Consider the following 72089-nt stretch of genomic DNA (forward strand, 5'->3'; position numbering starts at 1 on the left):
CGGGTAAGCACAGACAAAATGTGTATAAATGCAGTCAAAGCAGAAATATTCTAGAACATGAATAGAAAGAAGTCAGTCAGCCTGGTGAAATTCATCTCAAAATTGTATTTAATAATAAGACGTTTTTAATGAAAGCACAAGAGTAAAAAATGAAATTCAATATGGAGATAATTTGTTTGATTTGCCTTAAAAATCTATGGCCACCAAATATTTATTGTAAAGCCTCTGAACATAGTGTTACTGCTAAAAGAGCTCCAAGACATTTGTGTGAACATGTACAGAGTAAAACAAATGAAAATAAAAACTGTTTTCTATAAATCAAAAAAGCTTCACTGGGAAATCACTTCTTTTAAGTGTTTTTGTTAGGTTTTTCATAAGAAACAAAATGTAAAACAAATCATAACAGAATAGGAAAAGGAAAAGAGAACAGACTTGACAGTAAAAACAAGCTAATTAGGATAAAACATTGTACAAAGATAACAACTAAAACATGAACCTTGGAGACATTACCATAACATCACGTATAAGGCTATGTACACACGTTAGATGTTTCTTGTCAGATATAAGCTCTCGGGCCCATGACAGGCTAGAGTTTGACATGTGTACAGAGGTTGTTCAACCACCTGATTGATCCATGAAGGGCAGAGGATGAAAGACCACAATAGGGGGGAAAGGAGGAGAGCGCAGCGGGTTGCGGATCTCTCATTCTCCCCCTCCCCTCTCTATGGAACAGTGCTGTATGTATAGTGCTCATTTGCCCATCTTTCAGTCTCCAATGACACTAATTGTGCGTGTGGACGCAACCTAATTCCTGCACTCATTTGAAAAACATAAAAAAAAAAATCACAAAACACTGGTGTTGATTCATGAGTCTGCAAGAAAAAGACAAACGTTGAGTGGAAAGGCATTAGCAGCTTGCAGAGGTAAGGCACTTTGGGGTTACAATAAGGTGGAGTATATGAATTTATCCAAAATCTTTGTCTAATACTTATCACTAAACATTCAATAAATATATTTAAACCCCACACCTGCGACCCCCACAACATCTTTCTCTGCCCAAGACATTGCCATCTACTTTACAGATAAAATAGACAAAATCAGACATGATGTATCTGCTCACCGAGCCACTCCAACTATACCCACCCATTCCACCTGTAAATCATCACTGGCCTCCCTCAGCCCTGTTACTGTGGACAAAGTCTTAACTCTTCTCTCATCATCTCCGTCTACTACATGTCCACTTGACCCAATTCCCTCTGATCTACTCCGTGCCCATTCCTCCACCCTGGCCCCTGCCCTAACCGAACTATTCAACCTCTCCCTTTCTACTGGTAAATACCCCTCAGCTTTTAAAAATGCCTTAATTCTCCCTAAAGAAACCCTAACTGGACCCCTCCTTACCCTCTAACTACCATCCTATCTCCCTTCTCCAAAATGTCCTCAAACTTCTTGAACGCCTTGTCTACAAAAGACTCACCGATTACCTGAGCACCAACTCTCTCCTTGACCCCCTCCGGTCTGGTTTTAGAGCTGCCCATTCCACTGAAACAGCCCTTACTAAAGTGGCCAATGACCTCATCAGAGCTATGTCTCCAAGCAACTCTTCCCAGCTCCTTCTCCTTGATCTTTTGCTTTTGACACTGTTGATCACCCCCTTCTAATACAAATCATGCGCTCCATTGTTATCAGTGACTCTGCTCTCTCTTGGTTTGCTTCCTATCTGTCTGACCGCTCCTTTTAAGTTTCTTTCAATGGTAACTCCTCCTCACCCACTCTCCTCCCTGTTGGTGTTCCCCAAGGGTCAGTCCTTGGACTGGTCCTCTTGTCTCTGTACACCTCTTTTCTCGGTAGTCTCATCCTCCTTTGGCTTACAGTACCATCTACCATCTGTATACTGATGACACTCAAATCTATCTGTCCACCCCTGACCTGTCTCCCTCAGTCCTGGATAAGGTCTCATGCTGCCTGTCAGCTATCCCATCATGGATGTCTGACCAAAACTCAACCTGGATAAAACAGAACACATCATCATCCCCCCCTCAAATTCCAAATCTCCCCCTGACATATATCTAACTGTTAACAACACTGTTATTCGGCCCTCCCCTCAGGCACGTTGTCTTGGTGTCACCTTTGACTCGGCCCTCTCATTTACCCACCATATTCAGAACATTTCCAGGCCCTGTCACTTTCACCTACGCAACATCTCCAAAATCCCTACACAGTTATTGTCCCACTTGTCCCACTGTCCCACATTTGTGACTTGGTAAAAAAATACTCCCCCTGCCGCTCTCTCTGCTGCGCCAATGACTTCCTCACTCATAACCTCATCACACGCACAGATACAAGATTTCTCTAGAGCTGCCCCAACTCTCTGGAATGGTCTTCCTCGTCCTATTCAGCTTGCTCCTACTTTCTTCTCATTTAAAAGAGCGCTCATAACCCATTTTTTCAAACTTGCCTACCCATCTTTTTCTGTCTTTTGAAACCATCTCTACTTCCTACCACTACATATGTCCCCTCCTATTGTGTGTGAAATTCCCCCACCTACTAGATTGTGAGCTCTTCAGGGCAAGGTCCTCTCCTATACCACTGTCTGTATTAGTCTGTCATTTGCAATCCCTATTTAATGTACAGCGCTGCGTAATATGTTGGCGCCTTTATAAATCCTGTTTAATAATAATAATAATAATAATGTGTATGTATATATTGGTTTGTATATATTGTATATCTTTTTCTTTGGTGTCAGTGCTATTTTTTTGTTTCACAATAACACCCCTTCCTTTCTCAAAAAAACCATTGCATCCTTTTTGGGGGAACAGATATGAGAAAGAGGTCCTGTTTCCTAACATGGAACCCCATAAAGGTTGAGAAAAGGAATGGGGTTTGGTATGACACAGGAAAGGCAGGTGCAAATTAACAGTGGACATGCTTGGATTACGGTCTGGTTTCAATTTTGGTACTGTATTCTGTTTTTTTTTCCTTTGTTAGGAATAATAAATAATAAAATATACATCTTTAAGGAAATTCCCAAGTTTGTTATGACGAATTTGTGCATATAATTGTTCACCATAATTTGAGTTCCTGGAAATTCCACAAAATTATTTCAACCATTTTTGATTTTTGGACCAATCAGAAACCCCATTTACCCTAGCAACAACACAAATAGCATCAAAGACTTTTTATTTTTTAAGTTTTCTTATTTATGTAATATTAAATTATCATATTGTTTTAATTGTTCTATTGAGTTGTTGAATAGTATATGCCTTTAAAGTCCCAAGGTTATTGACCAAGGTAAAATAAAAAGTCTTTGATATTATTCAAAATGGGATGTGGCATATTCAAAATCATCTTAAAACCTTGAGGAGTAGTCTTGTTTGAGAACAACACAAATAGAGCAAGATTTTTGAGCTGCAGGAACTTTATTTCTTTAACTTAATTAATGTTCCCCTGCCCCTCTTTCACTGGTTTATTGGTTGATAAGGGAAACTGTTACTATATATAAAAGCAAAAAGAAAATACAAAAAAAGGAAGATAAGGTAGATAAGTCTCAGGGTTGCATATATTGCACCAAGAAACTGTCTTATACCATTGCTATGTAATGTTGTGTCAAATTTATGCTTCTGTTGTGTATTATTTATATATTTTTCTTTTATATTGTATGTTTTTTACCTTGGCAATAAAAATATAAAAAAAAAATAGTGCAAGATTTATTTTTACAAAAAAAAAAAAATACAGAAATTCTACTGTTTTGTGTTTCCAGATGAAACCTAATATTCAACCCCAGCAGATAACATATGCTCAACACTGATTTATTTCATATTTCTGTATTTATTTGGCAGTTCATTGGTATCAGATGTGGTAAACATAATCCTTTACCTAAACCAACTGTTCACTGAATTGGGATGGTTCTTTTAAGATATATATGGACATACTGCATTTTTTACCTTGGGTCTTTTCTTACCTTGGGTCATACTGCATTTTTTACCTTGGGGCTGCATACACAGTTGCAAGTATTGCATTGCTGCTCAACTTCAGATATGATAAAACTATTGAATCTGATTTATTGAGATGATAACTGATTTTCTGCTCTTCAGTCAATGATGAAGTAAACCTTGATCGTAAGTACATATGTTTCATCTTGCATATCCAACCAATCATTTTCTGACTTTCTTTCTGCAGGTGGTTAGATTTGAAGCGCAAAATGTTGAAATGTTTTGTGGCCTCTGACCTATCCATTTCTAAAAATCGTTGTGAATGGTTGGTCATGTGAAAAGTTGTGAGCAGATCTGCCTGTGTGACCTACATGATCACAGACTTCTTGTTTTGTGAGTACTAACCCATGTGCTACATGAAGGTAAGCATTGTATCTGTATTTATTAAAAATAACACAGTTAGACACAGGTAGAGAACACTAGAAAAATACGTTGTGGGTCAACAGATATTTAAGAGTTTATTAAGCTCACATTTGAAATCTGGCTGTAAATCAATACATAAAAATAATATGATAAATGACATTTTCCTACAGGAGAGCATAAACCAACCATTTGATGAAAAGACAGATATAGATAAAGCTGTTTTTTAAACAGAAGCTATTAAAGGATAAATTGCAGTCTCAAAAGTTTCCACAAAATTCAAAGTTTTGATTAATGGATCCAGCAAAAAGTGACCACAATCATTATTCAGGTATCATGAAATGCTGACAAAATATAATGCTCTGTGTTTATTAATTCCCATAGCTGGACAATTCTTTTATGTGATAAATGCAGTTCCTTTGGTTGTTAGAATAAACATGTTTTTTTTCTCTGAAGTTTCGGCAGTTTCCCTTAATAATAACATCCTCGCTTTAACCCAGTAATGAACAGATTAGGGATAAATAGCACATTTTCGCTATTTCAGTTCCACAGCAAAAAGCATGTTTACTAATGCAGAAATACCATGGAAATGCTTTTTAAATCTGCCAGATTTTTTACTACATAAATGCATGCAGCAAACATCTACTTTTTATATTTTTTATTACTACTCTTATATGGTGATCGGTGCCCAATGGCTAAACATCAGCAGCTGTTGGGTTGTCCTGATTGAAGACAGATTCATCACACATTGACACTGGATCTATTTCTAGAGACATAAAAACATAAAGTATATGTTTTTTTTATTAAAATAACTTTTTCATGTGTTCTGTTTTATTAGAATATTCCCAATGTTAAAATAGGCATTGGACATGCATCAAGGTACAAATTGAAACAAACTGAAAATCAAAAATAAAATTTATATCCAATTCTTTTTTGAACAAGTTTTCACTAAGTTTGACTTGAACTATAGGTAGGAATGCCGTCTTTCAAGATATAACAATGGGTATTCGAGCTGCAGGTAGTAAATACTGGATTAGGTGACATGAGTATTGAAGTAATATTGCATACTGAATGAGGATACTGTCCAGGGATTTAGATATGCGGATTTGGGTAACTGAGTAAATCAGACTGTAGATTCTTGTCCAAAACCTTTTTACACATGGACAAGTCCACCAAGTGTAAGTGCAAAAGCTCTTTAAAAGAATCCCACTTTACCCCAACATATTCAAGAAGTTATTAATCATAAATATCCACTACATTAAACATTATACATTACATTAAGACATCTGTGAGGCCCTGCAAATTTTGAAGCAGAAAATGTATAGTATCTCCAATCATCTTGTTTCTAAATTGACCACTTCGTAATGCTACAGAAAAATAAGTAAATAAATGCTGCTATTATTATAGATTACTAATAGCATCCAACGTAACCCAGGTTCAGGCACATTTGTAACAAGTAAATCAATCTCATTAATTGTTCTGTTTGTAAAACCGTTTAACAAAAACATTTTATTTTCCTTCCCTTGATTTTACACAATATAGTTGAATGTTGTGGCTATATTGATGACTATGTGTAGGTATCAGCGAGGACAGGAGCAGGACGGGCAGTGCTGCCTTAATCTTCTCCCCCTGCGCAAGTGTGGCGAGGGGAGGAGAGATCAGGCAATCCCGGCTTCATCTTTTCCTCCTGCGCATGTACCGGAACTCAAGTTTACTGCACATGCACTCTCATACGTCAGGGATGCCATCTCCTCGCTCATTTAAGGTGGGAGATCTGACCATAGCGCCCCTTAGCCATTTATGGTTATTCTGCTGTCCTGCACACTTTGCACAAGCTTGATTTCCCTGCCACTCTGCTATCTGATACCTGGTAAGTCCACTTCTCAATTTTATCCACTTTTCCATAACTCCTTCAGAAATCTTGAACCCATTGTTAACCCTTGAATTACTAAAAAAAATGTGTTTCTATCATACAACGGGGTATTAGTCTTTATCTGACCTTAATAAACTAAAAAAAGCAACATTGAAATATACTAGTTATCCAATTCTTCTCATTATTATTATTTATATTTTCTCATTACCACAATTATATAATTTTTAGAAGTAAGGCTATTATTACAATTCCCCCAATTCCTTTTACTTCCCCATAAACATGATATTATACATAAGATTTTTAAATAATACACATTTCTTATAGGTTTGGTTTGATTTTTATCCAACCAACAAGAAATACCCAACCTTCAATGAGCATTACCTTCCATAGAGGAAAATCTTACAGCTATCCAATAAGTTTTTTGAGCTCCCAATTATACTTTTTTCTTAATGTAATTATATTTCTATATGAATATTATACTAGTAATATATACCACTCCATACACTGTTATGTGGTAAGGGCCCTGATTATCTGCCAAACCCTCCCTTTACATCCTCTCACAATTAAAACCATCTTTTCAATATAGTAATTTGGTATTTTGACCTATAAGACATGATTTTTAAATAATTATACCACAACTTTCACACTACGACCTATAACAACTTTATGCCACATAACTGTTTATTAATTAAATTAATTTAATTTCATTGTATTTATATTTTCAAAAACACCAATCTGACAAAACTTACCACAACAATCATTTCAATAAAACACTGATACAACAAAACAATCATGGGACGTTCTCACACATGAATTAAAATGCTTTATTACTTCCTAAAAGTTTGATATAAGGAATCATGTCAGCAAATATTTGGTGATTATATGTTCTAAATCATGTAAAGATTTCTGAAATTTGCTTTTATATTGTATTTCATTATACAATTGTATGAACAGTCTTGTTACATATCCCCTAAAGAGGCCCACCGGCGAAACGCGTCAGGTAAGAGATGTTTCATTTTTTATCTGTCTAGGGATTTTCAATGTCTAGACATCTGGTCTTGTATCCCATTAAACTAATGGAAGAGACCGAAACTCATTTGATTGTATAACACATTAGTATATGAAAGTTAGGCTTTCATCTTATTTGCTTTTTGCTATTGCACAAAACAATTTTGATTTGCCGCACAAAAAAACTCCTCTCCAGTGTTGGAGAACTTTAATAAATCAGGGTTCTAATCCTGCACCTGCAACAGCTATGAAGAGAAATAAGCTGAACTGAGTATATCCTCCCTTGAGAAGAGACACAGGCCCCCTAAGGAAGTAGTTTTAGCACACTTTATAGATTGCTTCAGGAAAAGGCTGGATGCCTATCTAGAAGCACAGAATATAACTTGGTATTAAAATTTTAGAGTAAAAGTAACAGAAACTGCTGGTCCAGTAAACTTTCGATTGCCTTAAAGGATCAGGAAAGATTTTTTTATTCAGTTTGAAGCAAATTGAACCAGGCATTATAAAGGTTTTTTTGCCTTCATCTGGATCAACTATGTATACAATGTTTTATCTGGGACATGCTAGTTTGTAGTATGTTTATTTCCTTAATGAACTTAATGAACTTAATGAACTTATGTCTCATATCAACCTGACTAAGTAATTATGTAATTTACAAAGTAATAATATTGAAAACAAGCAAAAAGGAGTTCCTCTTTCTATCTTTAAAACTAGGCTATCTTTTATAGGCTTGAGACCTTTGTGGTTAGGTAATGGGGATCAACAAGTATGTAAGCCTGCTCATAACTATAAAAGGTCCTCTGAAACATAACTTGCTAATGAAAGAAGGAGGCAAAACCAGACCCTTGTCTGACCCCAATGGTGGCAAGGACTATTGTTGGGGAAGAGGACCACATCCTCACAATACGACCCCAATGTTGGGGGGGTATGTGGGTGGGGAGTTTATTGACATTTAGAAGTCACCTTTAATAAGGAGGCCTGCAGATTTCTGCTACCTCACTCTGTGGAATGGGTACATGGGATATCTGGCGCGCGCAGAAGGGTATCTTCTTCACCGCTCATGCATAACATCAGCTCTTTTTTTTCCCCTCTACAGCCGACTACATCATCTGATCTTGCACCTGCGCAGTGTGAGATCAGGTGACGTAGCAAGAAGACCGACAAAGAAGACAAAAAATGTCATGGCCCGGCAAGACGAAGAATTCCAGGATGGTGCGGGACCAGATCGAGGAAAAGTCCAGCGCCATGGGGGGATCTGCGGGATTAAAGGCAAATGGGATTTTTTTTTACGCTTTAGTTCGCTTTAACATATTAGTCAAAACAATTCAATCAATAAACGGCCAAAAATGGCCATTTTCACCATACCTGGAATTTGTCTTTATTGTAGAAGGTATGGGTTTCGGGTGGTAGTGGGAAGCGGTTATGTGAGAAAAGGCTCTTGCATGGCACAGTCAAAAGAAGCAAAATTAGATTCTCTGTATATCATCACCTCCCGCTTCAATAATTTCAAAGCATTTAGGTATAAGGTATGTTCTTAATGCATAGGTACTTTGTAAAAGAAATGACAACTCAACAGATTTTTCTTAGTGACTGAGAAAAAAAATTATGTTTATCATAATCTTAAAAGTTATGTTGTCAAATACAGATTATTTAGATGTATTTGATAATGTTACCTTTGACAATCATTTTGTAGGAAGGATGAAACTTAGTAATAGAATGGACACAGTCAATATTATAAGGTCTCATAGATTCTGCTTAAAACACAATCTGAATGATCGATGTATTTTAGCATGTGCATTTATTCAGGATTTGCTATATATTTAGCTCCTGTTAGAGCTGCAGATAACCCAGCAGAGCTTATACAGAGATACATACTGTGCTCACCAAAAGGCCCTAATTCATCAAGCAGAATCGGACACTCGCGCATTCGTATTCGTGATCCGCAATCGTACGCCGTTGCGCAATTCAGCAACTGAATGAGCTCATGGCCGGAGCCGCACATCTCCGGCAGCTTTACACTGGCGAGCTTGCATTAAAAGTCATTGTTCCCCTAAAAAATCATTCTTTCTAATGGCACACATATTACCCTTAGCCCTAAAAAAAAATGTTTGCGCTGTTTAAATGTTTTAAACGCTAATTAATTGCTATGATCTCACCAGTGAGTTTAACAGATCCTCCTTAATCGCGCAGCTGAAATCTAATCGCCTTAATTGGCAGATTCGCGACCCCTATTGCTCATTATTATCAAGGCAGGAATCCGGCTGGCAGTGAGGCGGCGAGTGTACGAGCTCACTCGACTCCGGACTGCCGAAAACCGGCTCGCTGGAAGCGCAAAAATACGCGCGACCAGCGAGCGCGGATTTCATTGATAAATTAGGGCCAAAGACTCAAAAGACATGACTTGAATAGTTTATAGTTCACAAAGCAAACTGTTAACAAATATTCCCCACACCTTTTATTTACTGACCAGCCTAGAGGTAAGTGAAGGGCAGTTAGTTACGTATTGACTTTGAATTATTTTCAGAACTCTCCATTACTGCTAGCAATACCAAAGTGAAAATATAGATTTGTTGCATTTATTTAATTACATCATTTCAATATGATCATTCTTTTACAAGGTGAAAATTCTTAACAGCACTTCAACAGATGAATACTTTAAGATAAGATAAGATAAACATATGTTTCTGTTTTTTCTTCTGAAATATACAAGTAGGAACAAAGATATAAACAGTAATCATAACACATTATACATATTGCCTTTGTCAGAAAAGCTATTTTAGGAATAAGAAATAGTTATTTAGGACACTTGCTTGTAAACCATTGATTTAAAATTTTTTAGAACATTGATTTAGCATTTGAAAAAAAAGTTATAAATCTGAACATAAGGCACAAACTACAACAACATATGGCATTTCTATTACTATTGTTTATTGTATTTTCACTGTTTGCAGGTTTCACTCTCACATGTTATTGATGCTAAAATTCTGACCCTGGTATCCAAATACAACAGCAGAAGTTGAGACTTGAGGTTTCGTGCTGCTGTGGCCTATCTGCTTCAAGGGTTGACATGTTGTGAGTTCAGATATGCTATTCTACATACCTCAGTTGTAGCAAGTAGTGATTTTAGTTACTGTTGTCTTTCGAAACAGTCTGGCCATTTTCCTATGACCTCCAGCATCAACAAGAGATTTTTGGCCCAGAGAACTGCCACTCATTAGATATTTTCCCCTTTTCAGGCCATTCTTTGTAAACATAAGAGACAGCTGTACATGAAAATCCTAATGGGCTTTCTAAAAAAAATTCAAAGCAACCTGTATGGCACCAACAACTATGCCACGTTAGAAGTCACCTAAATCCGCAGTTGTCAATCAAAAGTTTTGGTGGTCGCAGCTCTGGCCGGTGCAACCCCCAGCGGGGTTAGGAGAAGGACCCCACTGGGAGGACGCACCGGCCAGAGCCGCGGACCGTGTCCTTCGTATGCATCGCAGGCTCAGGGAAGTGGGAGGGTTGCTTCTCTGGACACAACCCACCCACTCTCCCATTGCAGGCTCAGACCTGTGATGGGAGAGTAGGCGGGATTTGGCATCATGACATCACTATGGGTGAAGTTTCTTCCCCTTTGAGTGACACCCGGCTTCCCCATGCATGTGTGGTCCGGAGCCAGTAAATTTAGTGGTCTAAAAAGGTTTGCGACCAATGACCTAAATCACATTTCCATGCTTAGTTTAAACTTCAGTAGGTTGTTTTAACAATGAGTACATGTTTAACTATATTGGGCCCAGATTTATTAAAGCTCTCCAAGGCTGGAGAGGATACACTTTTATCAGCAAAACTGGATGATCCAGCAAACCTGGAATGGATCTGGTCCAATGTTGAAAACAATGTTTTTCATAGGCACCATTACTAAAATTTCCCAAAAAGGATAAAAGAAATTCAACTGTGATATTGTACTAGATGAAGCTGGTGCATGCTGTAATTTGTCTCCCTGCCGACCCATGCATTCATAAATGTACCAGACATGTATTTGAAAACTAAAACTACTGGATGAAGTCTGATATTGTTGTATCATGGTTTCCAAAGCATACAAGTCTAAATTCCAACAGAATCCTACTTTACAAAATAGAAAATCTTCTGCATTATTGTACTGAATACTGGAAATTTATTCTAAATTATGGGCCCTACAATTGAATGTTTGCATTTTACCACTTTTTAATTCCCTAACTACAAGCTAAATTTAGAGTAAGGGAAGTGTAACCACTGAGCTGTAAAAGTTGTATCTAGTGGCTGGAAAAGAGTTCTCATTAAGCCTAAATAGAGACACTGCCAGAGACCTAATTATCACTAAAACTAGCATTGTATTCTTATTTTATGGGTTTGTCAGGTTAAAAATATTTTTTAATTCTTGTTTAATAAAAGCTGTGATTGAATGTCTTTTATTAATATTGGAATTAAGATTAATGTAACTCCTGCATACACTTCACCCGTCTTGGTCAAGGATTTCATGAGTTAAAACCGTCATCTCTGTTCCTGTAGGTGTATGAATCAAACCTAGTGCAATACAATTTGCAGTCATCTCTTCATCTAATACTTTCACTTGTCATTTTGTCTGAATAAAGGCACACTCAGTGACATGACAGATAGCCCATCATCTCAGTCTGTCGCATAATCTATACAGAAGGTTTCATCGTTATAGACAGCAGTAATTTGTACTCTGTTGTAATAAAGCAGTCTCTTGTCCATCAAGATCATTGTGGCTGGCACAAATACGACTTAGGGCGCCTATCCCAGCGATGCTCTCATTTATTTATTGTCTACTTTTATTTATCACATTTTCAGTGATATGATACACATTATATATTTTGCTTTAGGTCTGTATCAATATGCTTGCTCCTTAAAGTGTGAATTACATTTACATACGTTGATATTTGTATGTATTGTTATATCTCCATAAAACTATGCAGTGGGTTAAGGAAGACATTCTTTATTATGTGATCAATAGATGTAGCAGAATGTGTTGGTAGTGTCATAAATGAAAGCGTGTACTTAACCTGTAATAGATTGCCTTTTCTCAAAGCCTTTTCAATACCTTGACCATTTCCATTTAATATTGTGTCATTCTGAGCTTTTTTTCAGAACTCTAGGATGAGCTGATATTATTATACAGATATTATCTGTATTTTGTGAGTAGTAAAATGTAACAAATTTAGGCAAATATTCAACATGCACCAAATTCATTATTCTGTGAGTTTATTGCAAAACCCTGAAGTGAAGCTTGTTTTAAATAAATCAAGGTAAAATATTGTTCAGACCAAGTAGTACTATTGTCCCCATGGGGCAGAAAAAACGATTTTACCAACAATAAGCCTTTGAACAACTTTTCAAAATGGAGTGGAAACAGGCCTCACTCCATCGGGAAAACTTTTCTTGAAAAAGCTTTATTACCACACACAAACAGTCTCATCTGGAACGTGTTTGTATAACTGCTTATGTCACACTTCTTGGTACCTATACAGAACGATGGAGGGGACCCTCCTATGCTTCTAACCTAATCTTTTTCAACACTGTAAAAATTAAAAGGAGACTATAACGGACTTTACTGGAAACTCACCCAATAAAGGAGCACTTGTCATATATCTTATATATCCTGTGTTTTAGCTGTCCAGCATAACCTTAGATTGTGAAAGGGATCAGGGATCAGGTGACTTTAGTATTGACTCATTTTATAAATAGTTATAATTTTTTGTACACCCTGTGCAACACCAACTTTTTACCTTTATGTTCACTGTTTTGACATAATAGGCCTGATTTTCATATTAAAGCTCTCCAAGGTTGGTGAAGATACCCCTTCATCAGTGATACAGCAAACCGGTAGTGGATTTCTTAAAAGTAGTTTCCTATTTGTTAGCAAATGTTTTCAATCCTGGACCAGATCCATTCCAGGTTTACTGGATCACCCAGGTTCACTGATGAAAGTGTATCTTCTCAAGTCTCAGAGAGCTTTAATAAATCAACTCTAATATATAACTGCATTGCATCACCAATGGTTAACCACAATAAAATATATTTAAATATATATATAGTTCAGAAAGCACAATTTTGAAACCCTCACTAACATTTTTGAGTTCATTGCAAAGCTCCTGAACTCATTCAATTGTATTTATTGTTGAACAGTTGTCAAAAAAAGAAGAAAAAGCTGAATTACATGTTGGCTTTAAAAATGTATTTTCTAATCTATAATACAACTTACATACTAATAAAATATTGAAAAATTAAAATACTATGTTCAGCTTTGCAACTAATTTGAACATTTTATGTATTTTGTAAAGTATTCATTAAAACAAATATTTTTGCAAAAATGTTATGGGAAAAAATTTCTATGTTTCAGCAAGTACTACATATTGCTAGAAGCACAGAATATAACTGTGTATTAAAGCTTTTAAGGAATCCTTACAGAGTGTTGATCAAGGGAATATCTGATTGCCTCATGGAATCAGAAAGGAATTTGTTTTCCCCTGTTAAAGCATATTGTAACAGGGTTTTTTTTGTCCTTTCTCTGGACTAACTATGTCCATAAGGTTTTTTATCTGGGATATGTTTATTTCCCTACTGGTTGAATTTGATGGACTTATGTCTTTTTTTTCAACCTGACTTACTATGTAACTATATAACTATATTTTGCTTATCACCACTGCTCATTATGCGGGCTCGACCAGAGTTGTGGGCCCAGTGGGTCTTTCCCATAGCTAGCTACATGTTTTGTGTAGCACAGTGATCATGTCACAGCTAATGTTGATAGGTAATTGGGTTTACACAGAAATTTAGTGCACGCAAAGGGTATTTAAATTCATAGTGGGTGTTGGGGGATATACTTATAAAATCCTTTTTCGTCTGGGGTTTAATTTTGTAGGTACCTTTTAAAATATTGCTGACATGTGATACATGTCAATATCCCAATCAGTTTGTATTCAGACTCAGATGGGAATGAATGTAAACTGATTCGCAAGCTGGTTGTAAAACATGAATCAATATGAACTGAAGCCATTGAACAGGACAATTCATAATTTTCCATACAGGTGTCCTTTCTATCACAATTATTTTAGAAGGTGTGTTTGTGAACTTTTGGTTGCATAATTGTAAGCACCCGAACCAAAGTCTATTTTCATACATGCACTAATTATTTATGTTCAACTGGAGGGTATTTGTTATCATGCGATCAAAAAGTTTAATATTTTAAGCACAGTCAGCCACATTTCATTTTGGATATACAATAAGTCCAAGTCTTAGAAAGATGTGACTGTGTTTTTACACTTGGAGACAAGAGACAATCCCAACGGAACTGCTCCTCTATCTTGATGTCTTAGTCGGAGATGATGATCTTAGCCTTACTGCTTCTTTGCATTCAAAGGATTTCAAAACCATGGTTCTTAAATTCCCCTCAGTCTTTCCTCTAACTGATAAAGCTCAGAATTTACATAAAGCTTTGAAATAAATTGCTTTCGTTTTATATTCTTGGCAGGCAAAAGGCACTTCATGGTGTAGTGGAGGTGTTTATTTTTGATCAGATTTCCTAGATCTTTGAAATTCTTTAAAATTAGGAAAGTACGTGGCCACTTAAGTGTATTTAATCTTCAGAACAAAATTGTAACATATTGCAGCTTGTGATGTGGCTGCTGCTTTAGTTTTCAATATTTCATGCTTTTTTCTTTCTTTTTATCTAGTGATCCTGTGAGAATCAATTTTTTGTTAATTTTGTTACTCTAGAACTGAAATTGAAAACCTCCCCCTCCTCCTCTTCTGCATAGCACAGGGGGAAAGTGTTCTGTAGCCCACAGAGGTAAAATGGGCAGAGCAATAAAGACTGCAGATTGCACAGGAGAAAGGTCACAGAAACACATCTGATTTCTCAAAGGATCAACAAGTAAAGTTAAACTAAAATAAAACTGCTTTCCATGGTATATGAAGGGAGCAAATAAGAAAAGCTTAATATTAAGATTCATATTCGTAATAGTATACTGCTATACAGTAACTGTTCAGAATACACCTTATTTACTGCTCACTTACTGACATGTTAAGCCCCCTCCCTTACCTGGCTCCCTTACCTGGACATAATTAACTTTTTTAGAGTAACCAAACATTTGTTTTTTTTTAGGTCAGATAGAGCGATAGATAGAGAGATATATTTATTTGTTTCCAATTTTAGGAAAAATATAAAAAAGACACATAAATATATAAATATATATATATATTGTAACAGCTGGCCAAATAAATCACAGGGTTTCGCCCAGGATGACAGGTTGCCCAAGATACAGGTTATATGAGCTTCCTGGCCAGGTAGGGGAGTTAAGAGGCCTGGGTATGATCAGGTGTAACTGTCTCACCTGAAATGCATCCTGGAAATTAGGCTGGGGATATAAACTCCCAGCCTGCTTACTCCTGGGGCTCTGTCTTGGCTGCTGAGCTGGGAGGAGGTCAAAGAGGAACTGGGAACTGGGAACTGTGAGTAAAGACACGGACTGTTGCAAAAGATGTATGGTTAGGGCCTTAGAGTCCTGCACACCACTAGGCTGGGCTGGATTGCTATTTAAGAGAACTAACAGTTGAGTTAGTGGCCAAGATGTAATCAGGCTTTATTTTTGCTGTTTTGTTTTATTTTTCCTGTTTTTGTGTGGAAATAGTGTTAAGTGAAATAAACCCTTAAAGCACTTAAAACCTGCTGGTCCTGTTTCCTGCTTAAACTCCACCCCCCCACCACCACCACCCATTGCTATGGGCGATCCCACAATATATAAATAAATATATATATATATGAAAAAGGAAGTACACCCTCTTAATCATTTGGTTCTGAGAATGTTGTTTAAATCTAATCTATAATGTAAAACAATACACAATAGCTTTTGGCGTGTTATTATTTAACAAAATGAAAGCAAGTACACCTCAAGAGTCAATAGGTTGTAGAACCACCATCAGAGCCAAATATTTCAGAGTTGGAAAAATTTAAGACACACCAGACAAGAAATCCCAGGTGTAGGTGTTGTACAACTAGTATTACTGGTTTCTGACATCAAGTCCAGATTGTGAGCTGTCTAATGAAAGCTGATGTGAAAGGATAGTGTGCTTGGGATCAAAAACGTGCAATTAGGAGAATTAAAGTTGGGTCTAGTGTTGGTCGAATAGCTCACTATTCGATTCGGCAGCTATTCGCTCGAATATAGCAAAAAAATTCGGGTGGTCGAACATCGAATTCGAACACCATTAAAGTCAATGGGAGGAAAAATTCGGGTTTGTTTCAGCACTGTGTAGAGCTTCTACATCCTCCAAACAGATGTAAAAGGATACATAAAAAGATACATTGTAAAAAGATACATTGTAAAAGGATACATAAAAAGATACATTATAAAAAGATACATTGTAAAAGGATACATAAAAAGATACATTATAAAAAGATACATAACACTATTACATACCCCTGGACCTCACATGAAGATTAAAGAGCACCTGTCACATCAATATTAGGCTAAAGCTAGGTACACACTTCCAATAATTATTGTTAGAAAACGAACTATTACGACCGATCAACGATTATGCACGATTATACTTTAACAATCATATTGTGCACAATTCTGTACATGCTGTAACAATATGATAGTTCAAATATAATCCACCAACAGTGTCCCCACGCTAGATACAATCGTTTGAACGATGCAGGGAAGGACATGTAAAGGAGAAAGTGTACCGCAGAAACATGCACGATCACTGAACGACTGTACACACGATAGATAGTGAAGGATCGTCGGCCAATCAGATCCACTGTGGGGGTCGTTCATTTCCAACGACAATCCTCGTTCGTCGGCATCCTTGGTCACTTTTTTTTTGGCCAATTGGTTGTTCATCGGTCTTTCGTCGGTCGTTTCTAACGATAATTATTGGACGTGTTTATGCAGCTTTAGTCTACACGGACTGTTTCCCCAGAGTTTAACCTGAGGTTTTTTAAGGCCCATGTTTGAAGTCCCCATGCATTCCCATGGGCTAATCTACACCAGGACGTTTCCTTCAGGAACGTTTTTGGGCGTTATCTTAAACGTTGCTTGCAACATTTAAAAAACTAAAACGCTGGATAAACGCAGGAAAACTCTTCCATTGAACTCAATGGAGGCTTTTTCAAGCATTTTTAAGGTTTTATGAAAGCTTCCATTGAAAACAATGGGGGCTTTTATAAACATTTTTAGCAGGACTTTGGAATCTGGAAGCCCCCTTTAATAAGGAGACTCCCAGATCTCCACTCCCTCCCGCAGCCCTAGAGGAGCTGTGACATGTGTTCTGTATCTGTTATACATGTCACAGCTCCTCTAGGGCTGCGGGAGTAATCAGGGGAGCAAAGCTGTCAGCATAGTAAAGCTCCGCTGATTGCTCTGCTCCCTGATTGGCTGAGGAAAGGGAAATCCTGATGATGCTTAAGCTGTCATCAGGGTTTCCTATTTCTTAGCCAATCACAGAGCAGTAGAGGTAATGAATGGAGATACGTATCTCCATTCAACCTCTATTGCCCCGGTATTGCTTGCAGTTACAGCTAATTGAAGGCACCTGCTTTCAATTAGCTGTGACCGCAAAGTTCCCACAGTCCGGAAATCTCACAATGACATTATGATTCATAATGTCATTGTCGGATAACCTGTAAAAAAAAAAAAAAAAAAAAAAAAGGTAAAAAAATTACAAATAAAATTCATTTAATATTAATTTTTTATTTTTTTTTTCCCGAATTTTTGCGGTCGAATCCCGTGTTTTTGGGGTCGGGTCTATCCGAATTCGAACAGCCATATTCGGGTCGAATATAGGGACAACCCGAATTCGAACATCAACACTAGTGGTGATCCAGAAGGGTGGCCAGCCAGTAATCATCCTGGTTTTTGAAGCTGATAATGCAGGGGTCCCTTCGTAGGCATGGCAACATTTGGACACACACATGAAAGAGGGGTTCCCTGGGCTCATCCTCCACCTGTCCCTTAATAGGCGCCAAAACATCTCCCACCTACCTCCTCCCCATCAAGCTGCAGCAGTTCCTGTTGTTCCATCGCCCGCACAATGCCTGGGGCGTGACAGCACAAAAGCGGGTTGAACGTGTCCTGTCCAGCAGCCCCAACATGATCTCCCTCATCATCATCATCATAATCATCTTCCTCCTTCTGCTCTTGAAAATCCTGATGCTGGCCAGTGTCCCTTCTTGCTCCTCCTGATGATGGCTGTGCGCTATGGAGTGTAATGTCACCCTCATCCTCCTTCCCCATTTCTTCCCCTCCTCTCCCATCGCCACTTTCCATCAGGCCACACAGGGTATTATCAAGCAGAAAGATGATGGGTATGACATCGCTCCAGCCTGGCCGTTCCGGACTCACAACATTTGTGGCCTGCTCAAAGGGGGCCAATACCCTGCACAGCGTCTCCATCTGCAGCCACTGGTCCCTGATCTAATAGCTCAGTTGTGTGGCTGTACCGGCCCTGCTGCCTCAATGCACCACGCTGACCAAGTAATACCGGATTGCTAGCTTTTGCTTACACAGACACTGGAGCATGTGTAGGGTGGATTTACATCTAGTGTCACAAATAAGTCTATGCGTTGGCAGCCTCTGTTGGCGCTGAATCTTACTAAGCGCCTCGGAGGCAGTAAGGGATTGGCATACATGGCTGCAGATGGAGCAAGCCTGCCTCAGTAAGTTCTGAAGTCCTGGGTATGTGCAGAGGAACTTCTGCACCACCAGGTTCAGTACGTGCTCAAAAAGCAGGGTACATGTGTTATGCGGCCCATGCGCAGCGCGGCCACAAGGTTGACCTTTTGTCACACACTACATTGCCTGTCGTGAGCTGGGAGGGCCTCAGCCAAGCCTCAACCTCTTTGTGCAAAGCGGACAGGAGTTCTCTGACAGTGTGACTTCCCCCCCCCAAAGACACCAGTTTCAGCACTGCCTGGCAACGTGTGTGCTTGAAGGAGCCATAGTGGCGTGCCCGCTTAACCACAGTGCCCTCCGCTGCAGGCCTTTCAGGAGGAGTGTCGAAAAGAGAGGGGTTGACGGTAGAAGGAATGCAGGAGGAGGAGGGAGAAGACTGGGGTGGCCCATGTTTTCCCACCACACCCCTCAGCAGAGGTACTGGGTGCTGTAATGCCTCTTGCAGACTACCGTCCACTGAGCCAGTAGACGGTGAGCGGTGAAGGACAGGTAGCGTCCCACTTCATGGCTGGTTGTCCAGCTGTCCATGGTGACGTGGATTTTGCTAGACACCGAGAATGACAATGCCCGGGAAGTGTTTTCCATTACATGCCAGGAGAAGTAATGCCTGCTTGGTATATTCCACCGTCGCTCGGCACAGGCCATCAGGTCACGGAAGGGAGCAGAGTCCACCATGCTGTACAGCAGTAGCTGCAAGGCCAATAGTTTGGCTAGATGTCAATTTAGTTGGATGACTCTTTTGTTGGTTGGGCCCATAGCCTGATGCCTTGTGCAGAACTCCGGTACAGTGGGTTGAAGGGACTGGGAGCTAGGGGAGATGAAGGGGTCACTGAAGTACCCATCTTGCGGGAACAAACGTCGTCTGATGCCACAAAACCTGCAGACAGAAGCTAATACTTCATCACAGCTAGTGATGGCACCAAATCTGGCTGGCACCAATCTCCTTAGAGGTAGTAGCAATGACGGAGGTGGAGAAGGAGTCAATGTAGGTGGAAGAAGAGAGGATGATGTGGTTACACCTCCTTAAAGAGAATGCAAGTACTGCTCCCACTTTGGTTTGTGGTTCTTGTGCATGTGGGAAAGCAGGGATGTTGTGCCCAAATGTGATCTGACCTGTCCTCTGCGGATCTGCCTGTGGCACAAGATGCAGATTGCTACCCACCCGTCATCGTCTTTCAGCATGAAAAAAGACCACACTGGAGAGGTGCGTGCAACCACTCTGCTACTCCTTCTCTTTGCCTGCCTCTGCGTCTGCTGGGTGCCCTGAGTCTGCTCCAGCTCCACCTTGTCCACGGTCACATTATCTCTGACTGTTCCCCTGCTTGTGCCCACTCCTCTGTCTCCTTATTGGAACTCACATGAGGCAGATTGGCGGCCCCTTCCATCCCCAGTCTTTTGCTGCTGCTGCTGCTGCCTTTCCTCTACATCTGTTTCAGAACTGCTGCTAGCCCTTACACGCACCGGTGGTTCCCAAGTGACATGACAGTCATCATCATCCTCATTTTCATCTAAGCCAACATCAGCAAATGCAGCCACTGAACCCTTGCTTAGCAAGTGCTGACCACACTCTTCAAGGGTCTCAAAGTCTGCCTCCTGCTCTGAAATTCGTCAGATCCTCAGGCTGTTCGTCAAACAAGGGAGAGTCATTGGGAGGTACAGTGACATTAGCCACGCTAACTCCTGTTTTTGCTCCTGTCACGGCTGTGCTGGTTGTTGTTGTTGCTGCTGTAGAAGAAAAGCCTGCTGCACTTGAGGCCCCTGAGACCCAGTCCACAATACTCTCCACATGACGTGGCTGTACGTTGAATTCCGCCCCCTCAATACATCTACCAAAATACTGGTGCTCCGCACACATCTCATGACCTGTTTGACCACTTGTGCTGCTGCCTCCAACAGTTTGCTGCTGTCCTTCAGTGGAGGACTCCGGGGGAGTATGCCCCCTGCCAGATGCGGCAGGTCACCCAACGCCATACCTTCCCCTGTGTCTACTGCTCACCTTTTACTTATTAGGGCAAAAATGCACCTGTACCAAATGGTTTCTTAGGTAAATAGGAAACGGTATCAAACACTGAAATCCCTGTATTTTATTAATAGTAGGACAGAAATTTTTGTGTACCAAACTGGCTTCTTTGGTAAATAGCAAAACGTATCAAACACTGAAATATCTGTATTTTTTATATAGTAGGACAGACATTTTTTTTTCAACAAACGGTCTTCTTTGCTTAATAGCAAAAGGTATCAAACACTGAAATATCTTTATTTTTTTAATAGTAGGACAGAAATTTTTTTTACAAACGGTATTCTTTTGTAAATAGCAAGAGGTATCAAACATTTAAATATCTGTTTTTTTTATTAGTAGGACAGAAATTTTTGTGTACCAACCTGGCTTCTTTGGTAAATAGCAAGAGGTATCAAATATTGAAATATCTGTATTTTTTATATAGTAGGACAGAATTGTTTTTGTTTAAAAGGCTTAACCACCCAGGATGAGAGGGTTAAAGAAGTAAACAGACTTTCAATCACACCATATCTAATCTCCAGAACAAGCTTTCTTCTGTAAACTCTTCATGATTTCAAAAAGGTGTCAGTACTGTCTGCACATTAAAGTTAAAGTCCACTTGCAAAATTGTTTTGTCAGAAAAGACCTGCAGGTATGGTTGGTTACATGAGAAAGTCTGCAACTTTGAGACCATAAGGGCTGAAACTAAAAACTAAATAAAGCTGACACTTGACATCTCAAAGTTGTAGTTGTAGCTCAATCCCACATTCAAGGCTGAATGTTATCAATAGTAGGTGCAAGACCCTGGTCAGCCCCAGTCTTCATCAGACACCAGTCCCCTAATCTAACACTGCAGTCTTCACCTAAAGGCAAGTCCCCATTCGGCCTCAGGAGACTGGTTGCATCTCCCATCACTCAGTTGCCCCCAGGACTTACTGCGCAAGGGATGGTGTCTGGGAATGGGCTGGCAGCATAAATTCACAAGGTCAGAAACAGGCATGGTCAGCAACAGTAAATAAGATAAAAACACACTCCAGCACAGATTAGCCCAGCTATTTGCTACAACAGGCCCTGGTGACTGGGAGCAGAGAGGCTCTAAAGTCCCAGCAGCCAATAGCAGTGCAGGACTGAGTAAGGAGCTAATTGCCTCGAGAATCCCCTCACAGCCTCACAGAGTGGTGTTGGAGATGCCAAAAATACATCTGGCTGCATGACTAAAGGAAGGAAGCAGGGGCTGCTGCTATCATAGTTCTCCTGGCTGCTGCAAATGACTTTGCTGGACAGAGTAAACTGAGTTTTTTAATGCAATGGCGCACAGCATGGAGTTGACAGACAGATGAGCATCTTCTACCAGTAGGACTGTTTGACTCCTTGCCTCACAACAACCAGAATATTAGGACTTCTCACATGTCCGAAAATAGGCGACTTTGGGTAAAGCTTTGGCAAAACTTATACGTGTTAATCAGGAAGTCCCAACAAGTCAATCCCTACTAGCCCCATTCTTTAAATCATCAAAGCCATCAAGCATGGCTTGGATGCTAAGGGCTGTATTGATCTAGAGGATTCCTTTATTTAGACAAAGGTTTTGGGGAGTCCCCCCTTTGTAAAAGACTTAAGCACCAGCCATGTTTTTGTTCATTCACAACTCCACAATACACCCATTGATCATTGAAAGGAAATGTGTTTAGGCCAAGTAGGTTGCTTGTAGCTCCAGTATGTTGGAATGACTTGAATTCAAGTTTACAAACCTTCATTAGGCTTGCTGGCTCATACAATGAGCTTCACAACCTTAAAGAATGGGATATATAGTAACAGTGATCCAATCTTGGCAAATTAGAGACCCATCACTCATCAGGTTTGTGGTCTTATTACCACTTTAAATTCATTCAGAAGGAAAGCAAACTGAATTTGACATTCACTTTGCCAAGTTTGTCAAGTGCAAATAAACACACTGAACAGCAGGAACTGACCAAGCCATGATGCTAGGTGTACTGGCTGACAAAGTAGGAAGCCTTATCACCTTTACACATTTCCTGATTATCCTTACTTTACACTGGGGAAAAAATGCTGTCCTTTACGTAGTTAAATGGTATCTTCGCGTATTATATACTGGAATCAGCAGTTTGTTCTGTTAGCTGACCATCCATCCAAATCAGGAGAGTAAGGTCAGGACTATCTGTTTGTGATCTCTGATGATACGCAATGTTTCAGCCAGAACTAGCATGTCGTTCAGCGAGTCTTTAGAGTCTCAAGAGTGCCACCAATGTCAACAGGATTACCAGCAGCAATGGAAAAATCGTCAGAGCCACACAGAGTCTGATTTGAAGACAACAAAGGTATAGGTGTCATTCCCCATATAAAAGCCTAAAAAAACATTGATTGTTGCCTTGAATTGGAATGTAAATAAGCATCCAATATATCTGTTGAGATTATCCAATTTCCTGGTCTCATCACCAAGATATTTGTTTCCAAAGACTCCACTTGAAAGCTCCCAAACTTCAGTTAGAGTATAAAAATTAGGGATTTACATCCCTGTCCCTCTTTCATCTTGGGGAACTGGAAATATTTCATGCTTTTTACATAATTTGTTGATATATGATTTTAGACATTGTCTGCATGGTCCAGGCACAAGAACAAAAGTAGTAATAAAAGTAAAAGGACAGTAATGTTCCTATCACTACTTTTGGTCAGTTAAACAGAGGGCCAGAAACATAAATAACTGCAGCTGTAGCCATCATCTTCAGTCTAGCCAAAAGCCAACAATTACACTTGGCTTTAAATTATTCAGGTGCAGATATAAGTCTAAAAGCTTATCAGAATTCTAGCAGAAAAAGGGGAAAAATGATTTTTTTTTTTGCTGTCAGTAAGGGTTAAAATATGGAAGCAGTACACCATCAAAATTTTGCACAGCATATGCTGAGTTCTTCTAGGGTAGTGCCAATTGTCTGCCCGATGGAATATATTTTTAGCAAGAAATAAGGGGCCAGTTGAGAAACCCAAACACATTGATGCAGAAGGCTCAACATTTGGATTACTATCTGTGTAACATACTTTAAACAAATGTAAAGTTTTTACTGTTCATTGCCCCTGTTCCTCATTAGTTCACAAATGTGACTAGCTGTCTGCAGACTGAAGAGCCAAAATTCTCTTAATTACTTTTATTGACTCAGTTGAATTACTTTATAGCCCCATACCTTTTTTCTTTATAATAGTGGTAGAAATTGGCACTATGTTTTAATAATAATAAAGTCTTAAAAAGACATTTTGACAAAGAAAATTTAATTGTTTTGTTGTGGTTACTGAGTTTTAGCAGTTAGCATGTATCACCCCATCTGACAATTTTATACTAACAGCAGTCCACCTGCATAGTAACATTTAAAATAATTAAAGAACCAAACCTACTTAAAAAAAATGCAGGAAGACAGGTTGTTTAACAGTCAATGTCTCTTCTGCATTAAAATAAATGTACCTGTTCAATCCCAATTTTTGAATTACACCCACCTGTCCTCCCTCCTTTGCTGGTACAGCCATCTTTACATGATTCTCTCCCAGGTTCTAGAACTTCAGCCCTTTTGCCAGGTCAGAATGATGTAACTCCCACACATGTGCACAGGGGTTCATTCATTCCTGCCAGTTAGGGTTATGCTGGGGTACCCAACATGTGCAACATAGTGTTCAAAGAAGAAAAGATTGAGAACAAAACATTCATTTTAATTGGCATCACCTGCTTGAACCCCCTTGAACACAATTCTTTTTTCTTAACTTTAGTTCCATATTCAATAGTTAGAATAAATTTAGGATATCACTTTTGTACATAATGAAATACACCCAGTACATACAAATCTTGTTGTATAGTTCATTAAAATTTTGTGTGAAACCGTTGAGCATAAATGAATGCATTATCTTTATTTAGTACAGTACAAAGCTCTATGCTTTTGATTGTGTTTCTAGAGAAGAAAAATGCTCTATAATAAAGTAAAAAATTAACTTGTTTTAGATAACTGTGTCTTGCTACTGTGGCATCCAAACAAAGTGTGAATTCCTCTGATTTACCTCCTTTGAGTGAAGAGCATTGCTCTCAGCTGCTACAAAAGTGTTATATCATTAAGTGCAAACATCACTTTGGCTTGTAATTACAAAACTAGAAATGGTACGTAAATGGAGTCAGTTTCCTACTGAGGATTTATCTTGACAGGAGTTCTTTTCTTTTTAAAGCTAAAGCAGGCAAACAGCTAAACACACACATGTAAAAATGAGCTGTCCTAGTTCTGAGATTTGCAGGGCTCTAATGCACAGGAAAGTCAAGATGGTGATATCACTGGTAAACATTTTAATTTCAACACTTATCACTGTGGTGGTCATCACTCTCTCCTGGTAGCATGATTCTTTTAAGCACTTGTTAATGCATTAAAACTGATTCTCATTCTTGCTAGGTAAATTATACTGTACAGAGGATTACAAGAGGCATGCAGAGCAAGGCAAGTCTGAAGCATATACTCACCTTAACTTTAATCCTTAGCCTTTGTTAGCTTACAGGAGGTGAAGTACAAATCTCAACACTTCTAAATACTGAAAAGCCGGTGCCCTTATTCCCCCATTACAGTGTTTGTGTAGTCCCATTTGGGCTAATAAAATACTGTAAAAAGAAAAGTATTAGCAAAAACAACACATATGCTTCAGCAGTGTCAGCAGGCTGTATATAGTGTTACAAAATAGTACAATCTTCACACATATTAAATTCTAGCATCATATATTTTAGATTTTTTGCATTTGTAGTTTTGGGTGTGACAGTTGTTTTTTTTATTAGTTGGTAGTAAACCTAAAATAAATATTTGAATTAGCAGCCACCATAAATCTAAATGCTATATAAAAAAATCAAGCTAAAGCCCCCAACTTGGTACATATGGGCTAGTGGTACAACATTTTATTAGTGTAGTTTGTAGGCTGTTCTCAGTACCACTCTCTTAAAAATGTGGAATATGTCCAAACATAGTGCCCATACAGGCATTATGCAGGTTTTATTGTGCTATGAAAATCTGAAAGTGAACAGCCACAAACCTTTGTACTGGAGCAGGGTACAATGGTGTATTGCAGGATTTACCTGCTGCAAACAAATAACACCTGGAGTTTGGAAGGAGTGGCAGCCTGCTCCCCTCTGAAAGTCTGGCCTTCTTTCTCCACTTTCTCTACTACATAGTACTTTAACTTCCCTCCTCCTCATATTCTTCTTTTGACTTCTGCTGCTATTGCCTTACAGTGATGGAATAATAAGGTAAAGAATGCCGCTTGCCCTGAAATGACAGAAAGTCTGACTACTGTGTGGCTGAATAGTCCTCTCCCTCTGTTGTCATGATGCTTCCTGATCTGCAGTATCTGAAAGGAGGAATGCTTGTGCAAGATCATACCCCTGCAGACAGCTAGCTGCTCTATACCTTGGAGCAGGAAGAAGAGGAAGGCTTTGCTGGCAAAGCTCAAACCATTTGCATGTGCTGTAGGTCAATAGAAAGGAATTATAGAAAAAAACCTAATGCCATTTTAACTGGTGATGTCTGACCACTTCTGCGTAGAGAACCTCTGCCTCTTGATTTAGGCCTTCTGGACATTTAAAAAAAAAAAAAGGATTGTTCAAAATGAAAAAGGCATAGCAAAGGACACTAATATGCTTATACCCCAACACAATTTTTTTAGACCTAGAAGAAACAAAAAAGAATGAAAGAATGAAATAACAACAAAATCAAAACAATAGCTGTTGTGACACACACAGAAAGTAGTCCTAGAAATGAATGGTTTGGTGAGGGTAAACAATAATATGTGGTCAATAATAAATCACAGTATAGCACAGTATAACTCCTTATCCCCACTGCTTGTCAGCTTACCCGTATATTGTGTCAATTCAATGGACCTGATTTATTAACCTCCCTAGCGGTTCATTTCTGTCCGGTTTTATATGTCTAAAAGTGGTACATTGTTTTTCATGAAATTTTTTATACAGTATAATATAATAGTATGAGTATAATAAAGTTTGAAACGCAAAATCATGTCAAAATATTAAATTAAATAAATAAAAATATATATATATTTTTTAATTTTTAAAAAAACATTTTCAAAAATAAATATTATACTCATACTAATATATTATACTGTAAATGTTCATGAAAAACAATGTACTGCTTTTACACATATAAATCCACTATATTGCATTCAATACAGTTATTTTGTATTGAATGCAATACAAATAGATTTTAATTTCCCGCCCTGAACAAAACATCTGCACACACCAACGTCACCGGGAACTCCCGGGGGACTTGGGTGCAGAGAACGCTGGCCAGAGGAAGGAAGAAGATGCGAATCAGTAAACCTGAAATAGCTTTCCTAAAAGTCATTTGCTATTTGCTAGCAAATGTTTTTAAACCTGGAACCAGATCCATTTCAGATTTGCTGGATCACCCAGCTTATCTAATAAAACTGTATCCTCCCCAGCCTTGGAGAGCTTTAATAAATCAGGCCCATTGTGTCAATGTAAAACCTATATATAAAACTACCCCATAGTGCCTTCAGCTTCATTTGGATTTTAAAGAATAACTTTACAATGTAAACTAATAGCTCAAAGGGTGGCCAGTCTATGTGATTTATTGAAATTGTGGCCAGCCCATGGCCATTCACATTTTATAAGTTCTTAACAAGCAGTTAAGTAACAAATTTAATTTTCTCTTAAACAAACTCATATTGATCTCTGTTGTTGCAGCTCCATCCAGCATGTGCCTTCCTAAACTGCTATCTTAAACATCAATTCCTTAAGGAAGCATTCTGTTTCTCTTCTTCTTCTTCAGGGCTCCTCTTCCTTTCTTCTTCAGGAGTCCAAATCATATTCTGGTAAGCACAGCATGGAAAAATAGGGAACTCACAGATGAGATACAGAAACAAAATATATGTCACTTCTGACCAGCCTGACCCATATCCCATATGTTTGGAGGACTCTCTAATGAAAAATATAATACCGCCTACAAGTGGTCAAAGGATGTAATTACAGTTTGTAAAAGAGAACCCTAACTACTGCTTGAAATCCTGCTTGGATTTCAGGCAAAGTTTCACATGTGACATAATTATACAATCTGTTTGCAATTGCATGGACATCACACCTATTTGTAAATGGTAATACTATTATACTATAATACTATTGTTTGTTTGTTTTTTTAAATACACACTCATCAAAACTTTTGGTAATATTCAGAGCAGCCACTTAAGCCACATAAGAATTTTAGTGACAGTTCTATGAAAGTATCTTCCCCAGATCTTCATGACAAGTTCAAAAAGCTAGAAAGTAGTGTATAGGAATCAGTCCAAAGAGATCTGTAGGTGAGAGACAGGCTATAAAGGCCCTTGCTGTATTTGCACAAACAACTTATCCTAGGAGCAGAAGGATCGCCTTTGTGTAGTTTTAGAACTGCTAAGTTTACAATTTATTTTGAGGTGGTTTACTATTATGACTTGTTTTCATACAATATTGATGCAGATCACTGAATGTACTGACCGACCTCTTTTGTACAGTTTATAGTCAGGGGATCTGGCAAGATTGAAATTCACTGGAGTGCTTTTAGGACTTTTTACCATACACTGCTGGATGTTTCTTGTTCTCGTTATTTGCAGTTCTAGCACCGCAGGAAATGTTTATATATTTATTGTGTTGAATGTGGAGAGCACCATTGTTTGCTGGCAGCTGCTTTTAGGAGTTGTTGAGGTGATTAGTGCAGCAGTTATTACTTTAAAAAATGCAATTCTTTCTCACTGTTTGCAGAAGTAAAGCTAACCTATCATCAATTTTATTACATTATGAAGGGTTAATGCTTATACTTTTTTTAATTGGAAAGGGAGGACTCCTTTACTCTGTCTTCACTGTTGCAGCAATGAAGTCTAAGAAGGGGAAACTTGCAGCCTCCTGGCATACCTACAGCACATATCCCAGGAGGATTAAAAAGGAATCAGACATGCACAGAAGGGGCTTACCTAAAATGTAAAACAAAAAAAGTTCTGATCTTGCATCTGCGCAGTACGAGATCTGGTGACACCACAAAAAGAAAGAAGAAGATGGCAGTGTCCGGTGTCCAGCCCACACGAAGAAGAAAGTCCTGGACCAACAGAGAGGTTTAAGGCTTTCCACCTGTAAAGGTAACTGTCTGTTTTTTTAAAAGAATATTCTGCTTTAAGTAATTTAGGTTACTCCTTTTTATCAGCTCTGCTTTTCCTGCCCTTCCTGAACACTTACTATATTCACATATTAGATTAAAAGGTTGCAGAGCTCCTGATTCATTGCACAGAAGAGTAAGGCAGGGTAAGATGAGCCGCTGAGAGAATGACTGATGTGCTTTTAATGAATTTTGAAGATAAATTGGTGCGTAGTGCCTGCAGCTACAGGCGTTTGTAAGTCTTCAAATAAAACATTTCCTCCTGGTTAAGAAAATGTAAAAAATACATTAATTTCCATAGCCTTGGCATAGGTTCATTTTAGGTGGGTAAAATATGCATTTTTTTACAAGTATATAATATAAGTATACTTATTATACTTATATACTTATATATAATATAACTATATAAGTATAGAACCTTGTCATGTCATCATTCTTTCTTATTCCACTGTTTTTTTTTTGTTTTGTTTTTTTAAAGAATGAATAAAATTGCAAAGACAGCAAGAAAAAAGGAACAATGTGGCGAAAACAGTAATTTCTTCAAACAATATTTTTCAGACCTAATGCTATAGATTACATTTTTTATCTAGAAAGCCTTCAAGCCTTTATAGGCATTTTTAAAGCATTATCATATTGTAGCATATTCTAAAAACATTTATTTATAATGCGGTCTTCTTACATCGCTGTTTGTAGATGTATATTTTAAATTACAACACGCACTGAAAATGCTATAATTAAATATTGTTTTCTATGTGCCATGACAACACATCAATGGCAGTAATTATTTGCTCAGCTGTTGAACTATTTCTTTTTGCATTACATTACTCCAAAGCTGATAATGTTCAGTGCTTTCAAAACTTGTAGTTGTTGATATTTTTATTAGTAGCTGCGCCTGTCTCTCAAAACTGGGTATGATCTATTATGTACACTGTGCCATTAATATACAGAATCTATATAGCGCCAACATATTACGCAGTGCTGTACAAAGTCCATAGTCATGTCACCACAAAAAAATAGGGGCAGAGCTGAAAATGATCGAGCAATAAGTCAAAAGAAAAAAAAGAGGTAAGGTGGCAATTAACACAGACTTTGAGGGGGTGCCTAGTGAAGTCTGTAAAGATGAAAAAATATACACATATGTTATGTAAATATTACTTCACCACATAAACCAACAATGCCTCCAAAGAACAATAACACAATATTATTATATATTATAACAAATTATTATATTAAGTTATAAGTAGCTGATGTTTTATGCAAATCTTGACTTTTCATGTAAATGTATGTCCTTTCACTCATCTTCCATCCGAGTGGCTGTATAGTCGATTATTTCATTAACCTATAGAGAGGTTTAGAATGTGAGAGCAGGCAGCAAGACACTTTTTTTTTAGAAAAATAAGATTTACATATTGCACAGAATATGAATGGGAATTATAGTGTAAAAGTAATGACACCAGAGACTGTTGATCTACAGAACAATCAATTGATTTTTTTTATCTCTCTTGGAGTAAATTAATCCATGTTTTAAAAGTGTTTTTCGTCTTCTCTGGGTCAACTGTACATATAGGTTTCTGTACAGAATATTCAGGTTTACTAGAATGTTTGTTTATTTTATTAGTGACTATACTTGATGGACTTAAAACAATGTACCTACATATGACTTCAAATGTCTAAATCTCTGATACCACTGGTTGTTTGCACATGAGGTTATCTCTAGAGGTAATATTTGTTTAAATACCATTTATTTCACAATGTTCTTAGTTTGAACTGCTCAGTTTTTGTGACAAGTTTGCCTTAAAATATCTTACTGCTTTAAGTTAAAAGAGCAAAAATTAAATTCATGCTTCTAGTGTTTTAGCCAACTCTTTAAATGGCAAATAGCACTGATGTAAAATAACCTCATAGAATGTGTTAGCAATAAAACCAATTTATATGCACCTGAAATCTAAAACTGTTCTTGTTTATAAAAAGGAGATACTGTTAGCTTAGCATTTATAGACCACACTCTAAGCTCAGCATCGCTCTCTTGTTTCCTTGGTCACAAGAAAAGATCTCAAATTATTCTCTAGCGAAAATGTAGTATAATGTTGTAAAGATGTTCCTGTTTCAAACCAGGCATGTCCAGCAGTTAAACAGGGGTAATAGGAGTAATAAAATTAACATTAAACAAGAAGACTGTTTTCTGTTCTGCCAGTGCTGCATTAAAAGCTTAGTAATACCTAGACATTTCTAGATACAATCCTTTATTTCCTACTACAGAGAAAGAAAAAAATCAAAATTGCTGCAATCCACAAAAAAAGTAAAACATAATAATGAATACATACAACAAAAAAGTGTTATTTCACCCCTGCTGTGATATGCAATAAACATTTTGTACTTTATAAAGACTTATATAATCATACATGAGAATTAATTAATTTTGCATTTTGTGTGTTTGCAGAAATATTATTACTTTTATTGTTAGCTCAGTTTTACAAAATCACAAATAAAGCCTACATAAGTAGCAAAACAAATTTGATGATGACACTTAAAGTATTTATTTGCTCAGTTCTACTTTAATCCTATCCAGTCTATTGTTTGTACATAAATGTTCTGCAGTACAATTCCCCATGTTGAGGATGTTTATATTTTTAACTGTCCTACCCTAAAGCAGAACTAAACTTTTAAAATAATAAAAAAAAAGCAACCTGATATCTCTTCTGCAATAAAACTAAGAGCAGGCTGCTTGTAGTTTTTCAATGTGGAACTATAGTTGCGCTTCAGGAGTACTCAGACACTTGATAGTCTCTGTCACCTTGGGTCGTCTTTAGGGTCAGGAACCAGTCAGTAAGGTACCAGATAATATGAATATTTTGTTAGTTGTGACATTGTGATTACATTCAAGCTGGAGACTTCACTCAAAATTATAAAGAAAAATGTATATAAAAAAGTTATCAAAAACATTGCTTCTTTTCTAAAAATCAAACAAAAGCTTTGCCACTGACATTATTTTGTATACAAGTGAATCTTCACAGACACTCTTTTATAACTTGCTTAGGGTTCCCCCAAAAGATGCTAGGAGCTCCTTGAGCAATGAGCAGTTTGTACCCATCAAGTCATCGATCTTTTTGACTATCTATAGGAGTGACCACCACAATAATGTAATGTTAGCAGTGGATATAGTAATTATAGAAGAGGTCCCCTGAAGAAGTTATTTTTAAGGTTTCCCACACGTTAAAAAGCTTGTGAAAGGTTGACCAAGACTGTGATATGAGTTTACTTTTGTCACTGTCAGAACAGTAGTTAATGTTAGGTAACAGTAATGTTAGGTAACTGACAGCAAAATATACCTTGGTTTCTGGTTTTAAGTAAATATAAAACCCGGGGAAAGAATAATTTATTCTTGCACATTCATAATGAGCCATAGAAAACAATATACAGTATACCTATTACAAAGTTCTACCATTTTACAAAGTAACCCACTCTACAACTATGCTAATGCAACATGAATATTTGCTCTAGCAGTCTGGGAGGTTTTAAACTCAAGGAAAGCTTCAATTTTGTCAGGTATGATGAATAAACAACATACATTCTGCTTTTCTCTTGGTCGGTCGCATACAAGAATATGCCATCAGAAAATTCATACTTTACAGCTAAATGAGAAATTTATCAAAATAGTTTAGACCATTTGTGTACATATGTGTATATATTCTCATATATAGTGATACTAGTTAATTACAGCCACTTAAATACCCTAATGTTAAACAGGATTTATATAGCGCCAACATATTATGTAGGGCTGTATAAAAAATAGGGGTTGCAAATGACAGACAGATACAGACAGTGACGCAGGAGGAGGAGAGGACTTTGCCCAGAAGAGCTTACAATCTACGAGGTGGGGTAAGTCTCACACAATAGGAAGGGGATATGGAATGGTGGGTAAGTAGTGAGGGTTTAAGAGACAGTAGAAGGTGGGTAGGCAAGTTTGAAAATATGGGTTTGGAGCGCTCTTTTAAATGAGCAGAAAGTAGGAGCAAGCCGAATAGGACGAGGAAGACCATTCCAGAGAGTTGGGGCAGCTCTAGAAAAGTCTTGGAGTCGTGCATGTTAGGAGGTTTTGAGTGAGGAAGTCATTAGAAGGTTATTGGAGGAGTGAAGTGAGCGGCTAGGGAAGTATTTTTTCACCAGGTCAGAAAGGTAAGTTGGACAAGATCTGTAGATCTAAAAAAGTAATACATATATATCAAATTCCTGCAATGCCCCTATGGTTGTTAACATATATTATATGCTAGTTACATTCTTTTCTTTATATATCTTACCATATTATATTTATTATTATATTGGTCACTAGTATAATGTGCATAGATGATGTCATAATTTATGAATAATTACTGTAATAAACTGATACTGATACAAAAATGTATGTGGAAAATTAATTTCACTACATGGCCATTATATCTATTAGAACCATATTTTTATAGATATTCAGTGAAATCACATTATGCTGGATAATCATTGGTATAATTTATTATTAATAGTCCCTAATGGATATTGTCTATGAATGATTATTAGCAAGTAAACCGTTCATCCATAATTTTAAATTGATGAAAAAGTCCTAACAGTAATCATGGGAAATATAATTTTAATACAGGCCTTGTTTAATATGCACAGCCACTCATTCAGGTAAATTCCAGAAAGTGTACAATTTTAATCCTTTTGGAACATCACATAGACTGCTGGATCTTGTACGCCAAGTAAAGACTTGACTTTCTTGTTTTCTCCATAGACGCCTGTTGTCTTCATGATATGCTGTGTTCAGCAGAGCTCCAATAATTGTGTTTTGTTTGTTCTTAAAAAACCTAGCTAAGCCATTTGGATAAAACGAAAAAGTTATTTAGCTGTTAAAAGTATTAGGTATGTTGTTTGTTGTTTATTTCCTGTTAGGTGAAATTTCTGTTTTCTTTCTGTTCAGATCTTCAGTGTGTGACTGTTCAACCTAACAGTACTCCATTTGACAATGAGAACTGTGTAGGGGTTGTGTTGGACCAATGAAGGCCCAGATGTCTTTTTATGTGCATTATTTTGAGTAATGGCAAAGTTTTTTGCCATAATACGCTCACTGCTGAATTGTAAAAATTGTTCTTGTCCATAAGGGGTATATAGGTGTCTAAGCTGAATTGGCTTATGTAAACCTGTATAATTAGATAACTGTAGGTAAACCCAAGGTGACTGTATGCTGGGTTACCTTTATAGAAATAAAGTAGCCTCAGACACAGAGGGCCTGATTTATTAAAGCTCTTCAAGGCTGGAGTAGATACACGTTCATCAGTGAAGCTGGGTGATCCAGGTTAAAAGTCATTTGCTATTTGTTAGCAAATGTTTTCAATCCTGGACCAAATCATTTTCATGTTGGCTGGATCACTCAGGTTTAATGATGAAACTGTATCTCCTCCAGCCTTGAAGAACTTTAAAAAATCAGATCACATAATCTACAATTTTCAAATGGCAAAATATAAAATATAATTCTGAAATTATAGCATTCAGAATCAAAGCATTGCAAAAACATTTTTAAATGATTTAAAGCAAAGTTTTATTTTTATTTTTTTTTAATGATGCACAATAAAATATTAACAAAAATTAGTTAATTTGAGCTGAGAGTTTTATGGTGTTAATAAAAAAGAAGGCCACATTGGTGTCCTTTCTTGTACATGGCTGACATGACTGCAGCATTCAATAAAAGACAGAGTACAGCAAGACAAGATGGCATGCTGTGGTGCTGTGCTAGAAAGATCATGCAAGACTGGATCAGCTTTTAGGGAGCAGTTTATAAAGAGAGGCTTGAGAGAAAAAAAAATACACAGACATTGCTTCCTTTTTCTGTTTTTAGTGAATTAGACAGCAGTTTGGCAAAAATCATTTTATGCTCTCCTAATTAAGGGAATAAGGAGGAGAAAAAAAAAATGAAAAGGGGCTTACAGTGTTTGCCAAAGAACCATCTCTTGCTACTGCTAAGTAGGCAAATTTGGGAGTGAAAAGCAATGAAAAGAGGCATACAGGGTTTGCCAAGGTGACTCTATCTGCTATTTCTGATTAGGGAAATTTGGTTTAAGAAGGGGTAATGTGTTTATGAAAGTTTTTAAAGAATTTTTCAAAGCAAATTTTCTCCTACTGTTATTTAGGCACATTGAGTTAAAAATAATACAAAGGTGTATACATAATTTGCCAAAGCTTCTTTTTTTCCACTAATAATAAGGGTAATTGGAGAGTTAAAAAAATAAATAAAAATTAAAAGTGTAAAATCACAGGAAATATTTCTTATTATATATATATTTTATTACATGCATACAATTCTCCCATTGTTGCCTATAAAATTCACCAGTTGTTCTCAGAGTTGAACTGTTCACCAAGTAAAATTACAGCAATTATTTACAGTTACACACAGGCAACACACAAGCCGATTATTGGACTAGAACCATTGCACGTGTGTACCTAGCCTAATGCCAAGCAGTAATTGCACCACCACCAAACACCCCAGCATGGCCACCACAACCACAAACAGCACCAATAGAGGTGAACCAATCATAAAAATAGATTCTGGCTGGCCTTAAGTTATCCAAGATTTTTAAAATTGGATAAATAAACTATTACTTGTGATTCTCCACCAAGGAGAAAACAGGTGTACTTACTTGGCAACTTACTCAGCAATGTGGAAAACTATTTGTGATCCTTCAAAGTTAAATTTCAGAATGTAGTTGCGGTTATGCATAGACAATTATTTTCTCATTGTGGTGTACAATCACAATTTTTCTTTGCACATATAGAGGTGAATTGAGCAATAAATAGCTAAAGACACAATTGCCAGCGATCTTTCACCTAAATAGAATATTGTAAATATATATTGTTTAAAAATCTGAGTTCTGACTAATTTAGATTTTAATTTTTGGGCATTTACAATCTGATCTGTCTAAATACAGAATTTACAATTGAGAGGAATTGCATGAGAGTTCTCTACTTGACATAGTGCTTCCATTTCAATCATTCTCAGATTGAATTTAGCAGTAAAATAGATTAGTAACAATAGCCTTACTTTGTGTCAGCCTGCTTGCATCTGAAAAACACAATTTTTTTTAACAGTAGCAACTAAAATAGCTTCAGTTCTTAAAAAGCATATTGTATTTATTTTTATTAAAAAAAAAAAAACAGGAATTGCATGCAGTACGTCCAATGTGTTGTTTAGTATCTTCAAGCAGAATTAAACCCTGCTATACTCACCTGTCCCTGTTTCCTTGCAGGTTGCTGCAATCTTCTTCTTCTTTCTTCTTTTCCTCTTGGTGATTTTGTGGGCCATCTGGATTTGCTGTCCTGGGATGACATAACTTCTGTGCACATGCATGGGAGAATAATCAGTCCTAGCAAGCTCAGGGGAAGCTAAGATTGCTGGGTACCTGCATGCCCAGCTCATTTTTTTTTATGTTCCATGGAGCAATCCGACAGATAAGGTTTATTGTAGAAGGGACATCAGCTGTCCCTTTCTGCAATGATAATCTGCCTAATCAAACATTTTCTAATGTTTAATTCCACCTTGTAACAAGGTGGAAGTGTTTTTGGGACTACAAGTGTCAGGAAGGGTTAAAGAACGACACAACACCAGAATGTGTATGTTATACCTTGGGTCACAGGGGTCAAATTAGCTACTTTTGTACTTTTACTTGAGTAAATTTAGACTGGGAATCTAATTTTACTCAAGTTGGATTTTATCAAAGTAATAGCATTTTTACTTTAGTATAATATTTCAGTACTTTCCTCCTCTCATGAGGGGGTCATACTTCTACTTTAAATAATGTGGTTTGGCCAGTATTCCTTGCTGTGTTTATGCACTGAGATCAGAGACTCTAAAATGGACTTAAATGAACTAACAATAAAATCCCTTTAAATTAGACACAGTCACAGCCTCATAACATAATAACATGTAAGTAAATAATCCAAGGTGACCAATATGACTTGCTTTTACCAAAAGCCACTGGCTTTGTAATTGTGTTTGTTATTGTATTTGTACTATCAGTTCCACTTGTAGGCACATTAAAAAGATTAATGGCAAAATCCAAAGTCCAAAACACATAATTGCTGGATAATCACTGCAATTGCAGACATACAATCTTTTAAACACAAAATTCAAGGAAAAAAAATTTAGGTGTTGGCCCACACAATATACAGAATAACAGAAGAACAGCATGACAAAATAAAAGCAGATGTTGCATATAAACATTTGAGAGCTCATATATACTATCAAGCTAAATTCTGATTAGCTTTGTTGGTCCTACACCTAGATTAATCAGGAAAAGAGTTGCAGTGAAATTGTATTTTTTGTCATAAAGAAACACTAGGGAAACAAACGAGCTTGGGTGTGTAAACCTATTCTTTTATATATATATATATATATATATATATATATATATATATATATATTGTGTGTGTGTGTGGCATGTACAATATTGTGTAATGACAGGTACTATGTTTTTGTTTTTATACAATCAATCAATTAATTATACAATTTTCTTGAATTTTTGAAAATACAGCACGCCTCAGGTCCGGAGGTTGCCGGATTTTTGAATGTCAACCTGTATTCTTAAAAAAAAGAAATGATCAATTCAGCAAACCAATACTGTCTTAGGAACTAGCATATTTTCCTAAAAAGCTTCTCAGTGCAAAAAATAGCAGAAAGGAGGCTGCCAAATGATTACATTTTTAAAGCAATCGATCAGCACATGTGGGTCAACTCAACAGGTTCACGGTAAAACCCCTTCATATATTTATATATATATATATATATATATATATATATATATATATATATATATATATATATTGTGTGTGGCATTAAATAATGATTAAATAATTAAATAATGATAATGATCAATTAATTATACAATTTTCAAGTTAATTGTAAATCCTCTTAAAATGCTATTCTCAATGATATTGCTAGGAATCAGAAGAATCTACTGCAACTTGTCCCAAGTGAAAAAAAAATAACCGCACATAGCTACCATCAACTTTTTGAGAGATTTGTAACAAAAAAGACATCTAATGCATCTGACTGTGTCAGTTCGCGGTGATAATAAAAGCAGTACTTGAGTCATAATGAGAAATAATAGGGTAGAATGTCTTACCTTTATGTTAAACTAAAAATTCCTGGTCTGCAGGCAAAGCAGATGGATCTCAGTTCTAGCACTGGAAATCTTTCCTTTAGTTTACAAGGTGTTCTAAGTGTATTGCTACAGGGATTGACACTATGCAAACATTTAGTATTTACTTTTTTTGTCGCCAGATAATCCATACGTTTTTGTGTGCATATCCAATATTTAATAGTGACATGAAATCAGAGAACAAAGTGAGCATTAACTGCTGAGGAAGGGGTTTTACCATGAACCTGTTGAAATGACCTACATGTGCAAATACTGATCGATTGCTTTAAAGGTGTATTCATTTGGCAGCCTCCATTCTACTATTTTTTGCACTGAGAAGCATTTTGGAAAAATATGCTAGTTCTTAGAACATAACATATTTCTTTAAATTTATATCCAATTATACTTACATACAAGATTAACAGTGCTGCAACATTTTCATCTGTTTCTCTAAACAACCAGCCTGAAAGAAATACCATTGTGAGTTGTAAATACAAAGACTATCTGCAAATGTAGTTCCATGTAGGGAGCAAGAAAATGATGAAAGATTGAGTTATTTATTCAATTCCCTCTCCAGCACTACTGTCTATGTGCCGCATAGAACAAAAACCCAGCACATGCTATTTTACACCTGCAGATTTTATTAATCATCTCAGATTTGTAAAAACCACTGTCTCTGCTCTTTATAGTTTTCATTAACTTACATTTTTAATCCCGATGTTCTCTGTTGGTACATTAAAGTAACATTTGGATTATCTGGTAATTACTACAGCTATTATTACTGATATATCATTTTAGTCCTTGTATTAATCACTGAATTTAGAGTTTAAGTGATTAGAATTTGAATAACACTTTCATAATTAAAGGTAAATAAAACCTTCCTGACCAGATCAAATTATGAAGTTTTGGTACAGCAGTTTACTTAATAATAATAACCTAGTTTTGCATACAACACTTGTATTAGGCAGAAAAAACAGTATTTTCAGATATAGATCAGAATTGATCATTTCTTTTTTTAAGAATACAGGTTGACATTCAAAAATCCGGCAACCTCCGGACCTGAGTGCCGTATTTTCGAAAATTCACGATTTTTGAAGGTTATACTCACCTCCACACACAGGCCAGCCTTTCCCTCGTAGCACTGGCGGACATCTGGCACAGTTCCATGGAGCAGGCAGCAGGGACGTCTCAACGTGTATTTAGTGTAGCAAGCAAGAGTCAACAGTTGTTTCTGGAGAACAGCGCCATCAAAACATAAGTGGCCAAACAGTGTACTCCAGTCCCTGTATTGAAAATGGGCTCCGAAATTCATGCCGGAAAACTAAAGGAACCAGATTATCGATTGTCAACCTGTAATATTAGTCTAAGGGGTCTGTTTCAAATTGTTTTAATTCAAGATTCATCTAACTTTTATGCCAAATTGACTCACATATGGTGTTATATTTGACTTTGACTAGAAAACATGCCCAGTTCCCATGGCTGCAAACCAAATCAATACCCCTAGACAAACATGTCTAACAGTTGATTTGTGGTGTTTGTGCTGATATGCTGTGTTTGGTTTTCACCAAGCATGGTGCTGTGCATAGTCAAATATCTCCACTTTGGCCTCATTTGTCCAAAGAACTGGCAACTCTTCTAAACAACCCATACTAATTCAGTCTTGTTCTAACTGAGGCCTGTAGAGTCTAAGATGTTTTTCTGGGGTTTTTTGCAATGTCTGTGAGCATTGCATGGTCTGACCTTGGGGAAAGTTGTTGGGACATCCACTCCTGGGAAACTGTATTGAATGTTTTCCAGTTGTGAATAGTCTTTTTCAATGTAAAATGATGAACTGTTTGGAAATGGCCTCATTCTTCCCAGATTGATGGGCAGCAACAATTGTTTCTCTAAGATCACTGCTCATGTCTTTCCACCTTGATATTGTGCTAACACACACCTGAATGTTCCACACCAGCAAACTGATAAAACATCTGCTTCTGCATTTTGACAAAAAAAAAAAGATAATGACACAGTGTAATATGTTATGTGTTTTTATTCATCTGAGGTTATATTTACTTGATTTCAAGACCTGTTGAATGAATGGTGGTAGGCTGTGGACTGTGATTTCTCAGTTAATCACCACATTTACTAAACAGGCAGCACTGCTGATAAAAATACTACATGTTACTTTCAGTGCTGTGTGGAGTGGATATCTCTGTTGGGACTGGCACTAGTCTGTTAATAAATGGTAACCTGTCCCACTTACATGTTTTCAATTGTTTGACCAATAAAAAATAGTCTGCATCCATTTCACACTTTGCACATCATAAATTTTATTCCTCATTTAGGGCATGGGTTTTAGCAATTTCTGTAACTGTTTTAACCCCTCCCCCCAAATGGAATTACATATGGAATATGCTTTTTTGTTTTGCTGTTACCCATTTCCAATTCCATCGTTTCCACAAAAAATTGCAATAAACTTTATGTTATCATCATTACAATAAGAAAGTTACACAAGTTTAGGAGAAGTTTCAGCAAGGTGAAGTAGTATACTAAGAAATGTACACCTAAATTTACATTTCCTATTGCCTGTTCTAATTTTATCAGTAACAAAAGGTGTACAGATGAACACAATTATCTAGGTGTCTTGTTGATTGCTGCTTACAGATAACAATGGTCTATTTATGTGTTTTAATGGACATGATGAAAATGCTTGGAGATAGATGTTGTAGTATTATTAACATTATGCATAGTAATCACCAAATTCCCTCTGTAGGATTTCCTATGGCAGTCAAATGTATCCTATGATTTACAGACCCTTCTATATGAGGTAAAAGAGTACCCCCAAAACATTTTCTGATTTTATTAAATCTCTCCAAGGCTGGAGAGGATACACTTTCATCGGTGAACACAGATGATCCAGCAAACCTTGAATGGATCTGGGCCAGAATTGAAAACATTTTCTAACATATAGCAAATGACTTTTAGGAAATCCATTCTAGGACCCAGGTTCACTGATTAAAGTGTATGAATCATGGGTTTAGTTTTACTTTTTCTGGTGTTCAGTGATGTGGGTTTTAGATTTTAACCTTTGATAACCATTTGGTATACTGCACAGCCTCTGCAGATAAAGTCTAATTTTCTTTTTCATTTTATGTACTGTATCTTTGTTAAGTTGAAGAAGTGATTTGACATTAGGGAACCTTACCAGTTGACTGAGCTTTCACTACAGGGAACATAATCCATTTCACTACTAGATATGTCATACAGATGTCAATCAGGTTTTTTTTAAACTTTTATAGTCTTACCAATCTTACTATAAAATATGTTTGCAAACAACCTGGGCCAGTTTATTATCTCACATTATTTCTCTAAACAAGCAATATCACATTTTTTGATAATTTAGCTGTAGAAGCATGACATACTTAGTGTTTAAATGTATGAAAGTTTATTAAAATATAATAATAATAATACATACCAGCACACTGGGAAATGTTAGTACCTTGATTGTACTTGTAAATATTTTGTTTTCTGCTGCAGAGGCAATCAGCCTAAAAACTTTGTAATTGCTATTTATACAAACTATAGTTAGCCACAAGTTTAGACTTTATTAGCAAAAATAATGTTTATTGCAAAATAAAAAATTACAAAGTGGGTAGGATTATTCTATTTATTATGCAAAAAATGCCCATTTTTGCCCATCCTTATGCACTCTTTATCCAAGAAATATCCCAAAACAAAACCCAATTTTATCCAAGCAGAAATGTCATACTCCAGAAATTCACTTAATAACTGTTTTAATAAAACTTGCTTTCCTGTATTTTTGTCACATTTACATTGGTTCCCATGTACATTTGTTCACTCTGTTCCTTGGCATTTGCCCATTGAAGAAAACTCATGGTCTCAGGTGGGGAATGTTAGTCACCAACGAGATGTCTTTTCATTTTTGTTTAGCTTTACAAAAATGTCCCAGAAAAAAAAAGGCCAGCACACAATCCATGGTGACCCCCTGTTATGAGGCTTTGTGAGTGTTGTGACTGTGACCCCTGTTTTGTAAAAAAAAAAAAATGCACAAATGGGTGTAGAATTGCACAGAGATCCAAAATTCAGATTCTTGAAATGCATATTTTGACTAATTTCAGAACTCCTAAAGCATGGGGCCAATCAGAATCCACTTGAAACATTTGTTTACATTGTTATTTTTTAAAATATTAATTATAATATTATATAATTCAAGTAGTTTGCTCCACACTGCTGGCAAACAGTATGGTCTGTTTGGGAGCGATGAAGAATGCCAGTAATCCATGGGGTCACAAGTTAAGTAATCAAGTTTTGTGAGACATCCTACATAAGATGATACCATCTACCCTATCTGATCTTCCAACTCCCTGCTCTCTTGCTGCCAGCAAACTTGGAAAAAGTTGGCCATCATGGACTGTAGGCAGCCCTAATCAGCACTGGTATGCACCTCACATGAAAAGGCTGTCCAGAGGCGGCTGCACAATGTATGTTCATAATAGCGCTGTTTTGCCTAGCTTACAGAAAGCTTAAATAATTCCCCAAACTTGCTGGATAACAAGGTACTAAAATTGTGGATATCCAGTATACATACATCTGTTGATAAAAAAAAAAATGCTACTGTGGAAAAAAACATGCATACGAATTGTCATGTTTGCCAAGGTGGACTCGGTGAATCGGTTCTCCTTGGCCCCCAATGCTGGCCTTCATAAATTGTCAACAACAACATTGCCAATTTGGACAAAGAAAGTGGGGAGTTAGTGTGTGATTTGTTTTTGCATTATGGTAAACAACGGAGGTGTAACTTCTGTCACCCAGATTGAGCAAATGGAGGATTTCATGGTAAATTGAGCATACACATGCTGTATTGAGTGAAACAGCTGTGTTGTGTTAGTGTAAGGGAGGACTAATATTCTTATGAAAAAGAAGAAGAATCAGAAGAGAAGCCAACTCTGAAATTCTTTTGGGTGACAATAGATCTCAACATGTGGATGTGTCTCTGCTGTGCAAGGCATTCACCCAATGGGGCATGGAACAATGAACTGCCCCTGCCCATTGCCTGTGCTTAATGGGTTCTGGCATTTCATGGACCTGTCTAACCACTATAAACTTTAGGAAAGAGTGGACATGTGTTTGTATAGTGCAAGGAGGGCTTGGTTTGAAAAATAGTGTGGTGGCTTGGTATCTTTAAAACAGGCTTGAGCACACTCCATATGTTCTTGTAAGGAGCTGACTTCACCCTTCAAACTGCTGCAGTGTGACTGTGACTATCACAGTACATTCATTAAATGTGGAGCAATGCCTGTGTTTTTTTCACTTTTCTCCACAGATCTCTTCATATCAGCCACTGTAAACTCTCCCTCTCTGACCAGAACAGCACCAAATCATGGCACATTGTGCTACAGAGAGGCCCGTAGACATAAGAATTTAGGCACAGGGCCACATGACAGGGGTGGGAAGCCTTGCCCAGGAGTGTTAAGGGTCAATAAAATATAGTAAGGCTAAAGGGGGCTGTGCTAGTGTGGAGCGTGGGGTAGGAGGGGATTAGGACGAGTTAAAAGGGGCTGGACAGAAGTGAGAGGCCCTCTTTTGGAAGAAAAAGTTTACCACCCACCCCTTTTATAGTTATAAATATAATTTAAAAGTGTGGTTATTTTAGCAGTTGGGGTCTTGGAAGGCAAGGATCCAGTGCATTGGTAAAGTGGTGGAATTTGGCAGGGAGGATCCCTTTTGGTGGGGTCTCCCCCTTTATGGTGAATGAACCATTATGGCTCCTGAGGCGGTGCTAGGCGGCTAGGGGCCAAGGAGGAGATGTTGGAAGAATTAAAGTCCTGTTGGGTGCAGATTTTGCCTTCTGAGACCTGCAGCCTGGTTATTTGGGTGTATACCGGGAGTATGGAGTTTGATAACATTATGGTTGCTATGGTTAGGTATTAATAAAGGGGAGGAATTAGGTTGTTGGTTAAATAGGTTTTATTCAATGTAATATGTTTGCATTAAATAATCCAGGTTAAGTAATAATAATATTAATGGAGTGTTATGTTAATGTATGCTTGCATATCAAAAGTATAAATGTATTTACTTGTCATTTATTTATTATTGGATATTTGTTAATTACTTGAATGGTTAATTTATTTTATGGTGTTTAAATAAAAGGCTGCTTGCCAGCCAATTTAAAATCCAAGATTGGTGTCTGGGTATTTAATGGTGGGGGAGTGGTTGGTAAGCAGGTGGGGGGTCAGGGGGAGGCGGAGGCGGAGGTTCTGATGGTGGTGGTGAAGGATGGGCTAGAAAGTCCGAGCTACCCTCGTATATATATTGAGGGCTATAGTGACATCAGCCCTTTGTAAACAATGGTGTAGGGTTTGGCAATGCAAGCTGCAACATGTGATCAGCTGATGTTTACATATTTTTATATATATATATATATATATATATATATATATATATATATATATATTGTGACACCAAGGCAGGATTGGAGGTGGAAGGGCGATATATTTGCCCAGGATTCCTCTTTTGTGTGAGGTATATTTGCCCAACATTCCTCTCCTGTGTGAAGTAGCAGGTGGAAGACTCTCACCTGTGAGATAATTAATGAAGAAACACTGAGGGTGGGGATATAACACAGAGCCAGGAGCTCAGTAAGGGAGCCTAACTTGGGGAGACAGACAGGGGTCTGTGCAGGCTCAGCCTAACTTGGAAAAGACACAGACAGGGGTCTGTGCGGGCTCAGCTTGGCTTGGAAAGACACAGACAGGGGTTTGTGTCAGTGCCGCTCTGTTTGGAGAGACTGTGGACTGTGTGGGAGAGCTCTGTTTGGAGGCGCAGACAGTCGGTCTGTGATGAGCTCTCTGCCTGGGGACACAGATAGTTGGTCTATGTGAATGAACGGAAACCTGAGTAAAAGGTTGCTGAAAGCTTTGTTTGGAGCTGACAGGGTGAAGCCCTCCAGCTGATAGACAGTCGGATGTATAGTAAGTGCCGGACAGGCAAGGTTTTCTTTTGGCTATTTTGTTATTTTATCTGCAGCCTTCAAATAAACCTGACTACAAGTCAGCTTAACACCTAAACTTCAGTGTGTGATCTGAGTTGGATGAACCAGACAAGTGTCCTTTGACCCCCAGAAAAGGCGATCCTGAGTTTAACCCCTCACAATATATATATATATATATATATATATATATATATATATATTTATTAGGAAGCACCGATGCCATCACATTATAGGAGCTGTGCCTACACTTACAAGCATTTCAGGAGTGTGGATATTACTTTACAAATAACATCACCATAGAAACACTGCATGTTTGCATAACAATTATAGGTTTGACAAGTTAAAATATTTTACACCAGAACCAAAATGTTTTTTTGTGGAAATTATGTTTTAACCTTTGGTTAGCATGAAACTGAAAAGTTCTCATTCATACAATTGATAGCATTTGGTCATTTTTTAAGGACTAATTATGTCATATTGTGAAAAACACTATAACTCAGGAGAAACACTGAATATTCTATTTTTAATTTGTTCAATACAGCCTTTGCATATGAAGTCTAATTTCCTTTTTCAATTCCTGGGCTGCATCTGTTTTGCAAATTTCAGATGCAATTTAACAAAAAAGAATTTTAATAATAAACTAAATTCACCTTCTATGGAATATAATTCTTGTCACTTCTAGATATGTATGTGCACAATTTGCATAAACCTGCATAGTTTTAGCAATAGTATCAGGTTTGTAAAAATAATCTAGAAAACAAATATGAAATGTTCTTCAAACCTGCAGATGCTAGTCCAATGTCTTTTTTTTTTTTTTTTTGGGGGGGGGGGGGGGATTGTGTCTAAGTAATTACTAAGATAAATCCAATACAATTTTTAATTAAAAAGACGAAATACTGTACCAGCTCCTTTGAGAAGTAATATATATTTTTAATGATATACTTCTTTATCTAAATGTTTATGTATTTATTTTAAGTCAGATTTTCAGCATGAAATTAGTATCCACTCCCCAGTGCTGCAAATTAAATATAGCAGCGTCCTAGCCCCAATACCTAAGGCTGGGTCTACACAGATGTTTTTAAAAACGTATGTAAACATTGCTACTGCGTTTATATGCATTTTTTTGCACTTTTATTAGCATTTTAAAGCTTGCCTTCAAAACGATTGAAAAAGTCGATGCCGCATTTTCCCGTGTTATTAACGCTTTTATGTTTCAAGTGCTTATAAACGTGGGAAACCACTCCATTTAAATCAATGGAAATGTTTACCGCGTTTACTCGTCATTTTCTAGTGTTAACCCCGTGTTTTAATTTTTTAAACGTTGCAAGCAGCGTTATAGATAACGTTCAGAAACGTGCCCCAAGGAAACGTCCTGGTGTAGATTAGGTCATTGGAATACATGGGAATTTCAAACATGGGTTTTTAAAGCCTCAGGTTTAACGCTGGGGAAAACTTCCGTGTAGACAAAGCCTAACATTCTTAACTTCCTGGGCGGTTCATTTATGTCCGGTTTTATATGTCCTAAAGCAGTACATTGTTTTTCATGAAAATATATTTAACAGTATAATTGATTAGTAAATAATATAATAATAATAAAGTGTGAAACAAAAAAATCATGTGAAAATAATAAATTCATTAAATTAAAAAAAATATATATACTAATACTATTATATTATACTGTAAAATGTTTATGAAAGACAATGTACTGCATTTACTGATATAAATCCACTGTATTGCATTCAATACAGGTATTTTGTCTTGAATGCATTACAAATGAATTTGAATGTCCCGGATCTCACTTGGAGACGTGTGCGTTGGTTACTGCCTGCCTCTTGCCTAATGGTTAAAACATTTTACCAGTCATGAGATGCTGGAACTTATGTAGGCAATCTTTGCTCCTGAAACCTCCTTAAGAAGCGGATTTTTTATTCCGCGAAACACGTCGACAATCTAGAGCCCATTGATTTGGTGTTTAGCATGGGAGATACTGTTTTTATGATATGCTTTTATGCTGAAATATGGTTGGTATATGTTTGATATTGAAATAAAGTATTTTAAGCTATATGTAATTTAAACCTAATTTGGCCTAAAAGTCCCAAAACCTATTCTTTTTCTCTTTAATGTTTCTATGTATAGTTTGTAATTGTATTTATACAAGGGAGCAGCTATATGGTTCACTATATAAACACAGTCTGCATTTTTCTTTCCAAAGCTACATAGTAGGGTTATGTATGCATGTTGATGCATTGTTGTGCACATACATATAAATTGTGAGGCTGCAGTATATTTAGGATACAGTATGCAAGTGCTGATCCAATTGACAAATGTTAGCATTTTCAAACTGCAATAAGGACCACTATAATGGCACAATGCTTTCAAAAACTACTTCCCATCCATCATCAAGATAACATAGAAAAGCAAAAGAGAAACAGTAGTTGGAGTCAGTCGGCAGATTGTTAGAAAGACACCAAGAGATTGGTTAATTTGCATTAGTTGATAACTTGAGTTGTAATAGTTATACAATGGTTCATTAATAACATTGGTTATGCAATAAAGTATTATGTTTTTCAACATAATAGTACACAGCCAAAATAATAATATTAATATAATAATTTGTTATTTTTTTACCACAAAAATCTGTATGTTGTGTTTGATATGCTATTTCTGGTTGTTTATGTATCCTGGGAATCCTTTTAAAAACCACTATTAAATACATGTACACACAATACTATTTTCTGTTCCCGTAGCAAGACATATTGGTTGTCTTGCATTTTTCTTTTCATTGGCCAATAAGCTGATTACATTTTTTATATTTTTTTTATTATTGTGATATATTTTCAGGTAATATATTGGAACCTGCATGCTATAGTGCTTCACATTGAAACAGAAGGCACAAAGGCAGCATTATTTGGATGATTCAGATAAATGGTAAATTATTACCACACTGTACACATTTAACTTCAATGTGCAATCAGCTAGATAGGTTCAGGGATCAAGATTACTATGCATGATCATGCCAGGCTGTGATGCAGTGTACCATAGTAATTTATCCATGTTATTGTTAATTTGCTTTAGTAAAATAGGTCCATTTGAACTGCTTACTGTTGCTTATGATGTAGTGGCTAATATGCAGTGCAGCAATTAATTCTACAAATCTCTGCATAAAAGAAAAAAAATTATTGTGCTAAAATAATTTTTGCTAATATAATATATTTCACCTACAAAAATAGAAGATGGATAGAAAATGTGAATTGTACAACTGTATTTTGGACAGAAATTAGGAGTGGAGTCAATAATTTAGACAATAATTGTTATGTTATTGTTTCACCTTACATTTCACCATACACAGGAAATTATTTTCAAGGACTTGAATTCTACTTTCATATTTCTATTCATTATTATTGGAGCCCACTTGCAACAGTGTATGACTTCTTACTTGTATGACTTCTATTTTGAAGAAAGAAGGCTCATAGCATAAGAAAAAGACATAGGCGAAGGGCCACATGGCAGGGTGGGCAGGGAAGGCTGGAGCATGGGAAGCGTTAATTTGTTTATTTACAAATTGACTGGATAAAAAGTGCAGTAAGATAGTGGTCTGAGGGGTGGGGTTAGAGGTCAGTTATATAGGGGGGTATGTGGGGGGGGGGAGAAGGCAGTTTGAGGAGAATCTGTAAAAAGGAAAAGTTTCCTGCCCGTCCTCCCTATTTATTTATGCTGAGAGATGTTTGGGAGTCATGGCAGCTGTAGTCGGCTTTTGTTTGGTCCATGAGAATTAAATTTCATACAAGTGGGGGGATGGGCAGCTCATTACAGTATGGAGTTATTGGCAAGAGGAGCCGCACATGACACGGGTTTGTCGTGATGGGCAAGGGAGGGAGCTGAAGATGCCCGCTAACTGTTCCTGAGCTGCTGTAGTAGCGGCTGGGAGCCCGTTGGGTGAGCCGTAATAACTTGGAAGGGGTAATTGAGGGGTTAATTGCATAGACTGTTTTAAAATTTAAAAGATTATAACTGGTGTTTAAATGTTTGTTTTTGTGTGGAAAATGTTTAAAAGGGTATTGTTTGGTATTGATGTATGGTAATATGAGTTTTTTGGTTATAGCAATAAAATGGGCTGCTGTGGCCAAATTTTATACCAAAAAGTTGTTGTGTGTTTTATTAAAGGTATCGGTTGAGGGTTTGCGTATTAGGTAATAAGGGAAGGCTTCATCTGCACTACCCTTGTCATGTAATGTAAGGTATTTTAAAGCATGCAACTTTTTCATTAGTTCTGCATGGTTTACAACAATGGAACTGCTGATTACATATTGTACATTAAGTATAAAGGAAAGCTGTTCAGACAGGTTTTTAAATAGCATCTAACTTAAAGCAGGGGGTGATTCACTATGAAACAAATAGTTTGTTTCCCCATTGCCATCTATACTGAAAAGTAGAAGATCCCAGAGGAAAAATGACATCACATTTTGATTCTATCTTTAAATAATAATATTAATTGAGATGTGACTGCTTGCATATATACAAAACATTCACCACTAGAAAATGCTGTCTGTAAAATGGATTCAATTTTGATAAATACTTATATTGGCAGACTCAGATTATTAAACTCTTGTGTTAGGCAAATTACTTAGTATGTAACTTATCTATAACCACAGAGGGACAGCTAAGAAAATATGCTATCAGCATCTTTACAACAGCAGCATTACAACCTTTATATCCTATTCATTATAAACGTTGCTGTTACCCAGAACCTCTAGGAGGGTTGGTTTTTCCCAATTATTTCTAAAAGTATTAATATATATTTACAAAAAAATGTTAGCAAAATTTAAGAAAAAGTTTTCTAGGCATATTAGGCATTGCATACTAAAAGCTACCTATTAGAAATACTGTGTCCACTTGGCAATGCCCAGCATCTGTGTCCCCTGGCCTCGCATTCTGACCTCAGGCATGCAATGTGTGTGCGGGTGTGCGACGTGCGTTGGGGGGCGGACCAGTGGGAAATTTAAAATAACAAGTATTTTTAAATGTCAAATGTACCAATTTGACCTTTAAAAATACAAAATAATCATACCACTGAGAAGGTTAAGAGGCTAAAGTTAAAACCTGTGGCTCACAGCTAATGTGAGTGTGTAAAAAAGCTATAAAGAATAAGAAAAGGGCATTCCAAAAATATAAAAATGAAGGATCACCTTCACCCTAATCACTGGCATAGTACCAATGGATTGAAAGTCATTACCAGGCAAACTACAGACCAGTTAGTTTAACGTTCATAGTTGGAAAGGTCCTAGGCCAGCCTTTACCTGTGACCCTTACTCTGACCTTGATTTTGTCATTACCTTTGGATACCTTGTTTGGCAGACTGATTTACCTGTGTGACCTCACAAATAAATTATTTTGGTGAAATTATACCTATATAAGTTATTCTTCAAATGTCACTTTTCTCTTTGATATAAAAGATTGTTTTCACAGAGATACTAGGACTCCTACTAGTAACATTATTCTTCAAATGGAAACTAGGGATTTAAAGGGTACTATTTTTTTAATTGGATATTTGTGCAACATTAGGTTCAATGTATTTCAAAGTCTTACTAACAGCTAAATAAAGCTAAATAAAGTAAAATTTAACTGATACTAAGGAAAAACTCCCAATCCTCCCAAGGAAAATGTACTGTTATCATTTAAAGAACGGTATCCACCTAAATCTGTATATTTTGTTTAGGTAGGTCACCCCACTAGAATTTTGGTAAAATTTGCTGTTGAAAGTTTATTCTCTTCAGCTTTGGAGAGCTTTAATAAATCAGGCCCAATGACTGTAAGGTGCCAAGGTCTTGTGGCTGCAAAACAAGCTCAAATTATCACCCCTTCACCATTGTTCATGCAGGTGGTTTGATGTTTTTGTGCTGATTTGCTGTCTTTTGAAATTATGGCATTATGGTCAGATATTTCCTCTTTGGCATTGTTTGTCCATTGTGGTTTGTTCAGAGGACACTTTGCTGTGCTGACATATTCCTTAAACCTAGAGAGAAGAGGCTTTCTTTGGCAATCTTTCCAAAGATGCCATAAATGTTCAGTCTTTTTTCTAATTGTACTGTCATGAACTTCAAAATTTAACATGCCATCCAAGGTCTGTAAAGTCTGCAATGGAGATCTTGCTTCTTTTATTTTTTTGCAATGTCTTTGACCTTGGGGTTTGTATGCTGATGTCCACTTCTGGAGCTTGATGAATTTGAAATTGTTGGGAAATGACCTTAATACCCATCCCACAGAAATTGCTTCTCTAAGATCACTTCGGATCTTGGCTTTGCTGCTTGACTTAAGCTACGTACACACTTCCAATTATTATCGTTGGTAAACGAACGACGAACGATCCTGCACGATATCTGCAAACGATCGTATAGCACCGATCCTGTACATACAGATAACGACACGATCGTTCGTAGATATTGTACACACAATAGATGCGATCGTTTGAACGATACAGGAAGTTACGTGCACCGCAGGAACGTTCGTTCATCACGCATGCTCAGACCATGGACGATCAATGAACGATCGTACACACGAACGATGGTCAACGATCGTCGTCCAATCCGATCCGCCGGTCCGGTCGTTCATTTCCAACGACTTTCCTCGTTCGTCGGCGTCGTTGGTTACTTTTTTTACGAACGATTTTTGCCCAATCGATCGTTCGTCGTTCGTTCGTCGTTCATTTTGAACGATAAAAATTGGAAGTGTGTACGCAGCTTTAGTAATAACACACAGCTGAAAGCTCCAGACCATCAAACTGCCAAAACTTCCCCTTTTTTATAGATGGTTACAATGATAATCAATTAATCAAGTGCATTTGATTAGGGGCACCAATGAAAATTGTAAGAGTGTACTTAATTTTTCACAAATCGTTTCTGCATGACATGTAATATATATTATGTGCTGTTGTTCACCTAATGTTGTACTTACCTAATTTTAAGACCTGCTAAGGACCAGATGAAAGAGAATGTACTAAGGAGAATATATTACAAATAGTCATGGGCTGTATGTTTATTATTTTTACATAACTGAATTAAAAAAACATCTAAACATACTTCTCTATGTCTTAATTATTTAATCTTCGAGATCTTAATATAGTACAGGAAGCCTGCAACATATTATGTACTACAAAGAGTAGTTTATTTAATTTAAAGTGAATTATTTCAAAGATAGAAAATGCATAGTTAACATCCACATTATAACCTACAACCCATGTTACATGCAGCCATTTGTTTATTCCTGGCTTCTAGCTCTCCCACCTGAAGTTTTTAGCTCCTACTGATTGGGAAGGGATTCAGTGCTTGAAGGCAACAGATAATCAGAACTAAACTACAAGCTTCACTTTGCTTTTAAATATTATTTCATATCACCAGGTGGAGTCTGTACCATTGTACTGTTTTTAATCTGTAAAAAGGGAGTAACATAACTTTTTTTGGCAATAACAATACAAGATCTGAGATTGTTCACTTACCTAATTCTTTCTGTATGACCATATAATACAGAATTATAAATGTTTAGTGCTACATATTATCAGAAATACAAATCAAAACACTGTATAGAATATCATATTGGTCCTACTTATATTCAAACATGATTATCTCTGAGGACATAGTTGAACCAGAAGAACATTTACAGTGAAAAACTATGTACAACAGGTAAAATTATTAACTTGTTTAATAAACAGGCACACATTGGAGTTTTATTCAAGTAGTTTTTGCAGATAAGGATGATTCTTCAACTTTTGGACAAATGGCCTTAAATTATTATTAAGAACACTTTCTCATAATAATCTCATAATTCTCATTTTCAGGTAACTGCAAGATGTCCTGATCCTAAAGCAGCAAAGCAATCCCAACCCATAAAATTTCCTGAAATTATGTCTTTGGTTTAGTTATCACTGACGAATACTTCTGAAATCCAGCACAAACTGACACAGATACAGCTCACAGAGAAGTACATCAGGAAAATTCAGCAGGGTATAACGAAAGAGTAAAGTTCAAGTTCTATTGCATTTAAGAGCTGACCTATATACACCACTACTAGTAGTTACCACTACTAATGAACATATAAGAAAATGTTTTTCATGCATACTTTTTCACATGACTGTATATTATTAAATAACTGTATATATTTAAATGTGATAGACTTTCAGGCTTTTGCTGTCTGGAAATTTGACCTTTACCTTGTTGCTATTTTTGCAGTGCTCCCTCTGAGTCTGTTACTGCACACTACAGGTAGTAGCTAAAGTTAAAGAGTTAAAGATTCATTTTGGTTCAACACAATTGAAGATGAATGTTCTAAATGCCTGACAAGGAATTACAATGAATTAAAAAAACACTTTTTTAAAAAACATTTTTTGTAACTGAGTATAGTATAGTAAATAGTATTAGTTTACTATAGTAAATCATAGTAAATAGTAGTAGTATACTATAGTAAACCATTTTTTTCCACATCTATTTTTTCTATCTTTCTATCTGTCTTTTACTACCAACAGAACGAAAACAATATTTTAATGCAACTTATGAATAGTTGCTCTAGCCTTCCGGGAGTCTCAAACTCCAAAATAGCATCAACTCTACCAAGTAAGATAGATAAACGACACACTGTATGTTCTGTCATTAAATTGTTCAGTCACATGAATATGACATCATATAAAATTATGGTTTTGATTCATTCAGACCCACAACAAGAGGTTGTTTTACCCAGGACTTGGGATGGAATATTAGTCTTAGACTGGCCCCAGGACTGGGTAGCACTGATCCCTGCTATGGATCTGTATACATTGCCCTACCATGCCCACCTCTTTCAAAACTGTGAGATGCCAGGATAGGTGGATATTTACAGATGGGAGGGGTCAGACACCCTTTACAGCAAGGAGCTGTTCTAGCTATTACTTGGGGTGAGATAAGGACCTTAGTCTGGCCCCAGGCATTTTACAGTTACCCATCATGCCCACCTTTCCAACTCCACCCACGATGTTGAAGGACAGGAGTCGACATGGAAATGGAGAAAAAGAAAGGTAAGTGAACAGGAAAGTCTGTCATTGGGGTGCTGTCTGTACTAGGATGGGGTTTGCTTTAAGGAGAGGTCAGCTTTTCAGCTCTGGAGGAAAGTCTGCCAATAAAAGAGGTCATCAATGAGGGGTGTTTAAAAAAAAAAGGGGAGGGGTCTATCACTAATGAGTCTGAGCTGTGGTAAAGCTGTACAAGAATAAGAAAAAGTCCCTATCTTTACCACAGATATAAAGCCACGTCCCAAAAATCAATAGGTAAATAGATTTTTTTGAACCAGAAAGTTCCAAAACAGGACTTTCAGGGCCATACAGTTAATCCAATACTTTTATTTATATAACACAATACATCTAAACAGAAAAAAAAGAATAATTACATTCTCCCAGAAACCAGTTCTATCAAGGGTATTGGTTTAGTACAGAAGGGAAGAAAAAGTATTCTTCATTTGATGTGTTTTGTAGCACTCAGGCTGCTTTTTTTAGAATTGGAAGCAATTGGAAACAGTGAACAAATCTGAATGAATTATACAAACATAATGTAGGCAAATAATTAACAAACAACATCTTTAAATTCTGGGGATGCCTGATGTAATGTAATTTTGCAAAAAAAATCTTAAAATTATAGACAGGAATAGGAATCCACATGCTTTTTCAACTAGGACTTCTTAGTGCATATCTGCCTATCTTTTGGTGTGGCTGGTGAATTTAGAAAGGGGGTGACGTTATGGGCTACCCTCCAAACAGCCTTGGGTCTAGTGATTGGCTGACCACTGTTACACACATTACATTAGGGAGAGAAAAGACTACCTTATATTTGGGAGTCCAGCAGCATTGGTAAGAGCTCTGGCTTTTAACTGATTTACGGTATGCATTGTCTGCAGACACTGTCACTTTGCTTTATATTGCTTTGAATAATTTGATAGTGTTTCTCTTATCCCCTTTCTGTAGACTACAATGCCAAATCATCTTACTATTGTAGAGGGACTTGGTATAATCATACAAATCTCTCAAATCCTCCTGTTCTAACAATGCCCCTGTTATAGTAGCACCAAATACATGCATGAGGTACAAAAACACAAACTTTTCATTGTCTTTTTCTGCACTCTGATTTTATTGCTTGAAATTCATTGTTTTTGCAGCATGAAGTCATTTTCCTATTTTTCTTTCTCCCTGGCAATGTTACGAAATGTCATTATCCAACATATCAGGGGAAAATACTAACAATATTTCAGTAATTGCTAATTTGAGGATCACTTTTTTCTGTTCAGCTTGTGAGCAATGTCATACAGGAACAATGCTAAAATGATTCAGTAAAGGAGCTAAGGATTGTTTTCACAATTAAAGCAGAAGAAAAGTATATTCTCCTCTGTTGTGTTTGATTTGCATACTATTATTGCTTATAGGAGGGACAGGTTATGGGAGGAGGGAGAAGAACTGGACATTTGCCCAGGGCTTCCACCATCTCCATGGTCCCAATTGACAGAATGGAAAAGGATTCATGAAGTTTGAATTCTGTTCTTTTTTGAACCTCTTCTTTATACTTTACCCTGCTTAAACAAACACAATCATTTTTACAAATAAATACATTGAATGGTAAAATTCACTATTTACCTTTAAACATTTTACTTAGTAACCTGTTCTAGTTGGACTGGGATCATCACCAGCTCACGGCTGTATATACAACTTTGGCTTTGAAGTTCACAGAGCAGTAGATAACCATCTAATTGCCCAGTAAACAAACTAGGAAGACTCTGCTTAACAGATATATTGATATAAGCAATTTAGTGTGTTTTTACTCATATCTTTCCCTTTGTGCAGGATATGACCGAACCACAGGTAATGACTACTAATGTATTGTGAAATTGTCTTTTTTATCATAGATGATATTAATTTGGGACACGGAGAGACTAGATAACTATAGGAACAACAAAGTGTTAGCAGACAGGTCTTTTACTGTATATTGTGCCAGACTGTAATTTATCCCACATACCAACAAAGTTAACAGGAAATATCACTTTACATGATTGCATATTGGAGGTAAATAACTCTACAATTTATTGTGTAAAAATATTTTTGTAAAATTACCCTTACTGTATCCCTCTTCCCCTCTGTGCTGCCATCTATTGTAATTTAGACTGAGTGGGGCAGTTCATAGAAATGTGTGCAACATACTTTAATGCTTATGTGTGAGAAAATATGACATATATGTGTGACTTTATATTTATTGCCTGACCATTATGCATATTGGTCGAAGTGGGCCTGTTTTAAATAAACTTTCTTAACCAAGAGATAGAATATTATTGGAGAACCTGGCCGATCCAGAAAATTTGGAAAAGATTTCCCAGAATCATTTGCTCTTAGTTTTTAAAATTGTTTTCAATACTAGACCAATTCACTGCAGTTTTCTACTAAGAAGTTAAGTAGATGACAGAAACATTTAAACAAAGGTTAACAACTTTTCAAGTGTAGCTAAAGCAAAACATTTAAATCAGTTTAATTGTTCCTGCAATGTCAAAATGCTTGATCTATTCTTATACAGTATACTTCCAATTAAATCTAAACCAGCAAGCTGAATTCAAAGCTATTTCCTGTTCTAGGGTGATAACACTTAGAACAGGAAATAGGACAGGCTCTGCTATAGTCACCACCATAAAAAATGATGTTCAGTTGATGAATACATCCACAAAGAATGTACAGGATGTAAAACTGTGAAAGAAGAAAAACATCTGTACCAATAAATAATGAAAATCTGTTATACTTACATCAGCAGCAATAACTCCCTTGGTCTCTCCAGGGCCATAGCAGTGAAGAGGGGACTGCAAGGGTTGCATAGAAAATTGAGATCATTAGTCAAAGAGAAAAAAAAAAACACTAAACTTGCTGACCAATCAGAGCAGTGGCAGTAGCTCTAAACCAATTCCACTGCCCTAATTGGTCAACAAGTTTATATGATGATGCTTGATCAGTAAAGGGGACTATGGACCAGGAGTGGATGGCAATGCAACTTGCCACACACAAGATGGCTGCTCCCATACATCTAATGGAGGTTTTATCTTTCATGGATGAAAACTGCCAAAGCTAGTGCCGCTGAGAGCACTGACATTCATGTGCAAGTGATTGAAAACAGATGTTTAATAATAAGTCTTATGTTAGAGTTTAGGCCTGTTTTAAGTTGAAGTATGTATAGGCAGATAACCTGTTTTCAAACATTGTTCAGTCCCCTTTATTTAGTATTATAATTACTGCTAATAATTTTTTAGTAAATATATCATATACCAATATAACATAACATTCTGTTAAAAAATGTGCCTTTGTGTAGGGTAAATTAAAAAGGTGACAACTTGAAAAGGTGCATGAAGCCTTTCACAATTGTAGTGACTTCACAATCCCATCCACTGTGTAACAGATAAGGACACCATAAAAGAACTTGGGTGATCCAGCAAACCTGGAAAAGATTTCTTAAAAATCATGAAAATGAAAATAAGGCATAATTCCAAGAACTTCACATGTTCCCATTGGAGTTTTCCCCAGATTACCTAATTACTTAGCACACTTATCTAACATGTTGCCAAATAGTTATTATACAATATTTTAATTTTATGCATGTTATGTCTTGTCAGTCATGCACAGTGTATTGTAGATGACTGATATGCAGCTCCAGGGAAATTATCTGAGATAAAGCATATTCCTTCTAATCCATCTAGAGTCAATATTGTTGAACAGAACACCAAATGGGAATTGATTTACAGTTACAATTGTGCAGAACTGTTTTCCTACTTTTCACTTGTTATTGTTGTACAGTTACATTGAGGCACACTAAATGGCTGAAATTGACTAAAATAACTTCAATAAATGTTCAGAATGGTAACATCTTGATTCCTGGCCAGTAATTGACATCCTAACATGTCTAAAGTCACTTCTGTAAAATACCAGCATTTTTGGAACAATGTTGGGCAGCCTTGACCCAACAGTTCTTTGTTAATTTGTTCAGTAAAAAAAAGGTTTAACTTATTTATTTTGTGCCCCTTTTTGATCTCTTAAATCTACCATTTTTAAATTTTTTGTTTTTTAAAAAAAACTTTACTAAGATACGAAAAAATGTTGATTCCATAAAAAAATGTTGTAACCTGCAAACTTCCTGTTCTTTTTACACTATTATTAGTTACGTTGTTCTTTCTGTGTGGCGTTTTTGGGTTTTGGTTTGGTCAGCAACTGCATAATGTTGATATTCTATCAACATTTACTGCAAAAATAAAGATAGGACATTTTAGGGCTCGAAGAATTGCTGATTAGCAACAGTCATCATCATCATTGCTTTCTGTTCTCATTGGGGCTAATGGATTGGATTTGGGCTCAAGTGCAGCACATTTTTTCAGCAAGCTTTGAACATCAGTGCCACTGGTTGTCTGTGCATTAGGTAGCCGACTTATTTATTGCATTGCTTTCCTGCAGCAGGGCTGTTATTTCTTTATTGTGTGACTTGTTATCACAACCACTTTGTGTCACTTTTGTAAATATTTTTAAAAGAAATAAAAGGACACAAATTAGGGGTCTATTGTTAAGTTTTTTTTCAACCATGTTTGGATCCTTTGCTCATTTGGTTTTACCTTTTACCATTCCTCCTATTTTTCCTTTTTTTGATTAATGCCAAATTCACTCGTCAAAAACTTCTTAAATCAGATTTGATTGGATTTACTTTAGAGGCATTTCACTATTTTAGACCATAGATTTAAATAGAGAATACAAACTCATAAAAATTACTATACAGCCATCATTGTTTATATTCATTCAACCATCCATAAAAGAGGGCAGCTGAGGACAGCATTGGCCTAGAACATAGCTTTGTGTATTAATTAGCAAAGCCATCTTGCAAGCCTTGCAATGACAGCTTCCTTACATTTACGTTGTTTAAAGTATTAAATAAAAAAAGTGAGGTCAATATAAAAACATTGTAGATGAAAGGCAAATTGATAAATTTGCTGCACAATTAGGTTTGGGAAATCTGCCTGCTCATTCTTCCCTAAAGGCTTCAATCAAAAAAAGTTGGCCTATAGTTTTTTTCTTAACACTTACACAAACTGGTCCATCGTGGTGCATTTATCAAACGTGTTTTCACTCATTACCATTTAAGAGGGCTGACTAATGCACCCTTCTACATTTTTTGTAATAGTAGTGCATTACTGTACATTGAGGTAATGTTCTGTTACTCTAGTGCAAGGGTCCCCGAGCCCCGGGCCGCAGCCATCTGACAGGTGGGCCGCGAGAGGACGGAGACCAGCGGTGGTCTGTGGCTCTGGCCGCTGCACCCTCCAACTGGGTCAGGAGAAGGCACCGGCCAGAGCCGCGGACCACGTCTCCTGTACAGTTAGCAGGCTCAAGGTGTTGGGTGGGTGGTGTCTCTAGTCTGAGCCTGTGATGGGAAAGTGGGTGGGTTCTGGCATTATGATACCACTCAGGTGGAAGTTTCATCCGCTTTGAGTGACACAGGACTCTGGATGGTGCATGCGCGGTCTGAAGTCCATAGATTCAATGGTCCACGAGCTCGAAAAGGTTGGGGACCACTGCTTTAGTTCACTGGTGTAAACGAACCCTTAATTCCTAAAAACTAAGCCTAACACTTACCCCACCTATCTGTTAAGGTTTCACCTAACAGTTCTACATACCTCCCTTATCCTTTCCTGACAGCTCTTTTGCACCAAAACTGTAAATGTATGGGTTTCTAATGGTGAATTACAGTAACACAGTATCAGGGCAGACTAAAACCAAATTGTCTTATACTGTATTTCAGCTTACTGGTCCCTAAAGGTGGTGACTGTATTCATTTTCAGGTGTGGAAGAGCATCAAATGCACTCTCTGCATATTTGAGACAATTATATGTATTTGAGACTTAAGTTTCAGGGCACTTTGCCCACTTTTATTCATAAAAGAATCCAACACACAACACATCCCACTCACAAGGACCAATGTCATTATGTCATGACAAGAAAAATAACACAAAATTTAGCCCCCTGGCATTCTCTGTGGGTCCCACAGACCTCAACTTTGGGAGCCCTCCTGGGTTCTCCCAGCATACGGGCTACAGATCTTTTGTTTTGCTTTTTTTGCTAATAAAGCTACAAACAATCGTATTTTTCTTGTGTAAATAAAGGGAAAGAAAATAAAAAGGCAAAACTAATGTAGCCTCCTCATTGAAGGATCAGTAAGATGTACTACATAACATTTTAAAAGTTTAGATACACTTTAATAGTTTAGAAACAGTTAGGTAACTGTTTAACAAGATTACAAAATTTGCAGAACCAAAAAATGCTTAGTGATATGTGCTGTTCAATATAAGCATAAAAGCTGCCTTTAATTTTACAGCTCTTACTATATAAACTTATATAAACTTTATATCTGAAAAAATAAACCTTTTTTTTTTTTGCAACTACATTTTTAATTTCCTTATCCCATTGGTTACGTAGCCTTCCATTATAGTAACAATGTTTACATCTTGTACCACTGAAAAGTGGGAAGATTTAGTGTCAACAAGTAGTCAATGAATAACTAGATTACAGCACTAATGAGTGTCCAGCAGCAAGCACACCCTAAAAAAATATAGGCATGCTTTCACATAGCAAAACCCCTTTAAAGCAGAAAAGTTCTGCTTTCAAAATGTGTGATCATTATTGAAGATTGCCTTCAAAAATTGCCTGATTGCAATATTTTGGAAGCAGGGTTTAGTTTAACTATTTGTGGTAAATGATAGCTTACCATACGATATGACAGAATGTAATGTACTAAACGTGACCTACAACGGTGCAAAATATCAAAAGTGCTTCTGTATCAAGAAAAGAGGTCTGCTCTGGGTCATATCTAATTTTATGCAAGGACTAGTATTCCTCATGCAATAATGGGAACTTTAAAAGCTCTGCATATAGAAGAATCTGTGACAGCTTAAGTAGCACCTAAGTTGAGATAAAGACACTGAACACCACTTTACTGCAGTTAAAAGCAATGGTTACGTAATGTAAGTCTTAGAAGCATGCTATTCTGAGCTCCCTGACCTTGTGTTAGACTTTTATAAAAGTTTAACCAGTCACAGAAAAAATATTTACATACTACCCATCACGCAGAGGTGCAATGCGACATGGAAATACAACAAAATGTTTAGTTACTTATTCATTTAAAGCTGATGTTATCTTGCTTTTGCTTGTTTCTACTTTCCCACTCATCAATATGAAAAATAAAAACAAAATCACCTTTTTTTTAGTACTTTATTTTAGATCAAGTGACATCATCGCCTCATGGATCAGATTATGGCTGGTTGGAGGGACAAGCAGGCTGTTGACCATAGTTTCATGAATGATGATTCATTTGCAACAGCTGGTCTCAGTACTTCAGTGAGCTGGCTCTTGGGCAGTATAAAATATGTAATATCATTAGGGGCTAAATGCCAGTCATGCCAGTTAAAAAAGTGGGCATTCCTTATTACAGTGTTTTTTTTTATTTAGTTCCATTTAATGCTTACAAGTGAAATATTGAGCTTCTATCACTGAAGAAACTCAATATCACTTGTTGGCATTAACTGGAGCTAAATTTAAAATATGGCTGCATTCAGACACTGCAAAAACTCCTCACAAAAACCTCACAAATACCAGGATATACATGACTGTACTATCTCTGACCCAGCATTTCAGATTTTCTCTGTAAGATGTAATAAGTACAAGTACACATTAAAGCGGTTTCCTACATACATATTTAGGGACAGAATTAGGACTTCCCCTTTAGTAATTAGTACAGAACGGACACAGGTGAAAAGAAGGTTTCGAGAGACAGCACAATTGTTCAAATTCAGTCCATGTAAGTTGGGCGATGAGTGTAGTGCTTTGCATGAACACAACTGTGGGGGGGCATAATATCTAAAATGAATTGCACAAGTTCAATAAAATGTATGGCTTATGGCCACGTGTCTACAGTGTACCCCCTAATAAAACCCTAACGGGAAGGAAGAGTTATCAAAGAGAGTAGGCAAAGGGTTGGTGTAGAAAAAAGGTGGAAGAGTTTGTATACAGAAAATCATATTCTAAGGGCTACTAAATAAAGAAACAATTATAGATCTATACTATCCCCCTAAATAAAGTGTTAACTTTAGGAATAGAAACCGTTTCTATACACATATATACAATCTTTTATTTTTATTAAGGTTATAGTTTGCATAAAAACAGCTAAAAACTTCTGCAGATCAGTGTGTGTCTTTGATACCTATACAAAACATTCATTATTCTGTCATTGTAATCTCTTTAATGCTTATTGCACATTGCTCTACAACTACATTACTTTCATTTACAAAATCCTTTTATATCTTATTTTACAGAAGTGAAAAAATCTTTTTCATAAATATTTATTCCCAATAAAATAAAGGTATTGATCAGAGACTTTGTAAACCTACTTTTATGTTTGCCTGATCAGTCTGATCATTATTGCAGAAAAAGACAGACGATGTCCATTCTGCAATATAGTGCCTTACCTGCCTGATCATTATGGGTTTCCGAAGTCAAAGCTGAGCTGTGCAGTGTCAGCTTTGGTTGCCAGGAAAACTCAGAAATCCCAACTTCCCTTACATGTGGCAGGAAGTTCAAAGTCCCAATCCATTTTTAAGTTCAGTTAAACTCGTTGGTGGTGATGCTAGGGTGGTTGGTGGTGGTGCAACCAACATTGAGTCTTTTTGTTGAGCATCAATCACTTCACACTGGTGGCAGATAGCATAGCCAATTTTGGCATGACGATTCCATCTGTCACACTGAAATCTATTATTGTTAAAAGAAGTAACTCTACAACGAGGCTACATCTGCCTCTTCCTCATGCTCATCCTCAGTTTAACCCAACATCTCTACTAGACTGGTGATGATCTATGTCACCTGCTAGTGTCATACCTGACAATTCTTTCTCTAGTACATCCTCCTGTCCTTCCTCCTCATCTTCTTCATGTAGCCCACTACTGCATCGAATTTAGCTTTGCTTTTAACATATAAATGATCAGGATGACATAAATGATACTTCTGTTTTCCTGGCTGACAAAGTTAGCTGCCTTGATTCAACAAATGGCATGCTATCCAACTGCTATAGGGTAAAGAAACCCAGGGTTCCAATTTTTGCACTCACATCCGATATTTAGTTACTGTATTCCTTTACTCATACTTCTTGCAGTCCAGCATAAGTAATGGTAAATTCCAGCAGATGGGCAATGTTTTGGATCATTTTGTGGAATAGGTGACCAATAGGCCATGAAGAACATTTTCTGTTCCTGCCTGTAGCCACTGCTCCCAGTGTCTGCCATTGTATGGACCTGGGTACTCTAAATGTTCTCTAATGGAGCCTATGGCTTACCTTGTGTACATAATGTGTACACGCGATCATGAGTGGCCATAAAAAAATATCCAAACATGGGACACTGATAAACTAAACTTCCACAACTTGAAGCTCTCAGGCTGTTTAAGAGCCATAGATATCTGTGGCTTCAGTGGAACGATATCTACAAACGTTATAGGAATACCTTCCTCTGTATTCCTACTACTGTCCTCCTAACCATTCCCACCCAGTTTCATTGTCTTGCCCAGAACAGCATCATTAATGCTGTCTGACCCTGATCCAGAATATCTCACGAACTTTGCCTGGACCTGGTTTCTTGAAATTTACTATCCACAATAATACTACCACCATCAGTACCATTATTATTGCAACCAGCAGATGCAAAATCAAGACAGTGATTAGCAATTTGTACCACTATCAGTGCCCTCTTCCTCTGCAATTCTCTATTGTATCTCCTCAGGATTGAAAAAAATGAGTTATCACACAGTTTCTGTACCTTATCAGTTCTTGTTTCCTGTGATTTACAAATAAATGCTTACTTGAATTCCCCAAAGAAAGAATTATTGTCTGAGAAAGGCATTTTAAAACCTATTCCCTCAGGAAGCCTAGTTAGGAATATTGGCAAGGAATAGTGCCTGGCTCCAGGGCTATTACATTCACTGTCTTCATCTTCCTGCTGTGCCTGAGATGATGAATAAGTCAGCCAGTCCACAAGGGGCAACGCTTGACAGAGAAATCTGCCTCTTGCTTTCTTGAAAAACGTGACGTTTTTTGTTTGCTTTCAAGGTACCTCTTGTGAAACCTACTTTCATTGCCAATTGTATTTCGACTCAGTAATGATTTTTAAAAAAACAAAGAACACAAACAAAACAAGAAAAAAAAAAAAAGGGAAAAAATTATCTGCATGTAATTGGAAAAACTTGCTGTAATCTGACTTGGTGAACTATACAAGGTCATTGCCATACCCTTGCAGTCTGTACTGGTATAAAGTTTGGATGTCTCTTACTACTTTTTATATTTACCCATGTAGAAAAACTACTGCTTTGCATATTAAACCTAATCTTTATAGGGCCTGTAGAGGGTCATTTTTGCTCATATTAGCTAACCTGTCTCCTTTTGCAATTCAATGTCTTATTGACTATATTATTCTTTTGTATTGGAGTCATTTTTTTCTGGAAAACCTTCGTAGCTACCTAGTTGTTGAATTAGTACATTTGTACAATCTCAACAATAAACTACTACTTAAGACTTTATCAAACAACATTGGGGTTGGAATAACTTGCCTGTTTCCTGTCTAAGAAGGATATTCTGTGGATGAAATAGCAGCTTTTGAAACCATGGGTCTCGCACCTGCATAGGGTCCTATCCTCCTCCTGTGTCATTGTTTGTATCTGTCTGTCATTGTTTGAACCCCTATTTGATTTACAGTGCTGAGTAATATGTTGGTGCTATATAAAAGCTGTTTAATAATAAATCAACTTTAAGGTAGAAGCTAACTTTTGGAGGAAATGTATTTAGAGTTGAGTCTTCTGTCTTTATCTGGTAGAGCTGTCCTTAACTACATATATTATGAAATATTTACAGAATTTAGCCATAATACCAGTTATCTTTGAGACCCCTGTAAATTGCCCTCAATTTGACCTTTGATAAAAGATTCAAAGTTTTCCCATCATAACACAACTACATGCCTCACACTTCCTAAACGGTAAAGGGAGGTCTGCACCCACTTTAATTAAGTCTTTGTTACAATAAACTCAAATAAATTATTTAATATAAAGGCAAGGAAAAACAACGTTTAAACAGTATAGGTAGTGGTAGATTATAACAACAAATATAAGCCAATCCCAACTGTACAAAAATTTTTACAACTTACATGGATAAATGATGTTATTCTTTTACTGTCTGAAGTTTATCTCATATGTTTGTTAAAATGGGGACATGATTGTAAGGCTCTGGTCCAGCACCAGTACTCGCCAGACACTCGAAGCTTATAGCAAGCTCCCGCTCAGCCCCAGGAGGATAGTTGTGTCATCTCAGCATATGGTTCCCCCCCCCCCCTATGTGTGCAAGGGATGGCATTTGGCAAAGGACTAAGAGAGGACCACTAGCTCACAGATAATGCAGTACTAAAATTCCAGCACAGACAAGTCCAGAATACTGAGCCATGAGGTCATTCATGGATAATTAGTCCTCCAGATGAGGTATTCAAAGGAGAAGGCAAAAGCAGAGTTGGGGGTCACATGTACAAGTTCGATCCAGGCAGGGTCAACAATAGTAAATTTACAGAATAACACCTGTAGGAAATCAGCTCAGCTTAACCCTACAACAGGCTGAGATAAGCTTGTCCTAACAATGATATTAGGAAATGTTGATAGATACTAAAATGCTTTATTTAAAAGCTTTCCAAAAACAGCAGTATATAAAATCTTTTAGTACTCAAATCATAATATAGTCATTTTATGAATCAGAAGGTTTGCCTATTTCCATTTGTGCTTCAGATTGCATCCCAAAAGCATCTTGACTTTATATGCTTTAGTGATCAAAACTCTTCAAGCTTCTAAACACATGGATGTTTACTTCACATTGTATAAATACATTGAGTTCTTTTTTTTTTTAACCACAGAATGATCAAAGACATTAGATGTATGAGGTATTGCATATTGTAGTGTTTCGCAGTCAGGGTTCCCCCAGAGGTTACTGGGGGTTCCTTGAGCAATGAGCAATTTATGGCCCTCAGGTCAGTTTAGGTGATGCCAATGATCTTTTTTGGCTATCTATAATGTTGATATTTTTCCACTGACCAGCAATGTAAGAGACATTCTTCCCAAATATCATCACACTAATATTTTGTGAGCTGTGTATGTATTGAATAAATAAGGGGTTCCCTGAAGTCCTGAAAGTTATTTCAAGGGGTTCCCCCATGTTTTAATGTTAGAGAAACACTGATATAGAGCCTTCATACAAATGATTACAGATCATATAAAAAATTTTCAGACCAAATTCTTTACAACCATAATGCATTACCTAGCCTTTGATCCTAAACTGACTTAGAAGGCTTAGAAAAAAAATACTCTAATTTGTAGATAAACCTCCTCTTTCCTTCTCATACTACAGCTTAACCAAACTTTTTACATAATACACTTTTAATGCATAAATAAAATTGCCTAGTCTTTTTTAAATTTTCTGCCCGTTTAGGTAGTCAAATGAGTCTGAAATCTACATTTTGGATGTTTGTGGGAATGCAGGGATAGGATAGTAATATGAGTGGTGATTTGGAAGTGTTTTTGTGCACTGTTTTAACATTATAGTTACAACTGTTAAGGCTAAGCAAGGTGATACTGCTGAGAAAGATCTCAGCAGTATCACCTTGCTTAGCCTTAAAACTTACAAACTTTATTTCTAAACTGTTTTGGGCTTCAAATTTACAGTATTTTTTAGGAGAGAACTTTCCAATAGCTTTTAGATATGTCTGCTATTTCCACTGGTCAATTCAGGCACAATACAACTTGATGAAAAATCAGGTGCCACAACCTAAACAACCTTTTCATATGAATCAAACTTGGGTACTGCTGTTATATTTACATCCAATATGTAAAAAACTAAACAAAAAATATGTATTTAAAATATGTGATTTTAGAATATGATGTTGCTGATGCTGTTTGTGAAAATTGTACTGTTCCAGAACATTAAATGTAACATAACAGTATCTCCCAAGCAAGCAATTTAAAGAACACCTCAACTTCTTCAGTAATTTGTTTCACTAAACTATTGCCCTGGCTTTCAGTAAAATGTTGCCCAGTATCCAGTGTTTTTAGGGGAAACTATAGTAGGCTTTCATAAACATTTATAGTAGTTTAGGTCATTATTGTAACCATCATTTAAAAGAAAAATAGCGTTTGCTTCATATATGTTTGAAAGTTTAATTGCTTACACAAATTTGTAGACTTGTTCCTCCACTGGAGCATAAATCCCTTCACTGATCACCAACTGCCGTCATAAACCTTAACTACATACAAAGCAAAGGTATACCTAGCCGGGGCATTGTGTAAAAATACAAAACAAGCAGATACTTAATAGGACATAATAGGCAAATATAATGTGGCTGTCCTTCATTTAGATATGTATGCACAAACTATAAATACTTTTTAAACACCAATTAACAAATGAAATGAAGACATTTATGTCCTGTTCATGCAAAAGAATCGTGATCCTAATGAATGCAGCATATTTGGTGCATTTCATAGTTTATACAGGAAACATTTCTACATTATTACCTGGGGAATGTTTTTAGGACCAAGAAGGCTCAGGAGGCAGCACTGCTAGGTTTGAAAGGAAATACGTACTGTAAATGATTTAAATTTTACCTTTAAAGAAAAAACTAAATACATAGAGGAACACTTCATATGGGGCAGTTGTTTTGTCCAGCAAAAGATTAGTGCTTCTTTCTATTATTCTCTAATTTTAGGTCTGCCACACAGCACAGCCTGGTGGGGAAAGGAGGTCTGATTTTTCTCTATTGTAGTTAGGTAACACTTACAGCTCTTGCAAATCTCCCTGCCTATGAATGAACAATGAAATTAAAGCAGCCCCCTAAAGAGCTCATCTCTGTTTAACTTTTTTTTAAACCCTGTTCAGAATGTTACTTGTTTTTAATGAGCACCTCAGTACAATTGACTGGTAGTTTGTGCTGCTTCTCCCTCACTCAGTCTGAGCTTTGATGTATAAGGCAGTTGAAAAAATTGAATACCTTTGTTGGAGGGTAAACTTGTTCAATACTGGATCACCCAGGTTCACTGATGAAAGTATATCTTTTCCAGCCTTGGAGAACTTTAATCAAAAAAAGGCCACTGTGTCAAACTTGGAAATGTGTGTAAACCTGATCACCGCCAGTTCTGTCCGCCTTTTGTCTGATTCTGTCCACCTTTGAGACACAAGACCCGAAGGGAGACAGTCTCTCTCTGGGAGAACACTCTGGAAAAAGTGCGAACAGATGTCAAACTCGGGGATCACAGCCAAACCATTAGGTAAAGGCCATTGGGGAAGAAGAAGATGCCAAAGGTTTGATAAAGCCCAGCATCACTGGCCACTATGCTATGCTGGTTCCCTAAAATGTCTACATGGAGAGCAGGGCCATGGAGGGGGGGGGGAGGAAAAAAAAACATAGAAAAACATATAATAAAAAATATGCCAAATGTAAATACAAGCAATTCTATCTATAAAGAGCCAGATGATATAGCATTGAAAAAGTACCCCGATCTTATTTGCATAAAGATGTATATGATACAGAAAAACTACATTTAATGTCAATAACATTACTGAAAAAGTAGCAATCAAAATAAAAACAATACTGGAAAATGTGCAACTAATAAGCAGTACATATACCTTTAAAAAAAGTTTATATAACATATAAAGTTTTAATATTTTTTTTTTTAGTATCTCAATGTGGTCATCCTATCAAAAGTACTGCGTCCACCAGAGACCACAAGAAATAAGAGGATTTGAGTCACTTTCTTCTAACTGACTGACCATATTCGAGATTTAAGAGATTGGGCCTGATTTATTAAAGCTCTCCAAGGTTGGAGAGGATACAATTTCAACAGTGAAGCTGGGTGATTGAGCAAACCTGGAATAGATTTCCTAAAAGTAATTTGCTATTTGTTAGCCAATGTTTTTAATCCTGGACCAGATCCGTTCCAGCTTCACTGATGAAAGTGTATCCTCTACAGCCTTTGGAGAGCTTTAATAAATCAGGCTATCAATCAAGTCTATGGATACAATATTGGCAGCCATTTGCATACAGACAGTTTTTAGATCTGGATTTCTGTTTGAGAAAGGAAAAGGATCTGGTACACAATATATAAAACACAAAATAAAACCCCAGTACATGTTCAAGCTAGCTTACCAATTTGTTTTTAATAAATACTTACTACATACATGTGCAGACCCCACCACATCATAAATCAAAGCCTAGTAATGGGTACTACTAATTAAAAGAAATGCTAAAAATTGTTTTACATTTCATATATTACTCCTTGAACTTCATGTATGATGATCACCAAGTACATTATGTCTTTTTATTGTACTAACCCCTTCTTAATTCAGTTTGTTTCTTGTACATTTAATCAAATCAAACAAGGTAATATTGTTTTAAAAAAAAATATATAGTGGAATTTTCCTTTAAGTACAATTGTTACACTGGTTACCAAAATGTAAATGTAGAAAACGTATTTCTTTTGGGTAGTGCAAAAGCATTTTGGCAGTCAGAAATTTAAAATATTTACCCTTGTATAACCACTTATCATTTGTAAAAAAAAAAAAAAAGAAAAATCTCATATTTGTGAAAGCACAGTAGCAATATTTCAGATAAAAGTTTTCCTATTTGCTTCACTTTGGTTTGTTAAATATACTATCGAAACTGTTTTATTATTTCCGTTAATCCTTACAAATTCAGAGCTAGTTCTAAGAACCATGAAGAGGGGAGATTCTGCAGTTTAACAAAAAAAGAAACAAATAGGCTTGGCTGATACGATAGAGTTGCTTCAGGCTTCCTCCAGAGATTGCTATAGGCTCCTTGAGCAAACAGTGATTCGTGCTTCTTAGGTGAGTGGAACACCAGAAGCTGTTTAGGGCTTTTGAATGACCACACAAGAGAGGTTTTTAAATGTCAATAAATTACTTAAATGATAGTTGCAGAAATGATTAATCTATCAACAGCAAACAAAATGGGGAAGATAGCTTACCAGTAATAGTGGTAGAGTGGATATTGTGTATTTAATAAAGTGGTACTACCTATCAGATGGACCTTTTCTTTTATTGAAAATTATTACAAAAACACCACAAACTGCATAGCAGTATTGCTCATAGAAATGCTACAAGCAAGAAAACTCAACATTATAGAGGGCTACCGACTTAATCAGTATGTAAAAAAAAAACAAAAACAACAGCATACTTAACGCAGAGTGTCATCTGGAACAATTAAATTATAAATATAAATGAAGCCCTACTCACAAAAAATAATCAAGCATTTAGATTAGACAATGAAGGAAAATAATCACTTTGAAAAAATAACACCATATATATATATATATATATATATATATATATATATATATATATATATATATATATATATTTATATACGATATACATTATAAGTAACAAAGCCAAAGGGTTCAAAACCTAATTAACTATAAGAGGTTTTAAACATGTCACTAAAATGACCTAACATTTAGGGTTAGCCTTACTAATGTTAACATACAAGTACAACATCACTGTTAGGAGTCCAGTGAATGATCTATGAAATTCTGTAACACTATGGACAGGATTTACCAACCACAGAAAGCTGTAAACTGAATGATATGCATCTTTCCTGTGTTGTACCCCACCTAAATAAATCAGACCCTACCTATCACTGTACCCATTTACTTTCTTTTTTTTTTTTAAATGAAAGTAATAAAAATTAAATGACATAACTTGACAAAATTAGCAGTATTCAGATGTCATTTTGGTCCAAACTAAAACATTGAGATGTGTTTGTTCAAACAAGTCCAGAACTGAACAGATTTATGGTTCAAAAACACTAATCCTGACTCTCCTCCTAATATAATAAAAACTTACTGAACAAATTATTCAGTAAACAATATACTGAGTCCTACATTTGATAAACTTATTAATACAGTGAATGTAACCATCTGAACTAATTATCTTGTCTCTTTTCATATGAGGACATATACTCAAATTACCACACTTAAAACTACCTTTTAGACATATCTCATTAAGCCAAGTGCTTTTTCTCTATTTTCTTATTTCACTTCTTACTATCTAATCTTCTCAGCATTTCCTAAATGCTATGATTGAACATTTATCTACTTTCTTTTGAATATGCTATCCTGTAGCACTTTTTGCCAGTTCTTCCTTATAAATCATTTAATCTGATCTGCCATTGGGAAATTGAAAGAGAAACAAAATCGATCATTATTCTTGCCACTCTTCTTCCAGTTTAAAAAAAAAACGTTTCTATTCAATTTACTTGCTATCAAATTTTCTCGCAATTAAATTCAATTTTCCAAATATATACTCTTGCTTTTACCTAAATCTTTATCCTGAGTCATAACAATCTTCCTTATGCATATGGCTATGTGGATCTTTAAAGTATGTAAAGTATGGTAGCTATTAAAATGTAAAGGAGCATTTAATGCCATTTATTTATGTATGACTAGTCAAATTACTCATGGCTTTCATTGCTTCTTAAAGACCAGGAAAGACATCATAATTCCTCCAAAATGTAATGTGAATAGCTTTATTCATATTTTATTACTGTAAGAACATTTCCAATCTCTGCCTGATTATTGCACCACACAAAAGTAATACATTGCCCACGTAAATTCTCCTAGAAAACAAGAAGTAAGTTATCTGACGT

This window comes from Pyxicephalus adspersus, chromosome 3, assembly GCF_032062135.1.
Source record: "Pyxicephalus adspersus chromosome 3, UCB_Pads_2.0, whole genome shotgun sequence".
In the NCBI taxonomy this organism is placed as follows: domain Eukaryota; kingdom Metazoa; phylum Chordata; class Amphibia; order Anura; family Pyxicephalidae; genus Pyxicephalus; species Pyxicephalus adspersus.